A 72,089-nucleotide genomic window follows, 5' to 3' on the forward strand; every position below is an offset into this window, starting at 1 on the left:
CCACCATTCCCTCAACGGTTGAAGAAGCATGATGACGAAATCCGGTTCAAGAAATTTGTTGATGTTCTGGATTAATTATGTATTAATGTTCCCTTACTTGAAGCCATCGAGCAAATGCCTTCTTATGCCAAGTATCTTAAGGAAATTGTTACAAAGAAAAGAAAGGTAGAACGTGTCGCCACAGCAACAAAAATCTATTCAGCAGTAAGCAAACTGCCACCAAAACAAAAAGACCCTAGCAGTTTTATAATACCATGTTCCATTGGTAATGACTTCATAGGACGAGCTCTTATTGATTTGGGATCAAGTGTAAACTTGATACCAAAGTCCATATATATGAAACTAGACGGGTATCATGCCCAGCCCACCTCGGTCATCCTACAGTTGGGTGATTGGTCTTATGTGTGACCCGACAGCATAATAGAAGACATCATAGTAAAGGTGGATAAATTCGTATTTCCAGTAGATTTTCTCATCCTAGATTGCGAAGCCGATGAAAACGCACCAATCATTCTGGGACGCCCCTTCTTAGCCACCGAGAGAATCCTCATAGATTGTGAAAAGGGAGAATTCACCATGAGAATAGGAGAGCAAAGCATCACTATCAATGTATTCAACTCCATGAAATACGTGGACAATTCAGAGGAATGCCAATGCATTAACAAGATTGAAGAAAAGGCAATCCTTGGACGATATGAATCCCTAAGGCTCGATGAATACAGTACATTGTACCATGAACCTACAACCGAGATACATGAAGCATAAAACTTTGGCCCAGACAAACTATTTTCAGAAGACGATCCTGAAAATCATGGCCTCGACCATAAAAATCTAATCAATGAACACCCCGAGAACAATACCAATGCAAGATGTGGAGGAAAGTCAAGGGACCTATCAAGACTTCTTCATAACAGACCAGGTATAAAATTTGAACCCTTAGATTATGATGAAGTTAAATTTCATGAGTCATCTTCACAACATGCACCGAAGTTGAAACTTAAAACTTTGCCATCACATTTGAAATATGCTTATCTAAGAGTTAATAAAACCCGACCAGTGATAATTTCTGCCAACCTAACCTCTGAACAGGAGAATAGTTTGTTGGATTTCTTGTCACAGCACAGGAAAGCTATAGGATGGACGATGGCAGACTTGAAAGGAATCAGTCCGACGATATGCATGCACAAAATCAACCTTGAAGATAGCCACGACACCTCGGTAGAACCCCAAAGATGGCTCAACCCGATCATGAAGAAGGTGGTCATGAAGGAAATTATAAAATGGCTGGATGCGGGAGTAATCTATCCTATATCCGATAGTTCATGGGTTAGCCCAATACAATTTGTACCAAAGAAAGGTGGTGTGATCGTGGTTAAAAGCGAGCATGACGAGCTACTCACCACAAGAACAGTCACGGGATGGCGTATATGCATGGATTATAGGAAGCTCAACAAAGCCACAGAGAATGATCATTTTCCCCTCCCTTTTATTGACCAAATATTGGATAGACTAGCAGGAAAAGCATATTACTGCTTCCTCGATGGATTCTCAGGGTATAACCAAATTACCATAGTAACGGAGGACTAAGAAAAAATAACTTTCATGTGACCATATGGTACCTATGCATTTAGACGAATAACGTTTGGATTGTGTAACGCTCTAGCTAGATTCCAATGATGCATGATGGCAATCTTTTCAGATATGGTGGAAGAGTGCATGAAAATATTTATGGACGACTTCTCCGTCTTAGGTGATGATTTTGACCGATGTCTCGGCAATTTATCCAAGGTATTGAAACGCTGTGAAAAAGCCAACCTAGTACTGAACTGGGAAAAATGTCATTTTATATTAACAGAAGGAATAGTGTTGGGACACAAAATTTCATGCCATGGCATCGAAGTCGACAAAGCCAAGGTGGATGTAATTGCAAATCTTCCACCACCTACTAATGTGCGAGGTGTATACAGTTTCCTTGGATATGTAGGCTTCTACAGGCGGTTCATAAGAGACTTTTCACAAATTTCTAAACCCTTATGTATTTTTCTTCAACAAAATCATCCATTTGAATTTACTAATGATTGTTTGAATGCTTTCACAGATTTAAAGAAAAAGCTTTCGGCAGCACCAATTGTTAGCCCACCAGACTGGAATGAACCATTTGAGCTCATGTGCGATGCTAGTGACTATGCAGTCGGAGCAGTGCTAGGGCAATGGAAAAGTAAAATTGTTCACGTCATAAACTATGCGAGCCGAACTCTTAATGATGCATAAGTAAACTATACCACCACTGAAAAAGAACTCTTAGCAGTAGTATTTGCATTCGATAAGTTTAGGCCATATCTAATAGGCACTAAGGTAATTGTGCACACGGATCACTCTGCCATTAAATATCTAATTAATAAAAAAGATGCAAAACCTAGACTAATTCGATGGATATTACTACTGTGAGAATTTGATTTAGAGATCAAGGATAGAAAAGGTATAGAAAATCAAGTGGAAAACCATTTGTCTAGGCTAGATAACAAATCTGATTGTCGTGACATCACAGAAATTAAAGAGGATTTCCCATATGAGAAAATATTATTTGTCACGGTTGCGCTGTGGTATGCTGACATTGTTAACTTTCTTGTTAGTGGTATTGTTCCTCCTGATTTATCTAGCCAGGGCAAAAAGAAGTTCCGACATGATGTACGACATTACTACTGGGATGAACCGTTTCTATTCAAGCAAAGTAGAGACCAAATAATTTGAAGATGCATTCCAGAAGAATAGTAGCAAGATATCCTACACCAAAGCCACTCATCACCATATGGAGGGCATTTTGGTGAAATGAGAACAGTAACAAAAGTTCTTCAGTCCGGATTTTATTGACTAACCTTATTCAAAGATGCACATGAATTCTACAAGTCATGTGATAGATGTCAACGAACAGGAAACATCTCGAAACAACATGAGATGCCATGGAAAAATATTATGCAAATCAAGCTTTTCGACATATGGGGAATAGATTTCATGGGACCTTTCCCATCATCATTCGGAGATTTGTATATTCTCCAGGCAGTGGATTATGTATCAAAATGGGTGGAAGCCATCGCAAAACCTAAAAAAGATTCCAAGACGGTGCTAAAGTTTTTGCACAAAAACATATTCACCCGCTTTGGAACACCACGAGCTATAATTAGCGACGAAGGCACACATTTTGACAACAAATTGATTGCAAAGGAACTGAAACAATATGGAGTACGACATAGGATCGCTATGGCATATCACCCTCAGACGAATGGACAAGCCGAAGTATCTAACCGGGAGATTAAGCAAATCCTTGAAAAAATGGTCAACCCGAATCGAAAAGATTGGTCGCCGAAGCTAGATGAAGCACTATGGACTTATCGCACAACATTCAAGACATCTTTGGGAATGTCCCCGTTTAAGTTGGTCTACGGAAAGGAATGTAAACTACCGGTCGAACTTGAACATAAAGCCTACTGGGTCATTAAAAAGATAAACATGGATGCTCAACTTGCTGGAGAAAGAATACTCTTGGAGCTGAACGAGATGGATGAGTTTAGAGCACATGCATACGAGAATGCCCGCCTTTACAAGGAGAAAACAAAACGATGGCATGACAGAAAAATATTGCCGAGGCAATTTTATCCTGGACAACAAGTAATGCTCTACAATTCATGCCTTAAGTTATTCCCAGGCAAGCTGAAATCAAGATGGTCAGGACCGTTTATCGTTCACCAAGTCTATAACAATGGAGAAATTGAAATTCAAAATCAAAATGATGGTTCCATCATCAAGGTGAACGACAGAGACTCAAGGAGTACAAAGGAGCCCCAGTCATGCGCGAAAAACTGGCATCATTGGCACATGATGCGCAAGAATCTGCTTTACTTAATTGAGCAAATATTTATTGCCTAGGCAAAAAAAATCTGAATTCTGTACATAAATAAGTTAAGTTATTTTCTTCTTTAATACGTTTTATTTTTTGTTTTCTTCTTTCTTATTGTAGGCAAGCAAGGAACACGTGACAACATGGGGAGTTAAAGCATGCATGAAGAAAAAGCCCTAGGGTACATGGTTTTGGCGGCAGAATAAAGAGGGAAAGAAATTATTTTCCCCACTTTACATCCAATCAGATATTTCTCATTTAATGATAAATCTTTTCCCCACCATAAAAGGACTAAATTATCCTGAAACCACCCATCACTTTCCCAAGAAAAACTACCCAACCTCTTCTTCTTCATCGTGTTTCCCTCTCTCTACAAATAAGAAAATATTCTTTCTCTCAACAATACCTCCCCATCGCCACCACAAAATTCAGCCAAGTACAATGGTGAGAACAAGGAAAGCCCCAGCCCCAACACAAAGTTTTGAACGTTTCCAAACAGCCGAAGTAGAAGCACGCTTCAAGACATTGCAGAAACGCTAAGTATATTGGGAAGATGGATTCATTTTTCCAGTCGAGGAAGAGGAGTCGTTTGGAATGGAGGTGATGGACGTGATAAAGAAGCACAACTGGGAGAAGTTTGCTTACAATCCTAAAGCTGTAGCACCTGCGATGGTACGGGAATTCTATGCCCATCTCGAGGACTCGTCTAGCCACATGTTCGAGGAAAGCTCATTCGATTTTCCCCCTCTGCACTAAATCGATATTTTAAGTTGGGGAAAGTTGAAGAGCAACACAAGAAATTTGTGGTAGAGGCCGATCAAGAAACATGCAGTGGCGTACTACAGGATCTTTGCTTCGGGTGGGCCAAGTTCGAAGGGAGTGCCCTAACTAGGAAAAGAGTTGATCGCCGAGCACTGAAAACGCATGTGAAACTGTGGAACCACTTTATCAAAGGTAAGCTGATGCCAACGTCTCACAACACCACTGTCCTCGTGAAGAGATTGATGCTCCTAAACTCGATCACTTACAGGAGGAAGATTGACGTTGGAGAACTCATTTTCGAGCATATCCATGACTGTTCCAAGAGGAACCAGGATAACCTTTTGTTTCCCAACTTGATAACCGCATTATGCAAGAAGAAGAAGGTTCCTGAGGATCACTTTGAAGATTACATTAAACAAAAGGAGGGCATCACAAAGAAAAAGGTCCCCGAGTTGATGAGTTTCAATTACGACGACCCAAAGGAGAGTTTGGAGCGAGGAGAAAAATCGATTGTCACGGCTAGAATGGTTGTTTTGGTCATGCACACTCGAGAAACACGTGAAAGGATCGGTCGCCTGGAGGACCACATGGAAATTTACTTCTAGTATGTCAAGGCTAGGGATATGCAAATCAACGCCTTCTTCAAGGAGTTGCTCCCGAACTCAAACATCAGACTACCAACCTTCACCGCTATCATCCTCAATTACAATGCGGGTAGGACCACATTCCATGACTCGACATCGCATTCACCTCCAGACGTTCCCCCAGAAGTACCCATTGATGTGCCACCACTAGCAACTCAAGTACCACCTATACCAGAGGAAGGCCAAGGCGACACAGAAGAATTCCTCAACTCCTCCTCATTTTCAATCTTCGAAAACAATGATGATACTCCACCCCACTTCTTCTCCGATGAAGATCTTACTCCAGCACCGTCGTAACTCGAACATGATCCTACTCAGTCCCCTGTCCATCCAACACCGCCAGTCCCAATAGCAGCTACTAGTCTAGCACTAATCCCAACACCAATCCCAGCACAACCAACTCCTATGACCGAGCAATCCACTCCAGCACGAGCCTCATCGAGCAAGAAGCGTTATAAGAGAACCGCGGGTCGTATACTTCAGTCATCTTCTTCTCAACAAGCAGTAGTAGACTCTGGATCCGAGAGTCCCTCCCCTCCCAAATGACGCTGAACGAGGGCGTCTAGTCAAGCCACCTCACCACAGTGAGTCTTTACTTTAGTTTCTTTTTCGCATATGCATTTAAAAACATGTAGTTTAGTTTTCATGCATTAAGGGCAATGCATCTCTCAAGTTTGGGGGAGGTATTGTACCATATTCTGCTATACATTGATATAAAGCAATTGATGTTAATTTATTGAGAATTTTGGTTGTCATGACATAAGCAGGTTGACATTATTGTTAGGAATGAATTAGGGATCCCCAATGATGAATGCAGAATTTTACTGCCTAGGCCAGAATTATTGTTAAGATTGTCTAAAGAAGAGAACCAACCCTAGGCTTGATTCCTTGAAATTTATAAACACGATTGTAGATTGTTTTGCTCTAGGTAATCTGTAAAATGTTTAGGAAAGAACTTTCTATTTGTCGAGACTGCAAAAATATTCTAAGGGTAAAGTGGAAAATCTCTAATGTTTAAAAACTTGAAAAACTCGAAAATACAAAGGGACACTCATCTATGCAAATGCATGAACAAAAAAACTCCAAAATAAATTAAGAGTAGCCAAGGCATATGAGTGAATGAAAGTAGTCACAGGATGACTTTGCCCGACTAGTTTAGGGGTGAAAGGTATGCTCCCTTTCACCTAGAGTGTGGAACGGTAGTTGTGATGAGCTGACTCCCCTGAAAAAAATGAATAAAGAGAATAAAAGTTGATAAATAACTAGAAGTATAAACTAAGCCTGATGAATAATTTGTTGCCTTGACAAACTAGGAGTGCTTACTTTAAGTTTTCTAATTACCTCTATGCATAGGCTGGTTACAATCACGCACACACAATAGCAAGGGATCCTGACTAGGGAAGGGACTTGACTGATATGACTATCGACATATTGAGGCCAAACAATTTTTGATGAGGGTTGAAATCTCAAACCATATGATTTTCTTAATACCGCTTTGCCATGACAATTTTAATTCTCTTCTAGATAGTATCCATTGCTTGAGGACAAGGAATATCTTAAGCTTGGGGGTGTGATAACTCCGTAAAAAACTTAATTCCTAGTCTTTTCACTTAAGTTATTACTCGTCTAGACAAAGTATGCACTGTATTTTTAGTTGCATTTAGTTGCATATAGGTTATATTATATTGTGGTGGATAAGTTTTGCTTAGGCAAGATTTATTTGGTTTGACTGATGCTGCTGAAAAGAAATGGTTGTTTGGGTTGTGTTTGTGTAGGAATCCTACAGAGGAAGAACATTTCAGTCGTGACAATGAAAAAGTGCAGAGGCCAACGGAATAGATGAGAACGTGAGAAGCAGATTTATCTCGCCAAAGCAAGATTTATTTGAGGAAGTCTGAAGCAGGTGTGGCTAAACTGCCTATGTCACACGCCAGCTGGATGACCTACTTCACGTGCAAGAAAACCTCAATTATTATGACAGCCACCAGTCAACTTTCCTTTTAAGTTCGGGCAATTAATAACAGCTAGTTAAGGAAACTCCAAAAGTATACAAAGCCCTGGGAGATTTTTTCTTATAAATAACCAGCTGCAGCCGCCAAACAAAAGAGGCAAGGAAGAAGATAGAATAGCTTTACCGAAGGCATGAGCAAGCAACTGCAGTGCTTTACCACCGTCGACCCACCAACCTTCCTTGGTGTCCTCCATAGCCAGACAATAGCAGAGCGGTGATCATGCCTTGAGAGTTGTGATCACTAAGGCAGGCGCGGTGGTGATCAGGATTGTCGCGACAGAGGCTCCCGATTTTGAGAGTCCTTCTTCCTTTGTTCTTAACTCTTTATCTATTTAGGGTTGTATTAAACGTTGAATATTGGATGATCTTTGATAGCACCATGAATGCTTTACTTGGTGTTAAACTTTGTTTTGCCTGAACAATATTTTTATGTTTATGAATGATGAAGTATGTTTCGCTTATGACTGTTTTGTTCATAGTTTAAATATTTTACCTTAGCACTGTAAGAGCATCAAGAGATAGCCTTGGGTTTTGGTAAAACATGTCTTGGCATTGTAAGAGCATCGAGAGATAACCTTTTGTCTAGATAAATAGCCTTTTGTCTATATAAGTGATTCTTAAATTTGAGAGAATTAAGATAGATCAACGTGAGCAATGGAATGAATCCTGGATGGTGAAGTTCTAACTTGTCTGCCTTAGAGATAAGGAGTGAGTTTAAAACGACTAAAAGGGATAGATGCTAGAGTAGGAGAGACTACGTCTATAGTTAAAGCCAAGAGGTATTGTCGTAGCAACTGTCTAAGAATACCTAGTAATCCTGTCAGACAGTTTTAGTGAGTCATAATAAGTCATTCTAAACTGAGAATATTTGTTGTCAAGAAAACGGTTTAGCATAAGTGCTCTGTGACACATCTGAATATGTGAGGTTATTTGCATTATATTTAAACCATCACTTGTTTTATTAATCTGCATATTAATTTTGCCTCAACCAAACCTTTCTGAAATCATTAAATCATTTTCTTAGTTCATTAATATATTAGTTCTTAGGATAATACTTAGTAGGACTTAGCTTGTGACATTAGTTCTAATTGTGGTGAAAATATATTTCTAATCAAATCCCTGTGGAGACGATACTCACTCACTACTATATTACTTGCATCGATTGTGTATACTTGCACAGATTTGTTTGCCTTAGCATATACATTTACAAGCGATCAATTACCCTAGTTAATACTTTATATCGTAGATAACCAAAGGTCCTCTTCTTATTCTTTCCTATGTGAAGCGGTAAGTAATGCCCCAAATCATCCACTTCCTGGATCCCAAAAATATCCCTCATTAACGTTTGGTTCTCCTGCAGTAGAATAAATTAAATCACTGACTTTGCCAAATTATTTCGTTGTCCCGAAGAGCAGGTATATACGTTTAAAACCTTGTTAATACTTTGTGCCTCTCTTGTCGAACTCTTTAGGAAAAATAGACTATCATCTGCAAACAAAAAATGGGACACCCTCGAGCCATTCTGAGAAGCTCATACGCCCTTAATAGTCCTCTTCTGTTGGGCCTTATGGAACAATAAGACAAAGCCTACGTGACAAACAAGAAAATGAATCGGGATTGGTGGTCACCTTGTCTAAGGCCTCTAGCTGGAAAACAATCCTATGACAATGATCCATTAACTCAGGCTACAAATGAGACTGTATATGATCAACTAAACAAACGTTTGATGGAATCCCAATTTGAGTATTACACTATGAAAGAATGGTCATTCCACGCTATCATAAGCCATCTCGATAACCAGTTTCAGTGCAGTTCCCTTGTTAATCCCATTTCTGGAAGAATTAAGATAATAAATTAGTTCATGTGTACCAAAATATTATTCGATATTTGGCGCCCTAGAAGGAAGGCCGCTTGGTTATCACTAATACACCGACTCATTAGCAATTTCAATCTATTAACTATGACTTTAGAAACTATCTTATACACCACCGTGCATAAACTGATAGGCTTAATTTGTTTCATGTGTGTCACATTTTCAACTTTGAGAATCAATACTAGAATCTTCTTATTAATCGAAGGCATATCCTGCTTCCCGGTTAATAGATCAAGGCAAAGTGTGACAATGTCCGTACCAATTAAATCCCAATGTTGTAGAAAAAAACTAGTCGGTAAACCATCATGACTAGGAGCCTTGCTGGGGTTAATGCCCTGGAAAGTCGTGGCAACTTCTTCAATAGTGTAATCCTTAGTCAACTCTATATTCATTTCCGATGTAAAGACTGATTCAATGGTATTGATTACATCTTCATTTGGGTGTATGTCATCCGTCTTGAATAAATTCAGAAAGTAATTCACAACCGTATTTATAATACCAAATTTTGACTGGGTCCAGTTACCATCATTGTCATACAAACCTTGAATATGGTTTTTCTTCTGTTGTTGGGTTATCTAGCATGGAAAAACGTCGTATTTTGATCTCACTATGTTAACCAATTAACTCAGGATCGTTGTGCCCAATATCATTCCTCCTTAGCAAGGAGGTTCTGTAACTCACGTTTGGCCTTAATTAATTTAGAGGAGGTAAACTGAGATCCTTGACAGCTGACCAATAGTATATTTCCACGTTTCACTTGCAATCAGGTTTAGTAGTCCAACATGTCTCAAAACGAAATTGCTCCATACCATGTGCGAATCTTTCATCGCGTGTTACATAACTTGTTTGCATAATTAAGAAATAATGATCCGAATAAGATGCATAGTTAGAATTTACATGATATTGTGGAAATTTGCAAAACCAGTCTGTTGTTTCTACATAACGATCCAGTCGTTCAGTTATACATGATTTTGGGTCATTCCCCTTTGACCATGTAAACCATCCAATTATAGGTTTACAATCAGATAAACCATTTCGAACTAACACGCCACGAAAATCATCCATTTGTACTTTAGACTTTCGACGACCTCCCATTTTCTTAGCATCCGAGAGAAGTTCGTTAAAATCACCTCCCAATAGCCACGGTAAATTACATGAATGTTCAATAGAATCGATTAATGTCCAAACGTCGTTCCTATATCTAGCATCGGGATGGCCATAAATCCTGGTAAACTGGAAACGCATATTATTGAATTCAACAATGGAGTTTATACGGTGTGGTGAGTAAGATAAAACTTTGACTCTCACATTATTATTCCAAAGTAAAAGTAATCCATTATAATGATCTCCACGTTCCACTGTAAAACATCCATCAAATTCCAACTTATTTTTCACAGACTCAATCGTATTGTGATATAAACTAGTTTCGCTTAAAAAATAACTTAATTGAATGACAAAAAATTACTTGACTCAACTCTCGAACTGTTTGAGAGCTGCCCAGCCCTCGGCAATTCCAGCATAAATTATTCATGATGTCCGGCGGGGTTGCCAACAGCCTCCGCCGATATCTTCTTAATTTTTTCGGATGCCCCTACAGCAGGATCTGAAGTAGATGACACCCTTGTTTGTTTGGAATTAATGGGATGGATGACTTCATTTTTCCTTGTAGTTGCCGTTTGGAATTCTTGCCTCCAGAATCATATTTTCCGTTGGCACTTTTGGTTCGTCACTTTTAGCCAATTTCGTTTTCTCCTTCCCTTTATCAATATTTTTATCCTCCCGTGAAGTATAGGAGTGAGGTCCCATCCTGAAAATATCCAACTTAATGCCTTCATTTGTTGCTATGTCAGCACATGACTCCTCTGATACAACCAGCTGGTCCTTAGCAATTTTAGTCTCCGTATCCTCCCCGAGATCATCTCTGGTAAGGACCTCATGTAACTCGTCGTTTGTATGTTTGCTACTTTCTACCTCTTCCGGATTCATCATTTGATTCTTAAAATCTTCTTGCGTTGCATTGGAGGATGTACCCCATCCCTCATCAGGTTTACCGTCGTCATCAATCTTTGACTGAGAGACCGCAACCTCCAGATAAATAAATTGTTTTGGTCGGGATTGTACTCTAGGTTGTTGAGGTGTAACTCTGATCCAATCACCATAATTTAATCCATCCTTCACTCATTCAACTTTCATTTGACACTTGTCGATTAGTCCTATTACACCACAATTGAAACAAAATCGAGGTAAGCATTCAAACTTTAATGGAAAAACTCAGGGTTTACCTCTTGAGGATTCGACAACCGCAGACATCTTGGAAAGCATTTATTTATATTGAATTCCACTCGAATCTGCATAAATTCACCAAAATTGTCATTCTGCCTCCTTACATCGAGCATAGGACCTTGCTTATCTTCTTTCCCAAATTAATTGCAGTTTCGTTTTTCATTAGTCCCAGCAGTAGTTTGTAGATTCTTACCCAAATTTGTATCATCTCAAAATAGTAGTCATCCATGTCCTTAAGTGGATCATATTCCTCTAAAGAAAGGTAATCTCTATCGAAGGTCCATGAGATCCTATGCAATGCCACTTCCATTGCACTCAGAATGTTGAACTGGATGAGAAACATCCCCAGCCTAATTTCCTCCATGTCATTAACATGCTGGTTCCCCAATATGTTACAGAAGACATGCATAAAGGTAGTGTTATCAACACTCGGGCATTGGGTGATAACTTTCTCTATCAAACAGTGAGAGACAATAATTGAATCTTCTTGTAAGAAGTCACCCAAATCGTAGGGATCAATGTCTGCATGCGCTGTGAATGTAAAATCTTTGAATTTTTGGAGAATAGAATTCGCTATCAAAAGTTGTAGGTTAAGATAAGAGAAGAATGTAAATGTATCTAGTCCAACGGGGTAAGGATAATTACGAGCTAGTAAAGAACGAATGAAATTACCTCATTTATAAAGATATAAAATACTCCAGACGAGTAGGGGTGATTCAATCGGAATAGTCGGCCTAGCAAACTCTAGAAGATAACGAGGATTCAAATTAATTTGATAAGTCATAAAAAGAATTATCTAGTCTAAAGAATTTGGATAAATCCCTCAAAATTTGCACCATCTAAAATCACCTAAAATTGTGGGATTTGAATGTAAACACACCCTTAGAATTTGAATAGGAATGAAAGTGGTAAGGATGAGATTGTATGCAATTAAGTATGATTCAAATTGAATGCAATTAATTTGAAAAGGTAAAAACCCATTATCCAGTGAATCCCTATATAAGTAAGCGATATAAAATCACCTATACTTGTAGGTTTTAAATGTATTCACACTCGTATAGGTAGAAGAGGAATGATATGGATGAAATTGTATCTTGCGTATGATACAAGAAATTGATATGCAATCTTGCCATCCGTTCATTTGAATCTTGTTAATAAACTAATTGCAAGTTGTAAATACTGATGTAATTCCGCTGAGATTGGCCAGAAAATAGATTTTTTCAAATTTTAATAGTTTTGGGAAAAAAGGGAATTGTAACTATTATCTACGCACATTATTTGCATCAAAATTCGTATGAGAATCCACCACCTAATTCGATAATATTGTATGTAGGTTGATACTCATTTTAAATGAGATTTTAATGTTGTGTGAGTCCAATTAGTGGCCCATAATGTGACGTAACGAGCATACAAATATAAAGGCACATCCATAGCAGTATATGTAACCCACGTAATAGAAACTATATGGACATAAAAGATGCGTGTTAGGATATACCTAAACAGCAAAACCTCCTTATTCCACTCTGTTTGTAATATACCAAACAGGTTGTCACCGGTATAACCCTGCAAAGGCTGAGGCCAATCATGCACCCAACTATCATTGAGAGAATTTATAAAGGGTGGATCCACGCCCTACAACCACTCAACATAAATATTTCCAATTAGTTCAGTACACCATGCGGGGGACATAATGTATCAACAATCCGTATAAACCACATATCCAGAACCTCGCATCGAGTATCTAAAAAGTAGATTTCAATGACCAAAGAACCCCCAAACCATGTCATAATTGCATAGCCAGGGGTCCGGTGAATTGAAAAGTAAAATAATAAAGTATATACCTTGTTTGCATCGCACCCATATGCCAACTTAACAATCCCTCTATTTCCCATTCTCCTTCGCTTTCTCTGCGTTGGAACCAGAACATTACAACAACAAAAAATTACTAACTACACAGGAATATGTACAACCCAATTGAAACCGAAATAAACCTACACTATGAATAATACAACCCAATCAAATGACATTAAAGCTACTAACTAACTGCTTAACTAAATATCTAAATTAGATCTTGGTGGTCTTGCATTTGAGCACAGGTCTTCTTTTTAGCCGTACAAATGGTCCTCAAATCCACCTGCCTAGCAGACACTTGGTTTGAACCACGTCTTGGATACATAGATATGTTAGGAATGGAGCACATCTATATTACAATAATCCCAACTCTAGTAGAGTAATGATGATCTCCTGTCCATGAAACAACACCACTGATATACACGTCGCATTGATAATCGATGGCCTAAGAGAACCACACCTGTCTTATACCAGCACAGGTGGGATCTCGTACCAATCACATTGGCACAACCCAAAATTAGCAAAACCAAATAAAACAAACCACATTCATGCTGAACAAGTCCCACATAGTAAAAATCATTACCTTCATGCCACCAGGTACCTTGTATCACATAAATAGCAAGGAATTCTAAGTACAAAATTGGGGAAATCCACACAAGGCTAGTATGTCGCTAGTACAGAAAATGCCAAATAAGCCAATGAATATAATGGTTATTTTGTTGACAGTCCCTCCAAGTAAACCATATGCTATCCAAGGTGTTAATATCAATAAACCAGATCATGTATATATGCCATAGCAATCTCGTGACAATGCACGTCCCTATTCTTATGCAGTGTGATAATGACATCGCAATAATATGGTGAGTAGGAGGTAAGCATTTGTTGGAAATAACTAAGAACATACCCCAACCATGATTCCATGTACAATTATTCTCCCAAGTAAGAGGTTGAGCAATTGTCTAGTAACGCATACTCCAAATTAAACACATTCTATGGTAATACTTATTAAAATTGGACAAGAAATCTAAATGGAAATAATCATGTCGGTGTTCCTGAATCAAAAATATAAGTGTAAGGCAGCACCAGGATAGGAATACCTTGAGGTTAATTAGCTTTAAAAGTTGGATGTCTCGCGTCAGTTGCAGTTCAGTTCCAAGGACCAAAGTATCAAGCGGACCATAACTTACCACAGTTCGAGGATCAGAAGCGCTGAAGAGCACGTTCCCCACACCCAGTATTGGGTCTGTCACTTAAACTCCAGCAATGATGATACCCATCTCTCCGATTTCGTGTGAAAGCCTGGCTCATTGTTCGTCCATTGATCGGGCCCAGTCCAGGGCGCCATTTGTTGATCGAGTCCCCTTGCATGCCGCCATATGTGTGTCGGATACGAGATATCCTAAAATCCCAGGTATAATCTGAGAATCAAATAAAGGTAGAGATTGACAAAATCCAAGAAACTAGACACATCGGTGGTCGGATGATTATGTGCCCAAATAGCCAGAACATCAGTTTGTAATTTCGACGCCAACGAATCCTAGTCTGTCACCAGATTCGTGATAAGAAACCATAAACCCAAATGGTTCCATAGAGGGTTATTATTCGAAAAGTGGAGAGAGTAATAAGGCTCGTGGGAGCAAATTAGTCGATTGGGATTCTTGAATTAAATGAAATTATGAAACTGCCAAACAAAAACCCATACCCGCTGATTTGAAAATAATAAACCATTGTGTAATCACCGTGGATTGAAAATCCACGAGAGTGGATTTTGTGATGTCAAAAGAATTTATTTTCCAGCTTGGACAAGTGCACCAGCGTTGGAAAATAAATACGGAAAAGGAAACATTCAGAGAGAAATTAGAGAACATTTCCTTTAGGGACCCTAAATATAAGAAATTAATATAATTATATATTTGGTTCTCATTACTTACACATTCTATCAATTTAATTCTAATTTTAATTTAATTCAAAATGTTTAATTATTCAATTAGAGAGTGACATATGTCATGACCTAATCAAAAAATATTTTCTAGTTCTTAAATTTTTAAACCATTAATTTTCTTCCTTTAATTAAGTAAGGAGTAATGATATATGTCACCGTCTGAATTGATAGAAAATTAAATTGAAAAGAAAAAGTACACATTAGGAAATTAAATTTAGATTTAAAGAAAATTGGACGCACCTCAACCACTAAGACGTGCAATATTTTATATAAACTATAGTGTTTAATGGTAGAAAAATGGAGAAAATATGGGGGCACCTCAATTCTTGTGCATGCCTGTTGTCGTGGTGGAAGTACAGTTTCAGATGAGTGGAAGGCTTACCTTTAAGAATCATAAGGGTGCGTTTGGTTCACGGAATGCAAGATTATCAGTGGGAATAAAAAGATTATCAGGAAATAGGATTACTGGGAATGTTGTATTTTGTGTTTGGTTGGTTTAGCAGGAATGTAAGATTACCGTGTTTGGTTAAAGAAATAAAAGATTATTGGAATGTATATTTGACTAAATTGTCCTTATTATATATTTGTATAATATTACAAGTTGTAAAATATTTATATATTTTCTTTAAAAAATTAAATTCATAATATTTATATAATTTTTTTACAAAATTAAAAATATAAAAATAGTTTAATGAAAGGGCAAAATTTTATTTTAACCCCTGAACTTCATATAAAATTTTAATTATAGACTTTTTTTTGTAAATCTAAAATAATTTAAGGATAAATTTGTAATTTAACCTTCGTAGAATTTTTTATTATTCAATGACAGAAGAATGATATTTTTGAAAAAAAAATAAAAATTTAAAGACATTTTAGTCCAAAACGCCGGTAATATTACAATACCTAAGGGAATGGAGGTAATGACATTCCCGGTAATATACCAAAAAAATCCACTATTGATAATAAAATATTACCGGAAATGACATTCCCGGCCAAACCAAACGGGGAATGGGGAATCCCACATTCCCCATCCAAACGCCCCCTAAGGATGTAGAGGAAAATATTACTTCTAGTGTTCATTACGTAGTTTAATATTGCTTTGAGTGTTCATTACGTAGTTTAAACTTGTATTATTCTTTTATTTTGTTGTCTACAATTTATCACATTTCAAACTGAGAGACTTTAAATTGAACTCAGTCCTAGTAAAAACAACTCTCGTAAGAGCTCCGAACTATGATGACATCGTCATCACCGTAGGCTGTTTTTAAAATTTTCTCAGGAAAATTACTTTTCTCCGCCATTAAACACTATAGTTGATATAAGTGGTGGATCCATAAATTTAAGAATGAGGGTTTAAAATTTTAATTTTCGTTTCTTAAAAATAATGGGTATGCAAAATTGTAATTTTTTTCTTTTTTTTTCTTAATACATTAAGCTAAATTTAACCACTTTTCCAAAATAATAAGATGCACTTGGCTCTTATAGGGGCTTAATGCATCCGCCACTGGTTTATATACGAAATATCATATTTTACTAATAAATATTTAAGTGATCATATTAATAAAATTAAATGATTGGTAATCAAATTAAAATTGTCTTATAATTAAATGATCATGTGTATAATTTATCTAATAATTAATACCAAACAAAATATTAAAAGTCGTATTATAAAAATGTATGGTGATGAAAGCCCGAGTCTCTCTTAAGCAAATAAAAAAAATGAAATTAATAAAATAAAAAAGAGAAGAAAGAAGATGGGAGGGAAGATGCTGTAGTAAATACTATAAATTAGTAAGTATTATTTATAGAAAATATTTATGGATTTTTACTACAAAAATATAATACAATATAGATAACTATCTTTTGTTTAGAAAGATAAACATATACAGTACATGTCAAAGATACATAATTACACGAAATGAATTGAACTAGATGAACGACGGTGATAACAATGTACGTGTGCGAGTGACTCATCACACCATATCCAACAAGGGAAAGGATAACGCCTTAAAAACCCATTCAAAGGTATTTTCCTTTGGTATTTAAGTGACCCTGACTATGAAAAACATTTATTTTCTGATTTTTTTTTATTATAATTCATGAAATAACAGAAGAAATGAACATGAAAATCTCAACACATTCCCCTTTGGTATTTATGTTAAATTAAAACCATACATTTTGTTAAATATTCATTAAAATGAATATATATTTATTTAATGAATAGAATAGAAACAAGACTATGCCTTGTGTTCTAGTTGATGATGATGAGAACTTGAAGAAGCTGCACCTGCTGCTTCAATGTTTTTAAGATTAGCTATCGCAGAAGAGTGGAGATTCGAACCCTTTTCAATTCTCTCTGTCTTTGCGATATCTTCAACGATATGGATATCATCTTCAATCTCTAGTAAAACAGCGCGAGGTCCATCGGGACCTTCAACAATGGCCTCCTTGATTTTCATATGTTCATCGACATGTACGACATCGGCTTCTTGTGCTGCCTTCTTCTTTTTCTTGAGGAAGCAAAAGAGTGCGGCCGCGAGGAATGCGAGGAAGAACACTCCACCGCATGACACGAACACAATGATTATAACAGTGTGGTTATTTGGTGATGGTGGTGGAGGAATTGGTGCTGGCGGTGGACGTACATGGGGTGGTGGAGGCGGTGAAACCGGATGGTGTGGTGGTGGAGGAGGTGAAATCGGATGATTTGGCGGCGGAGGAGGTGAAATCGGATGGTGTGGTGGTGGAGGTGGTGACGAGGGCGGAGGGTAAGCTGGTGGAGGTGGCTGAAAAGGATGGTGTGGTGGTGGAGGTGAGAAATAAGGGAAGTTGAAGTTAACAGAAGAGGCCATTGTGATATAATGAATAGATACACTATGAAGTCGTTAATGGTTTGATTTTGGTGCACAAAATGGTATCATTTTGGGGTCTATTTATAGTGAAACTCTGGAATTGTTTTTGGCATAAGAATCCATATGAAGTTATTAATAACTTGACTCTCAATCTAAGTTTAGAAAGGTTGGGCCAATAGGGATTTGTTTGCATTGTAAAACACTTAAAAACTTGTTTACTAATAAGAAATCCAAACTTACAAGATATATAAATTATACCCCTTTCACCTACTGCAATTTGATGCTTTTATCACACTCTTCCTCTAGCAACAATGAATCCACTTCTGGTGCAAACCCGTCTTCTCTCATCGGAACCAAATCCTTCAAAATTTGTTCAATTTCATCAGCTTTAGGATGAGACTTATCTCCTGCAATGAACAAATTCGTGTTCTGTCCCACGACTATCCACCTACAACCAGGGAACCTCTGGACTCGTTTTTCTTCATTCTCCACCTCAGAGCATTAACATCGTCCCAGTTTCCTGCTGCATCATATATGTTAGAAAGCAGCACATAGGGAGAAGAATTCTCGGGTTCTAATTCAATGAGTTTCTCTGCTGTCCTCCGCCTTCTAATTTCATCTCCATGTATTCTACAAGCACCGAGTAGTGCGGCCCAAATCATAGCATCGGGTTCAAGCTTTAGGCTGTCAATGAAATCCTCCGCTTCTTTAAGAAACCCCCATCGTCCAAGAAAATCAACGACACATGCGCAATGATCTACTCTTGGATTAATCCCGTAATTAACCATCGTGTCAAAAATTTGGCGACTCCAGATACCTTCCCTGCATGACTGCATGCAGTAAGAACACCGAGGAATGTGACATCATCAGGCATTATATGTGTTTGCTTTATCTCAAAAAATATTCTCAATGCATTTCAGCATAACAATTTCGGCAAACCCGACTATCATCGAGTTCCAGCAACTAATACCGTTCTTGCTATTCATTTCATTGAAAACTTGCAAAGAACATTTAACTTCACCGCATTTAGCCTTCATATCTACAAGGGCACTAGTTGTTAACTCGTCTGAAACATAACCGGTATTATAAACTAGAGCATGGATATGTCTGCCTACTTGCAAAGAAGATAAAACAGCACATGCTCTAAGGACACTGACAAATGTAGCTTGGTCGGGCAATACATTGCAGCTACGCATCTCTCGGAAGAAGTGTAAGGCCTCCTTGCAGTCATTTTGCATATGACCTGAAATTAAAGCAGTCCATACAACGGCACTTAACCGGTTTTTGAACTCTTCAAACAGATTTCTTGCATCTGTATCTCTAAGGGAGTTCAGGTACATGCACAGGAGAGAAACCCCCAAGAATTCTTCACCATACAAAAGGCCTCTCTTTACTATAAGACAGTGGATTTGCCTTCCGACGTTCAACTTATGAGGTTCATTACAGGCATCTAAAAGGCTAGTGTATGTTACTTCAGATGGTTTCAATCCATCCACTTGCATATCTTTTAGTAGGATAACTTCTCGATCTAAATCATTTGGTGCATATCCAACAATCATAGAGTTCATGGAGACCACGCTCCATTGAGGCATATAATAGAGGACTTTGTCTGCAATCCCCAATGGCCCCAGATTTGGCATACATGTCAATAAGGGAACTTCCTGCATAGAGGCTCTTATCTAAACCAGATTTGACTGCAAGAAAATGGACTTGCTTCCCTTGATCAATACTCTGAACATTTGCACAAGCACCGAGTATACTGGCTAAGGAAACTTCATCGGGAACAATCCCATATAAAATCATTCTCCGAAACATTCTAAAAGCCTCAAGCTCATTCTCATCTTGCATGTATCCAATGTTGGGAAATAAACAAGTAATTCCATTATAACCAGATTAGTGAGAATGTGAAATAAAAACGGAAAAATAATACCCGAAATTGATCATGGAGTTCAGCCAATTATGTCTACGTCTCCGGACTGCTGCAGATTTTTACTAAAGAGAGAAAATTTACAGGTGTTTACAAAACACTCACAACTCACAAGAAAGCTCTCTAGTATTGGGAGAAAGAAATGATTTGGGATGATTTTGAAGCTAAATGGGTTAGGGTATTTATAGTTGAAGCTTAAAGACTAATCTTGTAAATACCCTAAAGTGTGTAGGGACTAAAATGTAATTAACCCTATTATATAAAAAAATAAAAAATTAGGGCACCGAATTTCGGTGCCCCCTTTGTTTGACTTTACAATCTCCCACTTGAAGACTGATTTTAATCTGTCTTCACACCTCGATCAATACAGCAGCATTTATGGTATTGTTACTCTAGCATGCCAGATGAAGCTGAACATAACTTCAGTTTGTCCGTAGTCACCATCTTTGTTAACATGTCTACTGGATTTTAAGCTCCACTAATCTTTTCAAGTTTCAAAATCTCATCTTCCAGAAGAGACCGGATAAAATGATATCGTAATTGTATGTGTTTCGTCCTGGAATGAAAAGACGGATTCTTCGCTAGATGGATAACACTTTGACTATCGCAATACTAGACATTGTTTTCTTGTTTCTTGCCTAACTCTTCCAAGAAACTTTGAAGCCAGACCATCTCCTTGCTGGCTTCCGTAACAGCGACATATTCTGCTTCAGTTGTGAAGAGAGCAACTATCTTCTATAGTTGAGAAATCCAACTCACTACAGTACCTCCTAGAGTATAGACATACCCTATAGTGCTCCTTCTGATTTTGACATTTTCGATTAAGTCAACATCTACATAGCCTGTCAATATCATATCTCTGCCTTTGAAACAAAGTTCTTTGTTTGTAGTACCCCACAGATATCTGAGGATCCATTTGACTGCTTCCTAGTGTACCTTGCCTGGATTATTCATGTACCTGTTAACAGCTCCCACTGGATGAGCAATATCTGGTTTAGTACAAACCATGGCATACATCAGACTTCCAATTACTGAGGCATACGGCACCTTCACCATGTGTGCACATTCTTCCTCCGTCTTTGATGACTGTTCTTTAGAGAGTCTAAAATGAAAACCTAAAGGTGTAATTACTAGTTTAACATCTTGCATGTTGAACCTGGAGAGTACTTTGTTGATGTACTCAGACTTTGATAACATCAAAGTCCCTGACTTTATGTCTCTCTTAATCTTCATCCCAATAATCTACTTTGCAGCACCCAGATCCTTCATAGCAAACTACTTCGACAATTTTTGCTTCAAGTTTATAATCTCTTGCATGTCTGAGCCTGCAACGATCATGTCATCAACGTACAATAATAAAATAATAAAGCTGTTGTCGAACCTCTTGATGTAGCAACAATGATATGCTTGACATCTGGTAAAATCATTGCTACCCATGAAGCTATCGAACTTCTTGTACCACTGTCTAGGAGCTTGTTTTAAACCATACAGGCTCTTCTTCAACCTGCATACCAGGTTTTTCTTGCCTGCCTCTATGAAGCCTTCTGGATGCCTCATATAGATTTCTTCCTCCAAATCACCATGAAGGAAAATTTTCTTCACATCTAACTGCTCAAGATGTAGATTCTCTATAGCTACAATTTTCAACACCAGTCTGATTGTAGATAGCTTCATGACTGAAGAGAAAATTTCATTGTAGTCAATACCTTCTTTTTACTGAAAACCTTTGACAACCAATCTTGCTTTGTAGCGTTTTCTCCCATCGTGCTCTTTTTTGATCCTGTAAATCCACTTGTTATGGAGTGCTTTATTGCCTGGTGATAATTCAACTAATTCCCACGTCTGATTTGACATAAGCGAGTCCATCTCATCTTTCATGGAAGACTTCCACTTGACTGAATCCTCCACCTGCATTGCTTCATCATAGCACTCTGGTTCACCATTGTCAGTCAGCAACAAGTAGTGCAAAGAAGGCGAATAACGTTGGGTTAGTTTAGGAATTCTGGAGGAGAGTCTTAGTTCCGGTGTGCCTCGTTCTTCTTGAACTACTTCAGATCTGATCTGAACATCATTTCTAGAAATCTCCTCGAACTCAACAAATTCCTTTATTTCAGCTTCAGTATTGATTCTATGGTTGACATGTCTTTGTACATCACATTCTCATTGAAAATGACATCTCTGCTTCTGATGATCTTTCGATTTTCGTAGTCCCAAAACCGGTAACTGAACTCATCACCACCATAACCAATAAAGACACATTTGTTGGACTTGGCATCAAGTTTACTTCTTTCAGCAGAATTTATGTGTACATAAGAAATACAACCAAACACTCTTAAGTGTGAAAGGTTTATTTCTTTCTTGCTCCAAACTTCCTCTAGTATTCCATCATCCAAGGGAACTGAGGGCCCACAGTTGATCAAGTAAGCTGCAGTGTTGATAGCTTCAGCCCATAGCAATTTGGGCAAACCAGCATGTATCCTCGTGCTTCTGGCACGTTTATTCAGAGTTATGTTCATGCGCTTTGCTACGCCATTATGTTGCGATGTCATGGGAATTGTTGTCTCCATCTTGATCTCATTGTTTGCACATAAATCTCTGAATCTACTATTTCTGTACTCTCCTCCATTGTCAGACCTCAACCGTTTGACTTTCAAACCAGTCTCATTTTCCACCATGGCCTTCAATTTTCTGAAGGTATCAAAGAATTCTGATTTCTTCTTCAGAAAATAAACTCACACCTTCCTTGTAGAATCATCGATGAATGTGACATAATATAGTGAACCTGCAAGAGATGGAATTGGAGATGGTCTCCATACATCAATATGAACCAACTCTAACTTTTCTGCCTTGGGTGTCTTGTCAATCTTTGCAAAACTGACTTTCTTTTGTTTGCCAAAGATGCAATCCTCACATAGTCCGACATCTATACTCTTTAGATCCGGCAACATCCCTTTTGACAAAAGTGTCTTCATCCCTTTCTCGCTCATATGACCAAGCCTTTGGTGCCATAGGTTTGATTTTCCATCAGTATCTGCTACTGCAATGATATTCTCTAAATTTGAGGTTACATAGAGAGTACCAGTCTTCTTACCACGAGCAATGACGAGTGCTCCTTTGGTAATCTTCCATTCACAGCCTGAAAAGGTTGTATTATATCATTCTCCATCAAGTTGTCATACATAAATCAAATTTCTTTTGAGGCCAGGAATATGTCTCACTCCTTTCAGCTTCCATGTGGTCTGGTTTGGCAACTTTAATCAGATGTCTCCTTTTCTGACGATCTTCAAGGTTTCATCATCAGCTAGATGAACCTTCCCAAAATCACCACTGACATAGTTCTCCATGATTTCTTGGCATGGGGTGGAGTGAAAGATGCCCCTGAATCCAAGATCCATGATTCAATCGGACTGTTGACGCTTAGAATCATGGCATCACCTGTCTCATCTATCATGTTGGCAGATTCCTGTGCGCCGATATCTTTCTTCGGTGCTCGGCAATATCTTTTAAAGTGACCCTTCTTGCTGCAATTATAACAGGTAAAATATTTCTTTCCCGTTCTTGATTTTCCCGTTCTGGATTTCGATATGCCACGATTTGAATTTCTTTATGAAGTTCTCTCTCTAAACTCCGTGTGCAACGCTGAGGAGCTTGATGCTTCACCTGATTCTCTCCATCGAATTTCTTCACTCAATACCAGATCCCGAACATCATCAAATTTTAATTTGCTCTTTCCCGACGAACTGTTGACTGCTGTAACAGTAGCATTCCAACAGTCTGGTAGAGATGATAAGAGAATTAAAGCTCAAACTTCATCATCAAATTCAATTTCCACATAACTCAACTGGGTTGTGATTGTGTTGAGCCCATTTAGGTGTTGAGTTCATTTAGGTGTTGAGCCACTGATGCCCCTTCCTCCATCTGCAAATTGAATAATCGTCTCATCAAGTGAACTTTGTTTGAGGCTGATGGCTTCTCATACATACTGGAAAGAGCCTCCATAAGACTCGCCGTAGTCTTTTCCTTTGTTATGTTAAAAGTAACATTTCGGGACAACATCAGTCGAATAGCTCCGAGGGCTTGTCTGTCGAGAAGAGCCCAGCCTTCATTCTTCATGCCCTCTGTTTGCTTTCCTGAGAGAATTTGATATAGATTTTTCTGGTACAGAAAATCTTCAATCTGCATCTTCCAAAAGACTAAGTCTGCACCATCGAACTTTTCAATTTTCACATTCCCTTCGTCTGCAGCCATCGCTCCCACTCAAATTTGGCTTCGTTTGGATCATTTTTGACAATTCTTGTGAACCACCGTGTATTAGAACACCTCTGTCGACAAATTTGTATCGCCGACAAAAATTTAACTATTCACGAAATTTACTATTCACGTTAATAGTAATGAATAATAACCTCATAATTGACAAAATTCACAACCAAAAGCTCTGATTCCAGTTGTTGGGAAACAAACGAGTAATTTTCTTATAACCAGATTAGTGAGAATGTGAAATAAAAACGGAAAAATAATACTCGAAATTGATAATGGAGTTCAGCCAATTATGCCTACGTCTCCGGACTGCTGCAGATCTTTACTAAAGAGATAAAATTTACAGGTGTTTAAAAAACACTCACAACTCACAAGAAAGTTCTCTAGTATTGGGAGAAAAAGATAATTTGGGATGATTTTGAAGCTAAATGGGTTAGGGTATTTATAGTTGAAGGTTAAGGACTAATCTTATAAATACCCTAAAGTGTGCATGGACTAAAATGTAATTAACCCTATTATATAAAAAAATAAAAAATTGGGGCACCGAATTCGGTGCCCCCTTTGCTGAAAAACATAAGCCCCTACCCTCCTTTGTTCGACTTTACATCCAATAATAATTGCATTCCAAGAAACGTTATTTTTATCTTTTTTTTATCTCAAGTTGCTTCCTTGCATCCTCTAAAGCGCCATATTTTGCATAGATATCAACCAATCCATTTTCCATAAATAAATTTGATGCAAATTTGTTCTTTATAATAAACCCATGAAATTGGCGACCTGTTTCCAGACATCCTAAGCTAGCACATGCACTCAAGATACTTGTGTAGGTGAACTTATCAAGGTGTGAATCAGATCCCTTCATCTGAGAAAACAACTCGAGGACCTCATCAGCGTATGCGTACCCATTTTGCACAAAACCTCCGACCATTGCATTCCACAAGACAACATTTTTCTCATGCAACTCATCAAATACTTTCTTAGCAGCATCAATTTTCCCACACTTAGCATACATACTGATTAAAGAGCTTCCGACATAAACGTTAGAATTTAACCCTTGTTTAATTGCCCCACCATGGACCAATAAGCCGAAGTCTAAAGATGCTAAACAAGCAATCACACTCAACACACTTCCCAATGTGAAGCGTGTGGAGTTCACACCAGATGCTCTCATATTTTGGAAAAACTCAATAGCCTCCACCTCATAACCTCTCTTGGAATGACCTGAAATCATCATATTCCAGGCTACAACATTCGGATTCGGTAGCTCGGAAAACAAGGCACGTGTATCATCGAGCCTACCTAAACTGACAAATGCATTTATGATGGTAAGAAAAGCCACCTGATCAGGAATATGACCAACTTTCAGCATGCTTTCAAACACTTTTAGTGCCTCCTCAAGCAAGCCAACCTGAACATAACCCGCCACCATCGATGTCCACGAAATTATATCGAGATCCATTGACCCATCAAACACCTTTCGAGCATCAGTTATATACTTGGAATACATGCCAATAAGAGCACCTTCACAGAAAGAACTGGCTTCAAGGCCTATTTTAACAACAAAACAATGCACTAGTCTACCGAATTCAACATCTTTCAACCTGGCACATTCAGATAAAAGAGTGGCAAATGTGAACTCATTTCGCAACACCTTACTATTCAGCAAATGGTCCGAAGTTATTGACAACTTCTTCTACCAACCCCCATTTTGAATACATTGAAATAACCGAGTTCCAAGCGAACACATCTCTCTTTTAAAGGCTATGAAACGCCTTCTCCGCAGAATCAATATCTCCGCATTTAGCATAAAGGTCAAGAATTGCATTCCCCACTACAAAAAAATATGTAATTGTTGATGGAATTTGTGACGGAATTTAAGTTTACTAACGAAATTTCTGAGGGAAGAGAGTGGTCAGTAAAACGCTGGTCTAAACCAACATTTCCGAGAGAATAAAGTAACTCGTCAGAAGTTTACTGACGGAAATCCGTCAGTATATTACTGGAGGAAAATTTAAAATCTGTTGGAATGTTATATATAAATAAAATATTATCTTTTATGTTTCCGACGAACATATCTTTTCCGTCGGGATATTTAAAAATATAAAAAAAAAATCTGAATTTTTAATTTTCGATGGATTACATGTTTTCCGTCGGAAATTTAAATCTTAATATTTTTTTAAAAAAAGGAGGAAAAATTTATCGGGATTCTACCACATTCCCTCCAAAAAAAAATATTATGATTCCATATTTTTAATTAATTAATTAAAATATCAAAAATTAATAATAATATAATTTAAATAATTACATTAATTAAAAAAAATTAGATAATAATAATACTAACAAGTCCATATTGTATTTTGATAATGCCTTAATAAGAAAATAATAACATATGATACAAAATTAAATTCATCATATTAACTAAGATAAACATGATTTTACAACATATATTTCACAATACAATATTTCTAATAAATATATGATTGTACACTATACATAAAAAATACAATATTCAATAATAAAGAAAGAGTAAAATACAAAGTTTGTACACTAAAGATTTATTATCATTTAAAAGTTTTTAACTTACAAAATATAATGAAAGATGTTAGTGAATAAAAAAATAATATAATAAATAAAGTATGTATTAAGAAAAATTACATTAAACAAAATTAGAACTTACATCAATATTTATAGTTGAAGATAATAAAAGAGGATGAAATTAAGAGAACTTTTGGAGAGAAAAAAAAGTTTAAGAAGAGATGAAATGAAGGAAATGAGAGAAGATTGAGTTTAGAAAGGTTTAAATAGGATAAAATAAGGGGGAAAAACAGGTAAGTTTTTAAATTTGATGTTGCAATAGAGGGAAATTGAAAATCAAGGGCGGGCTGGTAAGAAACTCAAAATTTTGCGATGGAACATGTGGACCCGTCAAAAATTTCTTACGGAATATGTTAATCTGTCAGAAATTTGTGACGGATCCACATATTTCGTCACAAATTTATGATGGGTCCACATATTTCTTCATAAATTTAAAAAATTGTTTTGATATTTTGATATACCAAACAAGTTATTTAATTAATTTTTATAAATTTTAAGATTATATTCGATTTAATTATTCAATTATTACTTGAAGTTTTTATTGAAAACATTTTGATATTTCGATATAACAAATAAATGTGTTAATGAATTTTAAGATTTTATATTCGATTTCAAATATTATATTCGATTCAATTATTCAAATATTACAAATATTACTACAAGTTTTAAAAGGTTATATTTTGTCCTTACTCAAATGAAAAATTGAGATTCACACTAAAAACAATTTTGAAATAATTTTTACAAAGTGTTTCGAACGTTAATCGAGTCAAAATTGAGATTTCAATAGGGTAGTACCGATACTGTCTTGTCAGTATCGATACCCCTTACATCAAATGCAAATATGGTACCGATACCCCTTACATCGAATGCAAATATGGTACCGATACCCTACATAGTATCGATACCATTTCCTATAGTAGTACCGATACCATGATTATGGGTACCGATACTACTCATTTGGTTTTGACTCCGAGATTTAACAGAATGCAAATATTGTACCAAGGATGATCGCAAAACTTACATTTGCTCAATTCAAAATCACTACCCCAGTAAATCATGCAACCATTTTTACAAGAATGTATTTTTTGAACCGGTAAACCCATATCATGAACCAACTTCTTTGTCTCGTAAATGTTTTTGGGCATGACATTATCTTCGGGCATTAACCTCTGCATTATTCGACAAAGGTCATCGTAGCATGCATTAGGAATCCGATATTGTGCTTTCAAGTGTATTAATTCATAAACCACTGATAACTTCGATTGATTGCTACCGACCCATATCAGTTCAGAAGAAGCACCAAGTCTATTGTACAACATCTGTGTCGAAGTAGTTGGTGGTTGATCATCTTTTATCATATATGCATTTAATTTAGGACCAACAACATCTACCTCATTATTGGATTCATGATTACTACCACACAAATCGTATTCATCATCTGGTCTGGAGTTGGGGTATTAAAATTTGTCATATGGTTATAGTAACCAGTATAAGAAAAATGTGGCTCTCCATGATACACCCAATTGTGATAATGTGGAACAAACCCTTCAGTGATCACATGAACTTTAACCGTTTCTGGATCTCAAAATTTTTTATTTTTGCATTTAGGTCGATTACATGGACACCTAATATTTTCTTGATCAGCAAATCTAGGCTTACTTAACGCAAATGTGATGAATTCCAACAGTGGCCACTCAAAATCAGGATTAATAATGTGACCATTTATCAGTCTATAAATATTGTACATCTAAGATCGATCCATACTGAATACCAAAACATGTTTCTATTGTAATATTAAATTAAGATACTTAAATTAGTAAAACTATATTTAATAATTTTAATTTTAATTTTTTAAATTTCCTAAAAAAATAAAAATAAATCAGGACTTATGGTATTATTATTGTAAATTACATGTAAAAAAATTTATTTATTATTTTTATTAACATGCAAAAAAAAACATTGTTAAACTATGTTACATGCAAAAATATTTTCTCTACTTTTTGATATATTTTTCACTTTTTAATTAAAAGGTTAATACTAATAAATTGATAGCGTTATATTGTAAAAAATAAATTAAAACTTTCCTCAGCTCACAAATTTGTAGAAAATTCCAGAGTTCTGTAAAAAAAAGACCAAAAATAAAATTTAAAATATTATTTTTCTTTTAAATGTAAAAAATAATAGCTATTATTTGTTGGTGTCCTGCATGCAAAAAATGCAAGTTTCAATCTTCCAAATAATAGCTATATTTCAGAGTACCTCATGGCATCTTCTCTAAGATCAAGTCTGCAGTTTTCGTTTTCTCTTTTGGTTTCTTTCAAATTTCGTTTTCTAGAAAGTTTTCTTGTTTGTAGAATCTGAGCAGTGATGAGAAAATTCGAGAAAGTCATGCACCACGCTGATTCTAATATGTGCTGATAATTCTCTCTACCCATATTTTCTTCTGAGCTTCTTTTATATGCAGTTTTCTTGTTATTGTTAAACCGAGTTTTTCAATTAAAGGAAAATGGAAAATAAAGGAGCCAGACGATGCGATCTTCTTTAAGAAGATTGAACCATGATGCGGTCCGTAAGGCTTTCTTGCTACTGTGGATAATATTTGATTTCTGATGGTTCCTCTGTTTTTATAATTTATTTTTCTGAAGAAAACTACAACTTATGAATTTTTACACCCGGATTGATGATCACTTCACCGCTTGGGCACAGTCAGTTTGAATCTACAGCCGTTCAATGCCATGCGAAACACAACCCTCCATGGATTCCCCCACAACTCGACTTGCAATCGAGATGTGATCTTAATTCGCTTGGTATAGAGGGACTGGGACTGTAAATAAAAAGATAGATTACGAACTATTCAAGATTGATTTGATTTTTTAACGAGTCAAATTAAATTATTTGATACTCGACTGAAAAAGTTCGTGAACAATTTTAAAATATAATATATTAATTTTATATTTTTAAAATTAATTATTAATAATTATAATTTTAAAAACTATATTAAAATGTTCCATAATTTCACCACAATCCACTATCAAGTGGGTGTGCAGTGTGCGCCTAGGCACACCACCCAAGCCCAATCGTTGAATTGCATCCTACTTGATCAAGCAAATATTTGACGAAACACGTGTTCGGTGAGTTTTTTTTTCTTTTCCCTAATTCATTAAGCTACGAACATCAGTAGCCACAGTCGCCTTTGATAGTTGTTTAGTCATGTAAACGAATCGAATGCATACGAACGGAAATATGTTTATGTTCGTTCATTTAATAAATAAATGAATACGAACATAAACGAACAATTTTTTTGTTCATGTTCGTTCATTAAGGAATATAGTTTGTTCATGTTCGTTCATTTAAATAATAAACGAACATAAACGAATGAACATAAACGAACACAAATGAACATAAACGAACAACACAAACACACAAAAAAACTTATTCGAACACAACAAACGAATGTAAAAAAAGTAAACAACAAGAATAACAACTTAAAATTCATTAATATAACCTACAACTTTAGAGTTAATTTGTTCGAATACGACAAAAATATACATAAATCATAAATAAAATATATGAACATAATAAAGTCTTGAAGTTAATTTGTTCAACAAAACAATCTTCTTGAAATCCAAACAATTTAAATAATCTTCGTAACATATTCAACTTGCACTCTGTTCGAACATAAATAAACATAAATGAACGAACATAAACGAATATATAATCGAACGTTCACGAACATAAATGAACGAACGAGCCCTTTGATCATGTTCGTTCATTTAAATGAACGCAAAATCTTACATAAACGAACTTCCCGCCGCATGATTCATGAACGATTCGCTGAACGTTTAGTTTATTTACAGCCCTTGTTGTCGTCATTCGCCAATCGTCGTTGACCTTCACCTCTATATGTCGGTTTGTGTTCTTTCTTTCTGTCTTCCCCCCAATTTTTAGGGTTTTAAACTTTATCTCTCCCTAAGTTTTCTTTTCTAAACTCTTTATTGGTAGGTCAAAGTACCAGACACCATTCATCACCGTCATCATTGGTGGATCTCTGTGACCAATCATCGTTGTCGGTAGCAACTTCATATGTCGGTTAATTTTCTTCTTTCATTATTTTAATTTTAAAATTTTAGTTTATTATAACATGCACTAAATACCCATTTTTTGACTTTTCTTGAAATCTTTAGTTTTCACTTCCAAAAATACTTAAATTTTTGCCCTAAAACATTCATTATAGTTTGAATTTCCCACAAGTGATACCCCTTTACTCCATCAGCATACCCCAAGAATTTGCATTTCCTGGATTTTGGATCCAGCTTTGAAATTTCTTGGGCGTTGTACATCACGTACACAATACTTCCAAATACATGGAGGTTTGAATAATCAATTGGTTTACCAGTCCACATCTCCATTGGTGTCTTCAGCTCTATTGCAGTTGATGGAGCTCGATTCACCAAATAACAGGCGGTATTGACTGCTTCTGCCCATAATGATTTTTCTAAGCCTGCGTCCCTCAACATTGCTCTTGTTCTTTCTAACAAGGTTCTGTTCATCCGCTCTGCCACTCCATTTTGTTGAGGAGTGTTCGCCACTGTGAACTGTCTTTTGATGCCTTCTTTCTTGCAAAAGTCATCAAATTCTTCGCTTGTGTATTATCCTCCATTATCTGTTCTGAAACACTTGATCTTATTTCCATAATCAAGTTCCACCCGCGCTTTGAAGTTTTTGAAAGTTGAAAACACGTCTGACTTCTTCTTAATAGGGTGCACCCAACATCTCCTGGAGTAGTCATCAATAAATGAGACAAAGTATTTTGCTCCGCCTAGGGATGTAACTGGTGCTTGCCATACGTCAGAGTGAACCAATTCTAGAACACTTTTGCCTCTAGAATTTGATGTGTTGAATTTCAACCGGTGCTGCTTACTTGTTATGCAATGCTCACACAAAGGAAGTGATACCTTTGTTAAGCCTGGAAGTAGCTTTTGCTCCATAAGGACTTTCATTCCTTGTTCTGACATGTGTCCAAGTTTCTGATGCCATAGCATTGCCGAATCTGAACTACATGAGGCAACAGAGGCTTCTGCTTCTACCAAAGTCTCTCCATTCAGCATGTACAAGTTTGCAGCTATCTTTTCACCTTTCAGCACCACAAGCGCTCCACGGAACACCTTCATGATTCCTTTCCGTGTTTCAATCTTGCTTGCATTATTATCCAACAATCCGTAGGATAATAAATTTTTCTTCAGGCCTTTCACGTGCCGCACATCTCGAACAACTTTAATTGTTCCGTTATACATCTTCAATTTGATGGTTCCCACGCCAACGATCTCTAAGGCATGATCATTGCAACTATAAACAGACCCTCCTGAGACAGGTTCATAATGATGAAACCATTCTCTTCTTGAGGTCATGTGATATGTTGCTCCTGAATCAATGAGCCATATATCTGCAAATCGTTTTCTTCCTTCTACGGTGGTTGATGCTTCACAGCATAGAGCATCTCCATCATCTGAAGTGTTTGCGGTATTGCCTTGTGGATTGGAGTTTTTATTTAGACTCCAACAATCCTTCTTCAAGTGACCCTTCTTTCCACAGTTGTAACACTTTAAATTCTTCTTGCTCCTCGACTTCGATCTACCATGTTTGTGACTGCTGCTTTGGCCACGTTCTGTTGATCTTCCTCTCATCGTTGTCAACGCTTCTGCTTGTTGCAGATTTACTTGTCTTTCTTCCTTGTTCTTGCGCCGATTTTCTTCTTGTAGAACAGCAGCTGCAACATCATCGAAGACTAAACTGGTGACATTACTGTTTGTCAAGTTGATGATGAGTTGATCGTATGAATCCGGTAGACTTTGAAGTAGAAGTTCAGCACGTTCTTGTTCTCCTATTTTACAGCTTAAGGATGTAAGCTGAGAAAATAAGGTGTTCAGTGTATTTAAGTGCTCTGTCACTGAAGTAGATTCTGGCATACGGAGAGTGTACAATTTCCTTTTAAGGAAAATTTTATTGTTCAACGATGTGGCCTCGTACAATTTGGTGAGATGATCCTATATCTCCTTAGCTGTCTTCTTCTCCTCGATACTTGACAATACTTCATCTGCTAATGCTAGATGAAAGTTTTCCATAGCATTTCCGTCCATCTCGTTGCATTTGTTGTCATCTGCGAAATCCACCGGCCTTTCATTGATAGCTGCTAGACACCCGTCTTTCCTCAGGATGGCCTTCATCTTCAATTTCCACAGTGAGAAATTTCTCCCATTGAATTTTTCAATATCAAATTTCGTTGTCATAGCTTCTATTACGGATAGCTTTCACTATTTCACTATCGTGAATAGTTCTCTGGAACCTTCAAAGAATGGGTAATACATTCTTACTTTCTTATGTTGGAGGATCTACCTTTTGGTGGCAACCACAAAGACAATAAGCAGATATTACACACTCTAATCTAGCTCTGATACCAATTGTTGCGGAAGACGGCTATCGGATAGAGCAAAATCGCAACTGATAATTTGAGAAAATAAAAATGAAGATAAAAGAGACACAAAATTTACGTGGAAAACCCCTAAAATATTTAGGGTAAAAACCACGGGCAACGGTAGAAGAATTTCACTATGAGAAAATAGGAATTACAACCTCTCTCGATATACCAAGGAGAAAACAATGATAATTCTCTCTAGATAAAAAGGAGAAAACAACTCTCAAGAAACTCTCTAAAATCTCTCTAGTATTGGAAGAAAGCTAGAATGCTTTGGGATGGTTTTGAAGCTAAATGAGCTAGGGTATTTATAGTTGAAACTTAAGGACGAATCTTATAAATACCCTAAAGTTTAGTGACTAAAGTTTGTAATTTACCCATTTAATTTTCAAACATTGTTGCACCTAATTTTGACATTGTTGCACCTAATTTTGACATTGCAATATTAGGTGCCTAACTTGAACCAATTTTCTCCAAACTTTGACATTTCAACAATATTAATATTGCTTTGAATATTATGTAAAATTAAAATAAATATTATTTCATATAAAATCCGGTTCAACCACGGTTGAACCCGGTTAAACAAGTAAACCAGTACTTTCACCGGTTCAATGTCCGGTCCGATTTTAAAAACATTGCAAAAAAAAAAAACATAAGACAAGTATATACTTTCTACTTTTTGTATATTTCATGTTTGTTCTGACATTAAATAACAAACTCTGCTTCTTTTAAAGATAGTATGAGGCTGTTTTTTGTTTTGTTTGTTTTGAAGTAGCGTTCCCATGTTTCTTTGTTAATATCATGATTAGGTACTCTTTTCCTGCCATTAGGTTTTGGAAGATTTTTAATGAGTCCCATAATTCAGGTTAAGGTGTTTTTGTTCACCTAATAAAATTATTTTTGCCGAGCAAAAATAAAGAGAGGGGAGCCGAGCCTTACTGCCCCGATATTCTTTCTGCTCGGGTACTCCCCGAACGGCATCATCAACCAGCATAATCTGAGTTGTAACGTCACAAGAGCTTCCTTCCTCCGCAGATAATCCCATTTACGCTAGCGTCTAAGCATGATATTGCAACACATTAGATTTACCAATCTCATCAAGATGCTTAGAAACATTTTTAATCCAAGCAGCAGGAGCTGTTCGAGATTGAGATTTTATGTTTGAATTTTTTTAAAATTTGGATTCCCTTCCAATTAATCTCCAAGCCCGTTTTGTTATTTCCATGCAATTTACTAGACCTCTTATTACCCAATTCTTGTTGTTCGAAACCTGGTTCAGCAATAGAGACTGCATTATGATTTCCTCTCACACTCGGGGCAGCATGCGTAACCACTTCTGCCACCTTCTCTACATCCAAAGGCACAACTTCCATCGCCTGCTTTCCATTAACCGAATTCTTTGTTTTTATAGATTTTTTTTCTCCGGATTGGATGCTAGGTAAGCCTCGCTCTTAGTAACAGTTTTTGACTGCACTTCTCGGTTGCCACCTTCTTTTTTAGTAGCCCTTTTTTTCCACGAGGGAAATTTTCCCATATCTTGGGATTCGTATCTTGCTGAGGTGGAACCTCTTCTCTAGTACAGGCGGCTCTAAGAAATCAAATTTAGATGGAATTACGATACTTTTTAATATATAATTAAAAAGTGTTATCGATTTTTTTATTATTTAAATAATAAAATCGATAGAAAATTATCTAAAATATTATTATTTCTATCTAAAATTTCAATATTTTAAATATTTTTGATAAAATGTCCAACAATAATAAAATCGGTAGAAAAAATAACTAAAGCATCCAATTATAACAAAACCGATAAAAGTAATAATGTTTCTGATAATTTTTTTTTATCTATTTTGCTGTTTAAATAATAACAAAATCTATAATTTTTTTAACAGTATATTAAGATTGTCATACATTATCATTTTTCGACGGTTCGACACAATCATCCGGGGGCTTTATAGCTTTTCCTTCTTACTAGCAGAGGTTGGTGTAATTACCGGTTGAGCTCCGAATAGCCGCACACGCCACACCCAAAGCATATCTGATTCAGTCCTTCGTACTTAATCTTCTGAACAAAATCATCAATACCAATGCATGATCGAAGCGGTTTACTCCAATCCACCATAATCGCCATTCATGCAAACTTACCACGATCACCTGCTTGTGTTTTATTAGAGCCGTAAATGAGATAAAATTGATTGCGAGATATTTGTGATCAATTTGATTAAAGTTTGATAAATACTCGAATCGAATGAGTTTGACTCGATTTCTTAACTAACCAAACTAAGTTACTCGATACGCGATTTAAAAATCTTGTTAGCAATTTGAAAATGTAATATATTAAATTTTTATTTTTTAAAATTAATTATTAATAACATTTAAAAAATATATTAAAATGTTACGTAATTTCTCCACAATCCACTATCAAGTGGTCTGCAGTGTGCGCCTAGGCACCAACCAAGCCCAACCATTGAATTGCTTCCTACTTGGATAATAAAAGCCCATTTGATCAGGCAACGTTTAATCAAAAAACATGTTTGGTCAGTTTTTTTTTTTAACTTTTCCTAATTCATTAAGCTACGAACATCAGTACATCACAGCCTTTGAACTCCATTTCTCTAAAATTTTCATTTTTAAACTCTAATCAGTAGCCATAGTCGCCTTTTATAGTTGTTCATCGTTACCGTCATTTGCCAATCGTAGTTGATGTAACACCTTTATCCCGAATCCGACCCTGGATACGAGTCAGAGATGTCACATATCTTTTAAAACATTTTTTGTATTCAAAAATCAATAAAATTTTGTTTCTTTAGAAATCATACAATTTGACATACATAATTTAATTACATAAAAATCGAAATGTAATATATAAAATATTTTCTTACTATAATATGAACCAAAATCCATGTTATACTCTTTTTGCACGTATACATCCCATCTAGAAATTTCAAACAACAGTAAGATGTGATTACTGATACTGGTAAGTAGTCTTCGATGATTGATGCCAAGCCTAACTCCTTACTCTACTTGTTTCTTTTTCCTACGCATGAAAATCATCATGCGCTAAGTATACACTTAGTGATGCAGTTTCATAACTATATAAAATATAGTATGGTATATAAAAATATGAAACATCATAATAATCAAAGAATCGTAGGTATCATATAAAATAATAATATATATGACATGCAAAACAATTTTTTTAAAGTCTTTTCATCACACATAACCTGCACATTTCTCATATTTCAATCATAGCCAATGTATACCAAATGAGAATGCATGGTCCGTGAGTCAGACAAGTGTGCACAATATGTAGTCAAACTACAACATAGATCATATTCCCTTTAAGTAATACACAGGAGCATAGGTATTGTAGAACACAACTTCACTATACTAATAACCGAGATGGTAGTTCACACGTCAAATATCATGAACACCATAATTACACATATAGTGCCAGGAGTTCACAAATGTACTAACAGAGGAGTACCCAAAAGTACTAATATAGGAGTTCATGTATGCATAAATACAGGAGTACACATAGGTACTAATAAAAGAGTGCATGAATGCACTATTAGTGGAGAGCAACAAGACACTAAAACTTAGTGCAACAAATGCACAAATACTGGAGTGCACAAATGCACTAAACATGATTGATCGATAAAATCTCTTCCTCATGACATGCCAATTGTACCAAAGACTCTCAATGCACATACAATGGGCTATTATATCAAATTCTTATACCATTGACTTATCAGGAGTATCCATGTAACACCCATCTCCCGTATACCCTTCCGTACACGAAATACAGATGTCACATCACTTTTAAAATATTTGGTTATTTGAAAAACCGTAAAATTTTGTTTCAATTTTTTAAACAACTTCAAAGTATGATGTTCATATAAGTAAAATACTAAAACTATAAATTTAAATACCTTAGAAAATATGTAATATAGTTCCATTACATGCCAACTAAGTTTTCAAAAGGAATAAGATTGTCCTAACGTTACTAACAGGTCAACCTTAATTGATGATCGATGTTGCTAATGCTGCACTCCTTACGCAATTAATCCTTGCCTTTACCTATACATGAAATCAACAAATATTAAGTATTTACCTAGTGAGTCATCATACTGCAAAGATATCAAACTTATACATAAATATCTTATGAATACTGAACGACGATTTAAATTGAAAAATCCATAAGGACCTGATAAGCCCTTCTCAATTACACCAAAATTCTTTCAATTAAATCATCTAAATTATTCTTAGTAGGCCTAGCCTATCTATCCTTCTATATATTTTTCCACAATTATTCTTTACTTTCACAGTGTACATTAAATCAGAATGTACTATACATGTATTGCACCCAAGTGCCAATTAATCATGTATCTTTTATAATCATTATGGACAACACATTAACTACTGTTAATACACTATTTTGTATTTTCATTTAGGCATCCTTTTATACCCATTATGTACTGTTTACATTTTTCCTTCATGACATCCATTCATACAATTTATGCATTGTTGTACATTTTATATTTATATGATATTCTTTCAAACCACTTATTCACCGTTTATATCCAAATGCATTATAGTTCCTTTAGTCTTTTATCCAAAGGCATTTACTTTTAATTTAACTTGCATTGACACTTTTCTGCCAAATGCACAATTAGGCCATTTATCTTTTACTCAATATTATTTAATTGTTCATCTAACTAACATGATTGACACCTTTCTGCCAAATGCACAACTAGGCCATTTATCTTTTACTCAATGATCTTAACCATTCATCTAACTGGCATAATTGACACCTTTCAGTCAAATGCACTGCTAGGTCATTTATCTTTTACTCAACGGTCTTTAATCGTCAATCTAACTGGCATGATTGACACCTTCCTGTCAAATGCACAACTAGGCCATTTATCTTTTACTCAACATTCTTTAATCGTCCTGTCAAATGCACAACTAGGCCATTTATCTTTTACTCAACGATCTTTAACCATTCATCTAACTGGCATAATTGACACATTTCTGTCAAATACACAGCTAGGCCATTTATCTTTTACTCAACAATCTTTAACCATTCATCTAACTGGCATGATTGACACATTTCTGTCAAATGCACATATATGCCATTTAACTTTTACTCAACGGTCTTTAACCGTTCATATAACTGGCATAATTGACACATTTCTGTTAAATGCACAGCTAGGCCATTTATCTTTTACTCAACGATCTTTTACCGTTCATATAATTGGCATGATTAACACCTTTCTGTAAAGTGCACAGATAGGCCATTTATCTTTTAATCAACGGTCTGTAACCATTCATCTAACTGGCATAATTGACACCTTTCTGTCAAATGCAAAGCTAGGCCTCAAAGGCACTTAGCCTTTCATCTAACTGGCATAATTGACACCTTTTTGTCAAATGCACAGTTAGGCCTCAAAGACACTTATCCTTTCATCTAACTAGCATAATTGACACCTTTCTGTAAAATGCACAGTTAGGCCTCAAAGGTGCTTAGCCTTTCACCTAACTGGCATAATTGACACCTTTATGTCAAATGCACAGTTAGGCCATTTATCTTTTATTTAGACAAGTTTCTACTATAATAATTATTCATAATATCAATTAACTCTTTCAATCATTATACATTCTATGGTTGATACCTATAGTGCTCATGCAATAATCCCAAATCTTACTATAATTTATGTTAATTACTCACCCATTACCAATACGGAAATTCACCTTCTTATTATGAACTTTTGATAATTTCACATATATTTCCCTATAAGGAAATTAATACACTTAGTATGTATTTCTTAGTTTGCACACATAGTGCCCATACGGAAATTCATACACTTAGTATAAATTTCTTAGTTTGCACACATAATGCCCATACCGAAATTCATACACTTAGTATGAATTTCTTAGTTTTGCAAACAAGTGCCCATATGAAAATTCATACACTTAGTATGGATTTTCTTAAGTTTTTGCACGCTTAGTGCCATTTGGTAATCACCATACTTACATTAATAAATCATGCAGTACATAATAAAATGCACTTACCTGGATTGTCTCGCTATTATACCCAGAATGCAAAGTGGATCACTCCGATACTTTGCCTTTGCCTTTATTTTGTTTGACTCGTGAGCTTGATTTCGATCTACTCAAGCATCCCAAAAAGACACATACAATATCAATTGTTAGTACATTTCCTAACAATTATACTCAAACGTTACTTAAGAGTACATATTATTAACTTTCTATACAATATCAACCTATTTTTAACATTTTGGCCCACTAGTATCGATACTACTATACTAGGGTATCGATACTCTATTACGGTACTGATACCATTTTTGTATTATGTGAGCAAATGGTATCGATACCATTATCATGGTATCGATACTCCCCTCTTGGTATCGATACCACTTGAGTCGGTATCGATATTACTCTATAGATTCTACTAATTTTAAGACTATAATATCATACTGTTCTATCAGTACCGATACTCGTGCCCAGAATTTCTAGTTTTCAACCTGAATATCACCCAAATAGGGTCAAATTTTGGTATGTTTACACCATACAATACCATTAAGCTATTATTTACCTATCCATACTAACTTTCTTTCATTTTGTTTCTTAAAACATCTAAAATCTTCCAAGAACATTCAATTCTAAGAATCATACCACTTTTTCTAGTATGTTATTAATCCTATCCAATGCTTTTAATCTTTTATTTACCTCTTTGATAAGTCAATTCTACTAATAAACATCCATAAACACTCATATATCAACATATCATTTAAAAACCCATTTTCTTAAATCTCTTATATTTCATCTATTTCGTAGTTTTAATCTCATATAACTTTTCCTTAAGCTTACATATCACTTAAGGTTGCAATAACAACCCAAAATCAAAAGGAAAAACTGATTAATCGAAGTTTACCTTTGGAGCTATGGAGGAGAGAAAACCACGGGAAGAAGAAGAAGAAGAGTAAACTAAATGTTTTTCACTTTCCCCTTTTTCTTAAATCCCTAATATATATTTTAAATTCATTTTCCCTCCTAAAAGACCAATTTTCCCTCTTAACTAATCTATTGATACAATTTAGTTCAAAACACTATTCCAAATCATTTCCTCATCTATTACCATTTATTCAAATAAATCTTCAAATTTCAAATCTTTTTAGTATAGTCTCTGACCTGATATTTGGGGTATTACGATTCTCCCCTTAGAAAAATCCGTCCTCGAATTTAAAGACTTTATGCGCTTACCACAATACCTCAACCATATGAATCATTTTATTAGAAATTTCTGAATTTCTTTAGTCTAGATCTGTATTGATTCATTTTCATAAATCAATTCTAATCGAATCTTTATATCCCCATAACCCATTTTCCATTCATGAATCAAGATTGATTGAAACAATTTAGAAAATACTTCATGTTAAACTTTTCCTCTAATAGTGCGTCAGATATATAAAGTCTCCTACAATACTACGAACATCTGTTGAACCTGACCTCCAACAGTCTTTAATTTCTCTATTTTCTATTTATAACACTCATATTCAGAAATTTTTCATCTTTTATTTGTAATATAATCAATGATCACTTCATACACCTTTAGAGGTTCTGAACATCTTTTCTGTCTCATGTTCACTCTCTTCAATTCCACAAGTAATTAAGGTTCGTGTGATTAGCACCACTATAGTACCACTCACTATAATGATAACGACGTCAAATCTTTTAAGGCAGCTCGACTACTACCGACTCTAAATCATACATAGATAATTCCTCTTGATTTATTTGATACTAATTCATAGAAACATGTTCAATACTTTAATAACAAACAACCTTGAATTACACCTCTCGATTTAGAGGTAACCCAAAATATTGATCTAAAAAGACATCTCTAATTTCCCAATTTTGTGACATTATCATACAATCCCACTTTTCTTATTTGAGTATCTATCACCTTAACCATACATCATTCTCTGTACAATCATTATCAATATCACTTTACGTAATGATCCTAACTCATCAATTGGTAATTCCATCCGATTCACCAAGAACATAGTCCTTGGAATCTTTATTAATTGCTTACTACTTTTCAACTCACACTTGTACCATGACCCATTAAGGTTTACAACTATAATTTTACTCAAGATTGGTTCTACATGAATTCCTCTAGCTCTAGCCAACCTTGTACTAATGTATGAGTGCATAGATTAAGGGTCAACTAATACAAATACAGACTCATCAAAAGATGAAAAATACCTATTAAATTTTTTGGGTCATCCTGATCCTCATTGGTCGTAATATTATAGATTCTGGTGACTCCTTGAGTCTCATGTCGCTACAAGGATTCATCTCATCCCCTTGATCTTCCCCTTCCTCTTTTCTATTATAGGTTTCCACTGATATTTCAGATTGCACCGAATTGTCCCCAAATTTCTTTAGACAATTTTGAGCAAAGTGACCCGTCTCGCCACATTGGAATCAAGCTCCACTAAGTAGTCTGCATACTCCCTGTTGAACTTTTCCACAGGTCTATCATACAATTCTTCCTCCAACTACTCCACCCGAGCTGTCAACAACCGAATAGGACTATTTTATTTTCTGTGAAATTTCAGTAGAACCCTCTTTGTTCGTATCTCTCGAACAAGAGCCCTTGCCTCTCTTAACATAATTAGGAGTTGAAGGCTTTCTAACTCTTTTCCCCATTTGCACACTATGTTCTACTGGCAATGTCTCCTCTTGAGCTCTCTCGATAGCTTTGGCTCAGTTAATAACTTCTTACAAATTAGGCAAACTTAATGCCAACATCATTTCTTTTAATTTTGGCCTCAACCCCTCAATAAACCAATAGCGTCAGACCTTATTATTTGGAACTACCTCCATAGCGAAACAACTTAACTTACTATACTCAGCTTCATACTCATGTACTGCTCGATCACCTTGTTTCAAATTTAGGAACTTTAACAATATTACCCGTTTGAACTGTTCACCCACATACTTGTTCTTAAATTCTTTGAGGAAGAATTGCCAGGTCACTTGCTCTGGTGGTGCATAAATCGTAGTATTTGACCACCATACTCGAGCTGATCCTATAAGTAAAGATACATCTCCACCCAAATTTTCAAGATCTGAACAATGAAGATTTTCGAGCATTATTGTAACATCATTTAACCATAAGTCAGCCTCCATAGGACCTTCACCCTCTTCTCCTCGGAACTCTGGAGCTCTCAAGCCCTTTAGCTCTCTTGTGATTAATATTCTCAATACTGGAGTAGCAGGGGGAACCAGAGGAGATCGAAAATGGGTCAACATAGCGTTGAGAGTTTGTATAAAAGCTCCATACTTTGGTGCCGACATCCCTTGATGCGCAGGCGCACTAGCATTTTCAGATGGAACTTGTTGTTCACTATTAGCTTTGTAACTTTCTCTATCAGTCCATTCTCTCATCTCTCGTTCCCTCATTCTTCGCGAGTCAAAGGATTCTGACATCTATTAGAACATACATAGTAATAACATTACAGTTAGTAAGGAGTGTCATCAATTATACTATAATGACACCATATCAGTAACCTTGACAATCTTAATGGCATGTAATTTATTTTTCTCATTTTAATTAAACTCAGTTTCGGCCGAGAATTGGCTAAACCTGTAGCTCTGATACTAATAAATGTAGCACCCATATTCCGTATACCCTTCCATACATGAGATACAGATGTCACATAACTTTTAAAAAAATTTGTTTATTTGAAATACCGTAAAATTTTGTTTCAATTTTTAAACAACTCCAGAGTATGATGTTCATATAAGTAAAATACTAAAACTATCAATTTAAATACCTTACAAAATATTTAATTTAGTTCCATTACATGCCAACTAAGTTTTCAAAAGGAATAAGATTGTCCTAACGTTACTGACGGGTCAACCTTAATTGATAATTGCTGCTGCTAATGTTGCACTCCTTACGCAATTAATCCTTACCTTTACCTACGCGTGAAATCAACACACGTTAAGTATTTACTTAGTGAGTCATCATACTGCGAAGATATCAAACTTATACATAAATATCTTATGAATACTGAATGACGATTGAAATTGAAATATCCATAAGGGCCTGATAAGCCCTTCTCAATTACACCAAACTTCTTTCAATTAAATCATCTAAATTATTCTTAGTAGGCCCAGCTTATCTATCCTTCTATATATTTTTCCATAATTATTCTTTACTTGCACGGTGTACATTAAATCAAAATGTACTATACCGGTATTGCACCCAAGTGCCAATTAATAATGTATCTTTTATAATCATTATGGATAACACCTTAACTATTGTTAATACACCATTTTGTATTTTCATTTGGGCATCCTTTCATACCCATTATGTACTATTTACATTTTTCCTTTATGACATCCATTCATACAAATTATGCATTATTGTACATTTTATATCTATATGACATCATTTCATACTACTTATGTACCGTTTATATCCAAATGCATTATAATTCCTTTAGTCTTTTATCCAAAGGCATTTACTTTTCATCTAACTTGCATGATTTACACTTTTCTACCAAATGCACAATTAGGCCATTTATCTTTTTCTCAACATTCTTTAACCGTTCTTCTAACTGGCATGATTGACACCTTTATACCAAATGTACAACTAGGCCATTATCTTTTACTCAGCGGTCTTTAACCGTTCATCTAACTGGCATAATTGACACCTTTTTTTCAAATGAATAGCTAGACCATTTATCTTTTACTCAATGGTCTTTAACCATTCATCTAACTGGCATGATTGACACATATCTGTCAAATGTACAACTAGGCCATTTATCTTTTACTCAACGGTCTTTAACTGTTCATCTAATTGGTATAATTGACACCTTTCTGTCAAATGCACAACTAGGCCATTTATCTTTTACTCAACTGTTTTTAACCGTTCATCTAACTGGCATGATTGACACCTTTCTGTCAAATGCACAACTAGGCCATTTAACTTTGACTCAACTGTTTTTAACCGTTCATCTAACTAACATAATTGTCACTTTCTGTCAAATGCACAACTAGGCTATTTATCTTTTACTTAACGGTCTTTATCCGTTCATCTAACTGGCATGATTGAAACCTTTCTTTCAAATGCACAGATATGCCATTTATCTTTTACTCAATGGTCTTTAACTGTTTATCTAACTGGCATAATTTACACCTTTATGTCAAATGCAAAACTAGGCCATTTATCTTTTACTCAACGGTCATTAACCGTTCATATAACTACATAATTGGCACCTTTCTGTCAAATGCACAGCTAGGCCTCAAGGCACTTAGCCTTTCATCTAATTGGCATAATTGAAACCTTTCTGTTAAATGCACAGTTAGGCTCAAAGACACTTAACCTTTCATCTAACTGGCATAATTGACACATTTCTGTCAAATGCACAATTAGGCTTCAAAGGCACTTAGCCTTTCATCTAACAGGAATAATTGACACCTTTCTATCAAATGTATAGGTAGGCCATTTATCTTTTATTTAGACTAGTTTCTATTATAATAATTATTCATAATATCAATTAACTCTTTCAATCATTATACATTCTATGGTTGATACTTATAGTACCCATGCAATAATCCCAAATCTTACTATAATTTACGTTGATTACTCACCCATTACCAATACGTAAATTCACCTTCTTATTATGAACTTTTGATAATTTCACATATATTTCCCTATGAGGAAATTAATACACTTAGTATGTATTTCTTAGTTTGCGCACATAGTGCCCATACGGAAATTCATACACTTAGTATGAATTTCTTAGTTTGCACACATAATGCCCATACCGAAACACTTAGTATGAATTTCATAGTTTTGCACACAAGTGCCCATACGAAAATTCATACACTTAGTATGGATTTTCTTAAGTTTTTGCATGCTTAGTGACATTGGGTAATCACCATACTTACATTAATAAATCATACAACTATGACTACCATAACATATATGTACATAATTAAATGCACTCACCTGGATTATCTTGCTATTATACCCAAAATGAAAAGTTGATCACTCCTGTACTTTGCATTTACCTTTAGTTTTGCTTGACTCGGGAGCTTGATTTTGATCTACTCAAGCATCCCAAAAAGACACATACAATATCAATTTTTAGTATATTTCCTAACAATTATACTCAAATGTTACTCAAGACTACATATTATTAACTTTCTATACACTATTAACCTATTTTTAACATTTATGGCCCACTAGTATCGATACCCCACCGTGGTATCGGTAGTGTATTATGGTACCGATACCATATTTTCATTATGTGAACAAATGGTATCGATACCATCATCATGGTATCGATACTGCCTTCTTGGTATCGATACCACTTGAATCGTTATCGATACTACTCTACAGATTCTACTAATTTTAAGACTATAGCATCAGTATTGTTCTATCAGTACCGATACTCGTGCCCAAAATTTCTAGTTTTTAGCCTCAATATCACCGAAATGGGGTCAAAGTTCGTCATGTTTACACCATACAATACCATTAAACTCTTATTTACCTATCCATACTAACTTTCTTTCATTTTGTTTCTTGAAAATCTAAAATCTTCCTAGAACATTCAATTCTAAGAATCATACCACTTTTTCTAGTATGTTATTAATCCTATCCAATGCTTCTAATATTTCATTTACCTCTTTGATAAGTCAATTCTACTAATAAACATCCATAAACACTTATATATCATCATATCATTTAAAAACCCATTTTCTTAAATCTCCAATATTTCATCTATTTTATAGTTTTAATCTCACATAATTTTTCCTTAAGCTTACATATCACTTAAGGTTGTAATAACAACCCAAAATCGAAAGGAAAATCTGATTAATCGAAGTTTACTTTTGGAGCTATAGAGGAGAGAAAACCTCGAGAAGAAGAAGAAGAGTAAACTAAGTGTTTTTCACTTTCTCCTTTTTCTTAAATCCCTAATATATATTTTAAATTCATTTTCCCTATCAAAAGACCAATTTACCCTCTTAACTCATCTATTGATACAATTTAGTGCAAAACACTATTCTAAATTATTTTCTCATCTATTACCATTTATTCAAATAAATCTTCAAATTTCAAATATTTTCAATATAGTCCCTAACATGATATTTGGGGTATTACAATCCATAGATACTAACATATCAAATATCATATAAAAGTGCATTGTAAGTTTATACCCTAAACTTTTTATTTTCATACTACATAAGTTTATCAAATATTTCTTTCCTTTTTGACATATGAACATCATATTTCATTATATGATAAATATCATATTTATCATGGTAAGATAATAGAATTGGCTCATTTCAAACATTTAAGATAACATATAATATAAGAGTAGCATAAAAACATAATTTATGACAAACTTCATATGCTAGCAGTTTGTGCTACCCTCGAAGAAGTATTATTCTATATTATTTTACACACTTAAATCATTACACTTATACCACTGCAAACTAGACTCAAATATGAGTCTAACTGTAATGCTCTAATTTTGGGTTAGTAGTTCGGGTCAACTCGACACCCAAAGTTTAAGACCGAAAGACCTTATAGAATAGTTGAATTGAGTTTAGGGTTAGTGGGTATGGGTTGGGCCCAAGAGTTTTAATGTGTAGTGATGAGTATTTTATGAAATATAAAGTAGAGGGACAAAAAGAGAAATTTTCCCTTTTTGGTTTAAAAGTTGAAAACCCCTTCTTATATTATGATTTTACGTGAACCATCCCCTTACTTAGCTCATCAAGTACGTTTCCTATCTTCCCATATTTATCTCTTCTTATTCTTCCTAAAGTGAGAAATTCAAAGAAATTCAATCCTAGTTGGATCAATCTAAGGTAAGATTATTAATCCTTACCCTTGTAACTTCATTTTGAGTTCCATTTCACAAGTTTTTAACCATAAAGCCAAAAAGGATTGTGTTTAGATTGTAATCAAAACCTAGTTGAGTTAATAACCCATTTTCTACCTTGTTTAGTGAAAGAGATAGGAGAGAGTTCCAAAGCAAAAGGGAAAGAAAAAGTGACTCCTAGTTGAATTGGGATATGCTTTAGCAATAAAGGGAATTAGGTAACACATTCATAACTCTTTTATACCATTAGTAGGTCATTAGAATTGCAAGATATCTTGATGTTTAAGCATGTTATCAGCCTTCTTTACTATCCTTTTTCATCACATAAAACATTAATAATGATTGAGGACCTAACTAAGGTCTTTGGGTTAGAAGAATAGGAATTTTCGTGTTTATTTTGTGCACTCTTCAACTTGGGTCTTGATACTGGGGGGCCAGTATCGAGACTGTTCTTTATTTCTGGGCAAATTCATGAATTTCTAAGCAGTGGTATCGATTATCATTCAAGAGTATCAAAAACAAGTCAAGGGTATCGATAATGAATGGTTAGTATCGATATCGACAGTTTGTTTCAGTCCATATATCCTTAGGTAGTTTGAGAGGTACTTTAACTTGACTAACTAGGGAAGAGGTTCGACACTCACGGGGGTCGGTTAGTCAAGGGTGTTGTGTTCGATGTAGAGATTTTATGCCTTATTCTCGGTAGACTAGAGGGGTACGTGAGTTCCGAGATGCAAAACCGTCAGTCGTACCCTGATGTCTACCATAGAGTAGATAGGGCAGTATACGAGTATACTTACTATTTCAGTATTATCAGTTAGCTTGAGCATGACATGAACACTTTTTGAATGACTTATCTTGGTCTAGTTAGCTCAAAGTTTGGAATTTGATTCCATACACATGACCTTTTGACCAACAGTAATCCAAATCAGGCTAGTGCATAGTACATCTCGAGTTCATCTTTTGAGGGCATGTATATTTGTAAACCCCATTTTGTATATTCGAGTCATAACTTATTTTAAACGATGGCTTATATAATTTGAATTATTATTTTTAGGAGCTCCTGATTGTAAACTATTTTATTTAAACTGTGTTTGAGTTATCTTAGCATGAGTATTTTATAAATGATCATTTCAGATTGAAAAATTAAAGAAAAATTTTGGCTAACAACTCTAGTGGTTTCGTATGGCATTCATATTGGTTGATTGTGTGTAATAACGGTCTAGGGTGTTATATTTAGTAGAATCAGAGAGTCAGGTTTAGACATTTCTAGGGCCCGCGGGTTAGAGTCAGTAAAAGTTTATGATTATACAAGCCTCTCAGGATGTTAAAAGTACTTTGTTTTTTTGAAATATTGATAGTAACTCATCATATTATTTTAATTTCAGAGATAACTCATGGATGAGAGTCCAGGTCATAGTCAGAAGGGTAAGCATGAGAGTAGAGCTTCCTTTGAGGGCGATTTCAGTGATGATTTTATTCATGAGACAGAGTTTGTAGAGCCTAGGGACGCGGGAGTCGAGAAGGTGACTTTCTTTAGAGAGATGATCGCTACGCTTAGGCACATAGCTAGAGCCCTAACCAGGATGCCAGCTGCTCCACCTACCCATCCAGCTCTACCGGCCCCACTTTTTGTAGCACCGTAAGAGTCCCCAATTGAGAGACTCCAGAGGTACCAGACCACATACTTTTTTGGATCAGGAGATGATGACCCCGTAGCATCTGATCAATGACTGAGAGAGAATCTTAGGACCATTCGTCAGCTATACCTCACTTCTGAAGGTATGCTTGAGTATGTCACCTCCCTGCTAAAGGGTGACGTAATAGATTGGTTGGAGGTAGTTGAGATGTCTATGGAGTCCGAGTGAGCTACATGGGATTATTTCTTAGAGGAGTTGCCAAAATTATCGCTGGACCGAGAGTTAGAGTTTGGTATTGAGGTAAAGCTAGGATCCACTCTGTTGTTCATTGCCTCTATCGTATGGCACCAATGGAATAAAAAAAATTAAGTTGCAACTTCAAGATCTATTGGAAAAAAGGGTTCATCTAGCCAAATGTTTTTCCTAGGGAGAACCGGTTCTCTTTGTTAAGAAGAAGGACGGGTCGATGAGGTTGTGCATCAATTACCGTCAATTGAATAAGTTGACCATTAAGAACCATTATCCCTTTCCTAGAATCGATGATCTCTAAGATCGATTTGAGATTTGGGTACTACCAATTGAAGGTTAAAGTGGCATATATTTCAAAGATGGTGTTCAAGACAAGATAAGGTCACTATGATTTCCTTGTAATGCCGTTTGGACTCACCAACGCCCCGATGACATTCATGGACCTCATGAACTTGGTCTTCCACCCATACCTGGACTAGTTTGTGTAGTTTTCATAGATGATATTTTGATATACTCGCAATTAGAGGACGTGAATGACCAACATCTTTGCATAGTTCTTCAGACCCTTCGGGAACAACAACTTTTTTCTAAGTTTGGAAATGAGAGTTTTAGTTGTCCGAAAAATTATTTTTGGGGGGTATATATTGGAAGAATATGATATTAGAGTTGTTCCTTAAAAGATTCGTATAGTACTTCAGAGGGAGCCGTCCAAGAGTGTAACCAAAGAGCCAAGTTTCTTAGGTCTTGCTAAATGTTATCGTTGATTTGTTAAGGGTTTTTTGATGATAGCAACCCCAATGACTAGGTTGCTTCATAAGGGAGTGCCTTTTGTGTGTGGTGAGAAACAACAAAGTAACTTCGAGCAGTTGAAAACCCTTTTAACCCAAGACCTCAGTTTAACCCAACCTGAGTCTGGAATAGAGTTCACCGTGTATAACAATGCTTCACTAAATGAAATTGGATACGTGTTAATGTAAGAGGGAAAATTGATCACCTATGCATCCCACCAGCTTAAGCCTCACGTGTGGAGTTATCCTACCTATGACCTAGAGCTTGCAGTTGTAGTCTTCGCACTAAAGATTTAAAGGCACTATCTATTTGGGGAGAAGTGCCATATTTTCAACGATCATAAGAGTTTAAAGTATCTACTTACCCAAAAAGAATTAAACTTGAGACAACATAGATGGGTTGATTTGTTAAAGGATTGTGACTATGTTATCGGTTAACACCCGAGAAAATAAAACATCATAGAAGATGTGCTGAGTCAACAACCGATGTCAGAGTTGAGAGCCTTATTAGAGAACCTAAGTATATATAATGATGGGGTCTGTTAGCCAAGCTTCAATTAAAACTGAGTTAGTGAGTGAGGTCAAGAGATTGTAAAGTTCTAACAGTCGTTTAAGGGCTCAGGTAGAGTAAGTCCACTGAAGTGAGGCTCAAGGGTTTGAGTTATGAGGGGGAGATGTGTTGTATTTTAGGGGTCATGTTTGTGTGCCCAAGGTCAAGAAGTTGCATAACAAGATCCTTTATGAAGCCCATTGTAGTCTGTTTTTCATCTATCCTGGTAGCAATAAGATGTACCAAGAGCTTTGACAGTTGTACTTTTGGCTGGGGATGAAGAGAGAAGTGTATGAGTTTATTGTAAAATGTCTAGTGTGCCAGCAATTTAAGGCATAACATCAAGTTCCCTCGAGGGTACTCCTGCTAATTTAGATACCGTAGTGGAAGTGGTATAAAATAACTATGGATTTCGTGACCATGTTACCGATGATGAGATGCAAGCATGATGAAGTTTGGGTTATAGTGGATGGTTGACCAAGTTTTCTTACTTCTTACCAGTTAGAATGGACTTCACCTTGGAGAGGCTAGCGAAACTCTACATTGAGAGCTTTATGAAAATTAATGGATTCTAGATCATTTTGGTTGGATTTGAGTTATAGGGATTATGTTTAGATTATAATCAACACCTAGTTGAGTTAATAACCCATTTTCTACCTTGTTTAGTGAAAGAGATATGAGAGAGTTCCAAACCAAGTGAGAAAGAAAAAGTGACTCCTACTCGAATTGGGAGAGGCTGTAACACCAAAATGAACCAGGTAGAATTCACATTTTGATGTTTAAATATGTTATAAGCCTTCTTTATTATCCCTTTTCATTATATAAAACATTAATAATTATTTAGGACCTCACTAAGGTCTTTATGTTAGAAGAGTAGGATTTTTCGTGCATATTTTATGCACTCTACGACTTGGGTCTCGATACCGGAGGGCTAGTATCGAGATTCTTCTTCTTTTTTGTCTAAGTTCATGATGTTTTAGGCAGTGGTATCGATACTCATTCAAGAGTATCGATACCAGGGTCATAGTCTCGAGACTTTAAGACATGGTATCTAGACCAATTTTACAATAGCCTTTTTAGTTTTTGTATTTTCTTAGAGTATCAAAATTAAGTCAAGGATATAATACTGAAGGGTCAATATCGATACGAACGACCTGTTTTGAGCAATAAAGTCAAATTTTAAGAGATTAGACTTGAGTTACCCCAACACTTCTGTCTATCAGCAAATAAGACTACAAGTGAGAACATTAATGATTCTTAATTACATTTAGAAATGAGATAAATTAGGAGACATAAAACTAGCCTTGATTGATGCTCATTTTTGGTGGATTTGAGTTATAGGGATTATGGTTAGATTGTAATCAACACTTAGTTGAGTTAATAACCCATTTTCTACCTTGTTTAGTGAAAGAGATAGGAGAGAGTTCCAAAGCAAGAGGGCAAGAAAAAGTGACTCCTAGTTAAATTGGGAGAGGCTTTAACAGCAAAAGGAATCATGTAACACATTCATAACTCTTCTATACCGTTATTGAGTCATTAGAATTGCAAGATAGCTTAATGGTTGAGTTAAAAGCGTGTTGAGCATGATCATGGTAGAATTCATGTTTTGATGTTTAAGCATGTTATAAGCTTTCTTTATTACCCCTTTTCATCACATAAAACATTAATAATGATTTAGGACCTCACCAAGGTCTTTGGGTTAGAAGAATAGGATTTTGTGTGCTTATTTTGTGCATTTTACAGCTTGGGTCTAGATACTAAGGGCCAATATCGAGATTGTTCTTCATTTTTTAGAAAATTCATGAATTTCTGGGCATTGGTATCGATACTCATTCTAGAGTATTGATAACGGGGTCACAGTATCGAGACTCCCAAGCGTTGTATTGAAACCCATTTTCCAGTACCCTTTTTAGTGTCGGTACTTTCATAGAGTATCAAAACTAAGTCAAGGGTATCGATACTGAAGGGTCAGTATCGATACCAACAGTCTTTTTTGGGTAATAAAATTTTAAGGGATTAGACGCGAGGTACCCCAACACTTATGTCTATCAGAAAATAAAAATACAAGTGAGAACAATAATGATACTTAATTACTTTTGGAAACGAGATAAATTAGGGGACATAAAACTAGCCTTGATATTTCTCATGAAACAATTAGGACACCCGAGTTTCTTTAGTAAGATTATGATATCGAAGTATAGAATCAATCCAGATATCCTTAGGTAGTATGCGAAGAACTTTAAAATGACTAACTAGTGCAGAAGCTCGACACTCGCGAGGGTTGGTTAGTCGAGGGTGTTGTGTTCGATATAGAGATTTCAGGCCTCATCCTCGATAGAATAGAGCGGTGCATGAGCTCCGAGATGTAGAACCCTCAGCCATAACATGATATCTTCCATAGGGTAGAGAGTGCAGTATACTAGTATACTCACTATTTCAGTATTATCAGTTAGTTTGAGCATGACATGAAGACTTTTAATATGGTTTAGTTGTTAGTGTGGCACAGGGTTAGTTAGCTCAGCGTTTGGAATTTTTTTCCTTTCGTAGGTTAGTCGAGGAGATGACAGAGAACCTTTTTTCCAACAATGATCCAGATCAGACTAGTGCACAATACATCTCGAGTTCATCTTTATAGGGCATATATATTTGTAAACCCCATTTTGTATATTCAAGTTATAACTTATTTTAAATGATAGTTTATATAATTTGAATTACAAATTTTGGGAGCTCCTGTTTGTAAACTATTTTATTTAAATTATGGTTGAGTTATCTTAGCATAAGTATTTATAAATGATCATTCCATACTGAAAAATTAAAGAAAAGTTTTGGTTAGCCACTCCGGTGGTTCCGTGTGACATTCAAATTGGTCTATTGTGTGTTGTAATGGTGTAGGGTTTTATACTAACCATGTAAGGCACTTATTCTAGTTCAATTTGTACAATTTATAGTGAATTTTCAAATCTGACTTATAAAAGTTATTTTCTGACCTATCCTCGATTAAAAATTCAAATATTTTTTATACTCATCGAAATCAATAGATGATTATTTTAAACGAAACTAGATTGATATACAAATCCAATAGCATAAAAATCATCCTAATGATTTTTGTAGAATTTATGGTGATTTCCTAGACTTATTGTTCAAGTCACAAGTTTAGGCAAATTTCACTAGTTTGCATCCTTAGCTTATTAACTAATTCTATTAGCTTACCAAATGGACATTTATGCATGAATCACAAAGTCACACAACATTAGGAGTCACTTCTTACCATAGTCGCAAGCCAATGTTTGCTCGATAACATAAATACTAAATAAATGTACTCATCTGGTGTCCTTAGCTTGCAAACCTTCCTTAGTAATTCATATTTCATCCTTAAGCTTCTCCTTAGCTTTAATATTGATTGATTTTGTTTCAATCATAATATAGATGAGCATCATTATAAGACATATACATTTCAAACCACATGTTAGAATCTCACTAACATAGGCACACAATAGAAAATAAATTCCTAAAAACATTTCAATGCTCATTCGATATAATTTCCATGTCACAACATCAATGTTGACCTTAACACTTCAAATTGGCCATTCAAGTCATTTTTTATTCAAATTAATCCAAATTTCACATAACATTTTCAACTTTACAATTTCTACTAATTATGAATTCTTTTAGAATTCATCTCAACTTTTCTATTTTTATTCCAAAAGGTCATTTTCCATTTAACTTCCATTCAAGCTTCAATTAACATAATTCAAATTTCCATCATTTAATTCCAGCATAATACCTCAATAATTACACTATTTTTAATTAAGCCACTAACTTTCTCAAAATTTGACATTTAGTACTCAAATATTGACATTTAGTACTCAAACTTTGCCAACTTGCCAAAATAGTCCAATTTCACATTTAGACATCATATTCAACACTTCAACATTAATTTATAGCATAGTACATCATGTATTAAATAATTACATATTAACCCCATAACTTTTCAAAAATTATCGAATAGGTCACCCAACCTTCAAAAAATTACAAATTAGTCCAAACTACTTTCTAAAGCTTGTAGAACCTTTAAAATATCATTTCCAAGTTGGGGAAAATGTTTCACAAATTATCCCTAAATATTTCTTCATGGCCTAAAGGTATAAGGATTAGGTTTTGACGATTTTCACTTAATTCAAGCTTGAAATAATCCTTTATTCAACATTTTAGAACCTTCAAACCCCTAACTTAATTTAAACAAATCACAAATTTCCCCCCAAACCCTACGTTAGGCCAAATTTAATAGAAGCATTTCTAGGTAGTTTTAATCATCAATCAAGCTTGGAAATGATTCTACAATATCAACAACCTCAAAATCCATCATCATTTCATAAAACCCTTACATGTTCTTAAACCTTAAAATTTGGCATCTAAGTACTCAAGCAAGTTAGCATGAAATAATGGTATCAAATGATAGAGCTCTTCGAATAAAACAATTTTCTATTTCACATTTTAATCTAAAAACCAAAGGAAATTGATCAAAAATGAAAAATAAAATTTCTCTTACCTAGGTTTTATGGCTCACACCCATGGTGGATGAAGATGAGCTTGGTCAATCAAATTTCTAGTTAATTTCATGTTAATTTGTCATTTATTAAGCTTAAATGAATTTAATGGGAAATGACAATTTTACCATTAATGAAACTTGATAATTACATCCATGCCAAGCCACATGTTACTTATCATCTCTCTAAAGTCAAATTTGATCAAATTATTATGCCCTTTACAGCTTTTCCCATGCACTTTTCGAAAAATTTCAATCTTGCTATTTTCATCGAACGACCCAAATTGAACATGGAAATAAAATTTCAAATACAATGCTCTATATTATTTTCCATCCTTTTAAAATATGGAAATAATATTTCTAAGCTTAATTTCATATCCTTTATTTTTCTCAAATTTTCTATTCGATCCGATTTACTGAATTTTTTACTGGAATTTAACACTTTATACATTTTAATACAAAATCCTGCTAAAAAATCTAGTTCCCATGAAAACATTATTCTTGGGGTGAAATATTCATTTACGATGTTAGAATACCTAACTTTTGAAAATTATCTTTTTGGTCCCTAAAATTTTCCAACTTTAAACTTTAATCACCAAACTCTTAAAATTTACATTTTGGCCACTAACCAAAATTTGAGGTATTATAGTTAACCTCCTCCTCTATATGTATGGTTATGTTATTTCTTTTTTTTTCATTTTTAGGGTTTTAAACTCTATCTCTCCCTAAGTTTTCTATTCTAAACTCTTCATCGGTATGCCAAAATATTAGATACCATTCGTCACCGTCACCATTAGTGGATGTATGTGATCAATCTTCATTGTCGGTATCTAATTCATATGTTGGTCAATTTTATTTTTTCATTATTTTAAATTTTTAAATTTTAGTTTATTATAACATGCACTAAATACCCTTTTTTGTCCTTTCATGAAATCCTTAGTTCACTTCCAAAAAAACTTCCCTAAAACTCTTTTTTTTTTCTTTTCTTAGAATATAATTTACTTCCACAAATCTCAAACAATCACTATAGTTGTAGGACCTTTTAGAGTTTAAATAAATAAGCATACATATATGAAAACAAAGGTCGATTTACAAAAAAACATAAGATAAGTATATACTTTCTACTTTTTGTATTGTGTGTTCTAATTTTTGTAGTGCTACTTAGAAGGTACTTCAGATGAAATGATATATATATATATATGGTTTGCTTTTATATTGAGATGAATATATTAGATTACAAAGAATTGAATACAAGTTTCTACTGATCTTTGGAATTTTTTGTTTGTGTAGCACCCCGAATTCTGGGTTAGAGGTTTCTAGTATGTTTGATTTGGACCTTAGAAAAATTTCCCTTAGCCCATTAATAGTTTACCCTAAGTGGCATTTTATTTGGGCTTGAAATGAGCCCAACAAGTATTAAAAAGGGTGTTTTTATTCTAGACTCAAATGTGGATGGACTAGGGGAGTAGTTATCCCATTTTTCAAAACTAAAGCTGGCTCCCATTCAATTTAAATGATATTATGTCTTCCACTCCTCTTTTTCATCTATTGTTTTTATCTTCTCTCTCTCATATCTTCATATTCTTCCTATCCAAAAATCAAGCTAAAACTATGAACTTTAATAAATTCAAACAACCCTTGTGAATTCTAAGGTAAGATTCACAATGTACAACTTTTAAGCTTTTATTCAAACCCTCTTTTACAAGATTTGGCTTAATTTTCCAAAAGTGTGTTTTAGAGGGGTTTATGGAACCTTGGGGTTTTAATTCATTTTTGGGGAGTTTTGAGTTGTAGGAATTGTTTCTAGTGTTCCCTTAAGTTTTACAATGAGTTAACAACTCATTTTCATGACTTTTATTAGTGCAAGAAAAGGGTGAGAGGTCAAACGCTAAAGGCAAGGGAAAGCTAACTATTTGGTGATTTGGGGACGCTTTTTAGAAAGCTAGCATCAAGGTAACATAGTTCTAATTTGACCATACCACATGTTTGTCATTGTATGTGCATTTATGGTTTGTTTAGTTCATGAAGTATGCTAGAGTAGATTTCATGGCAAGATCTTTATTTGTTTCTTGTAAGCATTAAAGATGATATCTTTTGAGCTCTAAGACCTCAAATAAGACTTTAATAAGCTTTTCTAGTCTTACGGGAGTGTATGGGTGATAGTTAGATGCATTTTCGTGCCCAAACCGGGGCACTTAAAGCCGTCGATATCGATACTGTAAGAATAGGATCGACATTGTTCTTCATGAAAAGCAAAAATAAGGTAGAATTTGAGGGGAAGTATCGATACCCCCTCAAGGAGTATCGATACTCATGGTCCGGTTTCGATACCGGTGGCAAGTTTCAGATTCCATTAGCTATTTTTGGTACCTATGTGGACACCCATTTTAGTACGGAGTTATTATCATATATAACATATGTTATATATTTTATTATATTATATAATGTAATAATTTTTCATAAAATATATTATTTTGTGAAAATATAATTTATATATATATATATATATATATATATAATATAGTTTTTGAAAAGATATATGATATAGTTTTAAAAACATATTATATATATTATACGTATTATTGTTATTATTATTATTATTATTATTATTATTATTATTATATTTTGTTTTATTAATTTTTTTTTTACTTTTTAATTTCATGTTAGGTCTAACTACAAGTATAGTCTAATTCAGGGTTCAATTATAGTTCAGGTAAAAAAGAAGTAAGGTAAAAAATTTAGGGTCCAAGCTTTGTTTGAGAAATCCAATAGATGGACTCGCCTGATCCAAAAAGCCCAATAAGTCCAAAGCCCAACAAGCAAGCCATCTGATCCAATGGACAAGCTTCCAGCCTATGTAATGCTATGTTTTCATACTTAATATTGGCGTCACAATAACTGATGGATTTGGTTGATTGATCCAACAATCCATAGGTCACCAAGAAATTTTAAACGACACCGACCAATCGATCATCGATACATGAAGACCACAAACCGATGAACTCAACAAATGCGTGGCAAACAGAAACACCAGTGGTGATTTTTGATGATTTTGGAAACCAAATCAACACAAATCATAGCAAAAGGAAACGAATCATTTCCCAAATCACAAATAATAGCCAAAATAGTAACAAGTCATCATGCATGACAACAAGATTAAAAAAAATCAAATCGAGAGGAAAAATTGTAACACCCCAAAATTTTAGTTAGTGACCAAATGTAATCTTGAAAGTTTAGTGGCCAAAGTATAATGTAAGTTTAGGGACCAAAAAGGTAATTTTAAAAAGTTTAAAGACAAAAAATGTAATTTTAAAAATTTAGGTATTTTGACGCCATAAATGAATAGTTCACCCCAAGAATTGTGTTTTGGATGGGAATTAGATTCTTGATCCAGAAATTGTGTTGAAAGCTATAAAGTGTTAAAGTCCGATAAAAATTTCGGTAAATCAGATCGAATAGAAATTTTGAGAAAATTTGAAGGACATTAAATTAAGCTTAGGAATATTATTTCCACGTTTTAAAATGATGGAAAATAATATGGATCATTGTATTTGAGAATTTATTTCAATGTTCAATTTGGATCGTTGGATGGAAAGGATAAGATTTGAAATTTTTTGGAAAAGTGCATAGGTAAAGTTGTAAAGGTCATAATAATTTGTTCATCTTTGACTTTGGAAAGATGATAAGTAACATGTGGCTTGGTATGAATGTAATTATAAATATTTCATTAATGGTAAAATTGTCATTTCCCATTAAATGAATTTTAAATTCATTTAAGCTTAATAAATGACAAATGCACATGAAATTAATTAAAAAATTTCATGAAAATAAGGCCTTATTCAACCTCCATTTTGTGCTCTCCAAACCCTAGGTAAGAAAATTTTTATTTTTAATTTTTAGCAATTTCCTTTGGTTTTTGGATTAAAGCGTGAAATAGAAAATTGTTCTTTTCGTATAGCTCTATCATTTGGTATCATTATTGCATGCTAATGTTGATTGAATGTTAAGTTTCCAAATTTTACGGTTTTATGAATTGATGATGGATTTTGAGGTTATTAAGGTTGTAAAATCATTTCCAAGCTTGTTTGATGATCAAAACCACCTAGAAATGTTATTAGGATTTTTGACCTAAACCTAAATTAGGGGAAGTTACTGATTTGATGAAATTGTGGTAGGGGTTTGATTGTAGAGGTTTTAAAATGTTGAATAGAGGTTGATTTCATGCTCGAATCAAATTCAAATCAAGTGAAATCATGAAACCCTACCCCCTTAATATTCACCCTAAGCTTTTGGAAGTGAAAAAAATTATGATAAAATTATTAAGGGGTTTGAAATGATGCATTAAGGATTCTACAAGCCTTATAAAGTTATAGGGACCCTTCTGTAATTTTGTGAAAGTAAGGGTCCTATTTAGTAATTACATAAAATTAGGGAATCAATGTGTAATTTCTCAATTGTTTTTGTTCTACACTGGAAATTAATGTTTGAGTGTTGGAATTGAAGTTAGAATTGTGAAATTGGGCCACATTAGAATGTTGGTAAAAGTTGAGGATCAAATCACAAATATAGAAAGGTTGGGAACTTAAGTGAAAATGTTATGTGGAGTTTGGATAAATTTGGATAAAAATAAACTTGAATGGTCAAATTGAATTGTTAAGGTCAACAATTATGTTGTGACAATGAATTTGTATTGAATGAGCATTGAAAGATTTTTAAGAATTCATTTTTTAATTTATGCGCATGTTAGTAAGATTCTAACATGTGGGTTGAATTGTATACGTTTTGTAAACGGTGTTCATTTAGATTATGGTTGAAATCAAGATCAAAAATATTAAAGCTAAGGAGAAGCTTAAGGATGGAATGAGAATTTCTAAGGAAGGTTGCAAACTAAGGACACCAAGTGAGTGCAAATTTAATTTGTACTTATGTTATCAAACAAACATTGGCTCGCGATGACCCAGTGACAGAGTTACTATGGAAATGAGTGAATCCTAAATGTTATTTGATTTCTGATTCATTCATATATGTGCATTTGGTGAGCTGATAGAATTAGCGAACAAGATAAAAATGCAAATTGGTGAAGTATGTATAGATATTGAAGTTCTGGACAATAAGTTTAGAAAATCACCATAAATTCTATAGAAATGATTGAGGATGATTTTTATACCATTTGATTCATATACCAGTATAGTTTTTTTAAACAAATAGCTACTGATTCTGAGGAGTATACAAACAGATATGAATTTTTTAATCAACGATAGGTTAGAAAAGAGGGCAGCAAATTATGGCAAAAACAACTTTTGTAACTCAACTTTGAAAATTCGCTATAAATTGTACAAATTGGACTAGAAAAATTTCCTTATATGGTTAAATTCATATTTGAGTATAGTTTCCAATGGTATCAACATAATAAATTTTAAGTGTGTAGATTAATACAAATTAATATTTTTAAGGTTGTGCAAAGCGCCAGATTATGAGATTGTGATAAATTTTGGGATCAAACCAAATAGAAAACAAATGATCAAGTTAAAGCTTAGTGAGGCATGTATTTTGACTTGTATATAACAAGTCAAAGTGAGTAATATTATACATGGTTGTTTTATATGTCATTAGAAAGACTTGTGTGTATTAGCATGATGTTTATGTCATTTATAATACATTGAACATAATCTCAATATGTCAAAGGTTGAATATAAAATGCATTGATAACTGGTTATTATATATGATGTTAACCATGAATATTTATGATGTTTATTTTGAATGTTATTTTGGGTATGAACTGCCCAATGTTAAACTATATTAATATACATTTCCATGAAAAGAATAAAAATAGACTATATGCCCAAGTAAGTCATTGATGGACATGGTATAGTTAGCATGCCATAAAGTCCAGTAGTTGTAGGTTCATATTAGCACTAGAGTGTATACCCAAGACACTTAGTGCAGGTGGTGGGCACGACCGTCATATTTGATTTAGCACTATAGTGTGTAAGGACACTTAGTGCAAGTGGTGGGCATGACCATATGTGTCATAGCACTACGGTGCAAGTATTTGACTCGAATACCCAGGGTCCATATAGGTTTATATTTGGGCTATGATTTATTGGTTAATAAATGATAAACATGTGAATAAACTTATAAGATTTTGGAATGAATGGAAAATATATTGGTAAGAAATTTTATATGTGATTCATATCATGTTAATATTAGTAGTATGATTGAAATTACAGGTAAGGTGATCATAATGCATTGAATATTGTTACTCATTTATATTTATGCTTATATGTTGTATTTCCTTGAATATATCTATTGATTGCCTCACTAAGTGTATACTTAGCTTGTGAATATTTTCACTCGTAGGTAAAAGAAAGTGAGAGGAGTAAGGAGATGAGCTTAGCATCAATCATCAAAGAATTTTAACAGGTAACAGTAAGGACATCCTACTATGTGTTGATTTTGTAGTTGGCATGTATGCAAACATAAAATGTATGGAAATTGGACTTGAATTGATGTTAAATTATTTTATTTTGGTTTTACAAAATTAACTGATTTTATCGATAAAAATTAAATTGTTTTATTTTAAAAGAAATAAAATTTTATCAGATTTTCAAATATTAAATGTTTTATACGGTTGATGTGACATCTCTAATTTGTATACGAGAATGTATATGGGTTAAGGTGGTACATTTATTGGTATCAAAGCTATAGGTTTAGCAGATTCTATGAATAAATTGAGCTTGTTTTGAGTCAAAAATTGTATAAATGACATTAGGATGTCATTGTCCCTGATATGGTGTTTGTAAGGTTAGATTGATGCCACTTCTTACTAAAGAAAGTGAATAAGTGCAGTACATGAAATAGATGTGTGTAATAAAGGTTTGGAGTAGCTGACCAAGCATAAGGTTAAAAATAAGCTAATAGTGATAGTAATGTTCTTAACCATAATTCTCATGTTTAGTCTAAAAGATGATGCATCAGCAGCGTAGGAAGTGTCAATGTAAGTTTAGGGAAATCCTTGTTCATACATCAATATAGTATTCATTTAAAAATGTAACAATATGATAGAAGTGATCCTAAGTGGCATTTGCGTGACTAACCCTTTAGGCCAGAGTGCGAGGGCGAATCATATTTGTAGACAATAATTGTATGTTAAAGATCAAAGTGTTGACTTTTAACATACTTGATGGAATTGCTTACTGAAGGTAATTTTGGAATAGATTGATTACCCCCACCATATCATAATGAATTATCACCTAAAGCGTTTGATTTTAAAAAATTCAAAATGTTTTGAGATATTAGTGGTAGGGAAAGAGAGTAAATTTATTCTCTAATGTGATTTTAATGGTAATTGTTATGAAGTTATTGCTATAAGGTTGTCAAGTCTTCTTAGTAAAATTGGAAGATATTTCAGCTATTTGAGAGTATCCAAAAGTGTATATGCAATAGTTACCTAAATTATTTCTAGGATGAGATGTTGAAAAAGAAAAATGGTACTATCGGGTACTGCTTTTATTTCTATTACCTCGTATTGATTGGCTCTGATTGAGACCAGATGCTTAAAGGTATAGTTATTGGAATGGTTAAGATCCAGTAATTACAAGAACAAGCGTGTCATCTGGGACGCACCTGTGCTATTTGTGAAAAAGGAATACACAATTATGCATGGGTTATCGTCAGTTAAAATACGATAATAGTGAGAAACAAGTATCCTTTTCTATGATAGATAATCTTTTGATCACTTAAAAAGGTGCAATAGTGTTTCCTAAGATTGATCTTCGATCTGGATGTTATCAGTTAAAGATTAAAGAAGAATATCTTTTTAAGATAGTTTTCACTATTCAATATGAACACTATGAGTTTACGGTAACGTCATTTGATTTAACGAATGTTCCCACTACATTTATGGATTTGATGAACCAAGTATTTTAGTTATACAAGGATTAATTGGTGGTATTGTCCATTGATGATATTTTGATCTATTGTATGATCAAGGAAGAATATGATGCATTTCTTGTATAGCTCTGCCAACTCTTTGGGAGAAAAGTTTTAAGCTAAGTTTACAAAGTATAAATGTTGGTTGTCTAAGATTGTATTTGTTGGCCATGCAGTCTCAATGATGGGATAAGAATATATCTCAAGGAATCATGAGCCACAGTCGAATGATAAATTCCAAAGAATGCTTTTGAAATTTCAAGTTTATTGGGATTTATTGGTTACTATTGAAGGTTCATAAAGAGCCTTCAATGATTGTCTTCACTCTAAAAAAGATATTGAGGAAAGTTGTGTCATCCATTTAAGCTGATAAGTGACAAGAAAATTGTAAAATGTTAAAAAGAATACTGACATAAGCTCCAGGATCAATGTAATCAGAATCTAGAAAAGATTGTGATTTATAGTAATGCATCCCATAATGGTTTGGGATGTGTGCTCGTGCAAGAGAAAAGGTTAGGGCTTATTATTCAAAGGGACTAAAGAATCATGGAAGAAATTATTCGACTCATGATCTCGAGTTGGAAACAGTTGTGTTTACTTCATTAATATAACGCCATTATCCATATGGTGAGTAACACTATATTAATACTGATCTCAAAAGTAAAAAGTATGTGTTAACTTGAACGAGTGAAAATAAAGAAAATGGATTGAATTCCTTAAAGAATGATGATGTGTTTATTTACTATAATAAATAAAAGGCTAATGTGGTGGCTGATATGATAAAGTTGGAAGACATTTATGTTCTGAGAGTTTTGAATACACGATTGTCCTTAAAGAAAGAGGGTGTTTTGATTGTAGAATTAAAATTAAAGCCTATTTTGCTAGATCAAGTAAATGACCTTTAAAGGAAATATGAAAACTGTTGTGCTTATCAAAAATAGAACAAGTGGAAAAAGTTGAAACCAAAGACTTTGAAGTTAAGTCTGGTGGATGCCTTTATTATTAAGTAAAAAGTCGATATTAGTAGCAGATATGAAAAAAGTTATTACCGAGTTTGTTTCTAGATGCATGATATGTCAACAAGTCAAAACAGAACATCAAGTGCCTTCTGAATTGTAGTAATCTATTAACATCCCTTAGTCGGAATGGGAGTGAGTTATAATAGACTTTGTACATGTAAAGATTTCTTAAGATAATCTCAAGATCGCTGCTGATCGAAAAAAGTTTTATTCATATTTAAAAAAATGACATTCAATTAAAGTGGTGATAATTGTTTCTTAAAGTACCAATCAGATCCTTCTTATGTTATCATACCGGAGGATATTAAGGTTTAGTCAAAATTTAACTTATGAAACCAATACTTATTAAAGTTCGTTAGAGAGATCAAAAATTGGAAAAAACTACTTGGAAAATAGGATTAGATATGAAAAATCAGTGTTTTCATCTATTTACATCATGTGCGCATTAAAAATTTGAGGGGGAAAATTTGAGGGAAGAATTGTAAAACCCCAAAATTTTGGTTAGTAACAAAAATGTAAATTGAAAGTTTAGTAGCCAAAGTATAAAGTTTGGAAAAGTTTAGGAATTAAAAAGGTAATTTCAAAAGTTTAAGGACGAAAAATATAATTTTCAAAATTTAGGTGTTTTACCCCATAAATGAATAGTTCATCCCAAGAATGATGTTTTGGGTGGGAATCATATTCTTGATCTAGAAATTATGCTAAAATCAAGAAAGTGTTAAAGTCCAGTAAATATTTGCTAAATCGGATCGAATAAGAATTTTGAGAAAATTTGAAGGACATTAAATTAAGATTAGGAATATTATTTCCACATTTTAAAATGATGGAAAATAATATGGATCATTGGATTTAATAATTTATTTTCATATTCAATTTGGACCTTTGGAAGAAAATGGCAAGATTGAATTTTTATTGGAAAAGTGCATAGGAAAAGTTGTAAAGAGCATAATAATTTGTTCATCTTTGACTTTGGAAAGATGATATGTAACATGTGACTTTGTATGGATCTAATTATCAAGTTTCATTAATAGTAAAATTGCCATTTCCCATTAAATGAATTTAAAATTCATTTAAGCTTAATAAAAGACAAATGACACATGAACTATATAAGTTCCCAAATTTTAGGGTTTATAATCATATTAGGGTTTTATGAATTGATGATGGATTTTGAGGTTATTGAGGTTGTAGAATCATTTCCAAACTTATTTGATGATCAAAATCTTCTAGAAAGGTTATTATGATTTTAACCTAAACCCTAAATTAGGGGAAGTGTATGATTTTATGAAATTGAGTTAGGGATTTGATTGTAGAGGTTTTAAAATTTTGAATAAATGTTGATTTCATGCTCGAATCAAATTGAAATCATGAAACCTTACACCCTTAACATTCTACCTAAGCTTATGGAAGTGAGAAAAATTATGGAAAAATTATGTAGGGTTGAAAATGATGTAGCAAGGATTCTACAAGCTTTAAAAATTTATAGGGACCCTTTTATAATTTTGTAAAAATTAAGGGGACTATTTGAAAATAATGGAAAATTAGGGGATTAATGTGTAATTTCTTATTAATTGTTGTATTATTGTTTAAATTAATGTTTGAGTGTTAAAATTGAAGTTAGAATTATAAAATTGGGCCATATTAGAAAGTTGGTAAACATTGAGGATTAAATCAATAATATGGAAAAGTTGGGAACTTAACTGAAAATATTATGTGAAGTTTGGATAAATTTAGATAAAAAGGAACTTGAATGGTCAACTTGACGTGTTAAGGTCAACAAATATGTTGTGACAAGGAATTTATATTGAATGAGCATTGAAAGATTTTTAGAAATTCATTTTCTAATGTGTGCCTATGTTAGTAAGATTCTAACATGTGGGTTGAATTGTATATGTTTTGTAAATGGTGTTCATTTAGATTATGGTTGAATTTGAGATCAAACAATATTAAAGCTAAGGAGAAGGTGAAGGATGAAATGAGAATTTCTAAGCAAGGTTGCAAGCTAAGGATTCCAGCTGAGTGCAAATTTAATTTGTACTTATGTTATCGTACAAACATTGGCTTGTGATGATTCAGTGACGGGGTCACTATGGTAAGCAATGACTCCTAAATGTTATGTGATTTATGATTCATGCATATATGTGTATTTTGTGAGCTAATAGAATTAATGAACAAGATGAAAATGAAAATTGGTGAAGTCTACCTAGAAATTTAAGTTATGGACAATAAGTTTAGAAAATCACCATAAATTATAAAGAAATGATTAGAGGATGATTTTTATATCGTTGGATTTTCATATCATTCTATTTTTTTCTTCAAACAAACTATTAGAGATTTCGAGGAGTATACAAAAAGATATGAATTTTTAATCGATGATAGGTCAGGAATATAGCATCAGATTCTGCTAAAAACAACTTTTGTAAGTCAACTTTGAAAATTCGCTATAAATTGTACAAATTGAACTAGAAGAAGTGCCTTATATGGTTAGATTTGTATCTGAATCTAATTTCCAGTGATATAAATAGAATAACTTTTAAGTGTGTAGAATAATCTAGATTAATATTTCTTTGAAGGTAGTGTGAACTGCCAGAATATTAAATTGTGATAAATTTTGGGATCTATCCAAATAGAAAGCAAATGATCAAGTTAAAGCTTAGTTAGGCTTATATTTTGACTTGTATATAAAGGGTCAAAGTGAGTGCAATGCATGCACAATATTATACATGTATGTTTTATATGTCATTAGGAAGACTTGCGATAAGTTTAACTTATATACACTAGAATGATGTTTATGTCATTAATCATACATTTGACATAATCTCAATATGTCAAATGTTGAATATAAAATGCATTGTTAACTGGTTAGTATTTATGATGTTTACCATGAATATATATATATATATATATATATATATATATATATATATGATGTTTATTGTGAATGTTATTTTGATATGAACTGTTCAACGTTAAACTATATTAATATACATTGCCATCCATGGAAGGACTAAAAATAGTCTATATGCCCAAGTAAGTCATTGAGTGACAGGGTAGTTGGCATGCCATAGAGTCCAACAACTGCAGGTTCAAATTAACACTAGAGTGTATACCCAAGACACTTAGTGTGTGTGGTGGGCATGACCGTCATATTTTATTTAGCACTATAGTGTTTAAGGAAACTTAGTGCAGGTGGTGGGCACGACTTTATGTGTCATAGCACTACGGTGCATGTATTTGACTCGTATACCCAGGGTCCTCATAGGTTTATATTTGGGATATGGTTTATTGGTTAATAAATGATAAATGGGTGAATAAGCTTATAAGTTTTTGGAATGAATGGAAAGTATATTGGTAAGAAATTTTATATGTGATTCATATCATGTTAATATTAGTAGCATGATTGAAATTACAGGTAATGTGATTATAATGCTTGAATATTGTTACTTATTTATATTTATGTTTATGTGTTGTATTGCCTTGAATATTTCTATTGATTGCCTCACTAAGTGTATACTTATCTTGTGATGATTTTCACTCTTAGGTAAAAGAAAGCAAGATGAGTAAGGAGCTGAGCTTGGCATCAATCATCAAAGAATTTTAATAGGTAACAGTAACGACACCTACTATGTGTTGATTTTCTTGTCGGCATGTACTAGTGTTGAGTTAATCAATCGACGAAATAGCCAAGATGGGGTGAATTGATAATTAAAATTTTGGTGGAAGCTTTTGCAGAAAATAGAAATAATTGCACAACGATTTAGAGTGGTTCGACTTTCTCAACCAAAGTCTACGTCCACTACCTTAGCTATCCACACTAAGGATTTTCCAACAAATTCACTAATTTGTTCTTTCTTTAGAGGACAAAGAGTAACCTTACAACTCCCTCAAGAATTATACCCTAAATTCTTGAAAACACTCTCTCCCAAAGAGAAATACACAAATTTGCAAACTTACAGAAAAAACCTCACAAGGTAAGATGTTTGTACAATTCTAGAACAAAGAAAGAACACTAAAAAATGAATACAATTGAGCACAATAAGTTTTCTTGAAAGCAAAATGAATATTGAATAAATTGTTTCCTTGAAATGCTCAAACTTGAGGTTTGATGCTTTCTCTTTGATTCTCTAGCTTCTCTTCTTAATTGTTGTTGATCAATGGCTCCTAAGCTTGTTTAAATACACTTCGATTCACTTATGAATGTTGGGGATCATTGGTGAAGTCAATAGAGCCATTATTTTGTGAAAACAATTAAATAAAACAGTTGGAAGTGTGTGTGCATCGGTACACTATGTGTAAAATTCAAATATTTCGACCGTTATAAGACTTAGTGCATCAGTACACTAGGGTTGCATCGGGACACTAATTACATTCGATTTTTCAAAAGAGCCAAGAGTGCATCGATGCATGGTCTGTGCATCGATACATAAAATGCATTCGATGTTTCATTAAATTTAAGAGTGCATCAATGCATGGCGGTGCATCGATATACAAAATGCATTCGAAATAGGGTGTGCATCAATGCATCATGAAGTGCATCGGTACATCCATTCATAAAATTGATTTTTGGCTCGATTAAGGTTCGAAATACTTTGTAAAAATTGTTTAAAAAATATTTTAAGTTTAAAACACAATTTTACACTATAGTAAGGATTGAAATTGATCTTTGAAAAGCTTGGAGTAATATTTTGATATTCGAATAATTGAATCGAATATACTCTAAAAATTATTTATAAAATCTTAAAATTCAATAACACTTAATTTATTATATCGAAACTTCAAAATATTTTCAACAATCTCCCCCTTTTTGAGATAACAAAACATTTGAGTAATTTTAAGATTTTCTTTCAAAAAATCATTTTTTAAATTAATTTTGTCAATTTTGAAAATTACTTCCCCTTACTATATTCTCCCCCTTTTTGTTAAATAAAAAAACTCTATAAAATGTTTTGTTCAAAACAAGACTTTGAATATTTAGCCATTTGATTTTAAATAAATATAGCTTAAACTGCTAAGATCACAATCAAGAGAAAGGTTAGCCATTAGTTTCATAAATCAATATTCATAGATAATGTGTAATGGTAAATTGGTCATATTCTAAATGATGTAAATGATGCAAAATTAATAAACAATAAGTTAAAAATTCAACCAATCTAAGTATTCAAGTTAAACATCCAACATCCAAAACAAATTCAAACATTTAAACATCCAAACATATCAATCCAAAAACATTCAAAATGTTTTAACAATGAGTCCTAAGTTCGATCCAAGAAAACAAAGCAAGTGAAGTTCAAGCATCTGTAGGAGGATCGGGAGGAGATATATGTGCCCATATATTAGCCACATCTTGTGTAAGTGCATCGAGTCTATCATCCACAACATTGAATCGATTATTCATTGCTTCGTGGGTAGCTCGAATCTCTTGTTAATTCTCCAAATGTTGAGTTCCCATAGCAGTCAAGTGGGACTCCAATGATGCAAACCTCATATCCATTGTCTCCATGAATGAGCTAAAGTAAGGAGGCATCGAAGTCTCTTGTTGTTCCGGCTCTTCCTCGGGCACGTGATCGTCGATATCTTGAAATAACTCTTGAAGTTCTGGATCATCGTCTGTTGCCGGTGCCAGAGGAGCTTGTGAAGAGCTAGCTCCTGGTGTTTTCTCAGAGGTTTGAACCCATTGGTCACCTTTCTTTTTCTATCCCGATTTCTTTAAGGATGTGAGATTTATTTGGTTCTGAAGAGGGATGAGAATATCAACCGAAATCTTAAGCCCGAGTTTGATAAACATATTACTGAGGAGATAGCCGCAAACTAAAGTCTCTACATTTTTGGATGGGACAACGTTTACGGTATCTACCAGCTCACCAAAAATAATCTGTGGCAAATTTATTTTCTTGTTATGTTGGATACAATGTATCCACCATAAATCTATGACCCTAAGAGAAGAGTACCTACCTCCGGATGGTTTAAACCACCAAGATATCATCAAGTAAAGAAATTGCTCGTGATGAGTTCTTAAGCTACTTACACTATCCTTAGATTTATAGGGTGTAGCCACAATATCTCTTTCATTATCAAGACCATCATTGTCTAAACCAAAGGCATTAGCGATTGTGTTCGAGTCGATATAAATGAATTCACCTAAGAGATAGGACCGAATTCCTACAGTTTTGGTTTGACGTTCGTTTTGGACACAGACCGCATTGGAGTAGAAGTTGCAGATTAATTGGTGATAAATAATGGGCTTAATTTGATACATTTTATCAAACTTCCAGGAACGGAGGATAGGAAGATATTTGAAGTTCATATCGAACATTGCTTGAATAGAGGGAATACGTTCTTCCCAGATTTTGTATGATTAGAAAGAATTAACGAACCTATGATAAAGTTCTTCTCGACGACGACTAGGTTGATTGAAGCAAGAATTAAGAATGGTTATTTCGGGTTCGTTTGGGTTTGGATTTTAAGGTGGAGGAAGAATGAGAGGTCGGTTTTGACTCGAACGACTCGATGACGATCTAGGGCGTTTAGGATTAGACATGGTTCAAGAAATCGGAATAGAATAGATACATGCAATTTAAAACATATGTATGCAATATAATCAATCCCAAAACTCAATTGAGTCTGCAATATTCAAGGTTCTCTAAACCCAATCCTAATGGGCAATGTTTGATTTTTTTTTGAAAAAAATGTTTCAACAATAATATGTAATTTTCAAAAAAACATAATTAAATAAAAAACATCAAATTTTAAAAATTAAATCAATGATTTTTGAAATATTTTTTTTAATTTCAAAATTTCAAAAGTTTTGAAAAATTGTGTGTTTTTGATAAAATTGATTTTAAAATCTAGTTTCTAAACATTAGACAATCAATGAACGATACTTAGTTTAACCTAGAACTAATCAAAACTATTCCTAAGTTCAAAAATCAATAAAATAGGAGTTTTTGAAATATTACCTTGAAAAATTCAGATTTTGTGAGAATGTGATGATTTTTGCACGATTTTGTTTATGCAAGCAGGATTAGAAGTTGATAAACGAACTAATTCTGACTTGGTTCGGTGGTTTTGGAGTAATTTTGAGAGTACAGGGTGAGAGAGAGGGTAACGACAGAGAGTGTTTAATTTTGGGTTTTGTTAAAAATGTTAGTTTTAAGGATTTAGTACCCAAAACCCAATGGGTGTATCGATGCACAACAGAGTGCATCGATGCACATTCAAGGAATGAATCGGTGTATCTTCATGGTGTATCGATGCACATTCAAGGGTTGCACCGGTACACTCTCTATTGTACCGATTCATGTTGCACAAAAATGTCAAAAATCCATTTTTAATCATTCAAAATTCTAAATTAATCAGCTCTAGTGGTATTGGCAACTCATAGATCAAAAATTAACAATGTTCAATCAATCAAATCTATCCTTAAACTTTATTTGAACATATAATTAATTTTCACTAAAGATCATAAACTCCCCCTAACTATTAGCAAAGAATGCAATCAAAAGTGTTATTTTTATAAGCATTTTTCATTTCAAAAAAATTCTACAATTATTTTAAACACTAAGTGAAGATAGGTAAGTTAAACCTAATTATCTCCCAAGTGTCCAAAATCTTTCTTTATCTAAAGGTTTTGTAAAAATATATGCTAATTGATGCAAAGTATCAATAAATTCTAGAACTACATCTTCTTTAGCGACATGATCTCTAATGAAATGATGTCTAATTTCAATGTGCTTAGTTCTAGAGTGGTGGATGGGATTTTTAGTGAGACAAATAGCACTAGTATTGTTACACTTGATAGGTATGGTACCTACTTCAATTCCATAATCTAAAAGTTGTTGTTTCATCTATAAAACTTGTGCACAACAACTACAGGCTGAAATGTATTCCTCTTCAATGGTAGATAATGCAACACATTTTTGTTTCTTTGAAAACCATGAAATTAGCATATTTCCTAGGAATTGACAAGTACCGGAGGTGCTTTTACTATCTATTTTGTATCCTCCAGCATGTAAGCTAAAGCTAGAGTCTCTAGGATACCAAAGTCATAAACTAGGATTGTCCTTAAGGTAT

At 34.3% G+C, this 72,089-nt stretch overlaps 1 protein-coding gene, 1 non-coding gene and 1 pseudogene across 2 annotated transcripts; 1 reads left to right on the forward strand and 2 right to left on the reverse strand.

The window, feature by feature from the left end:
* Positions 1-17,498: 17,498 nt before the first annotated feature.
* Positions 17,499-18,113, reverse strand: LOC120152871 (proline-rich receptor-like protein kinase PERK2). The gene has a single exon (XM_039164978.1). It carries the CDS (start codon positions 18,111-18,113, stop codon positions 17,499-17,501), a length of 615 nt encoding a protein of 204 aa, XP_039020909.1.
* A 267-nt stretch (positions 18,114-18,380) lies between these two features.
* Positions 18,381-34,737, reverse strand: LOC120152872 (annotated as a pseudogene).
* On the forward strand, positions 29,252-29,343 carry LOC120152912. Its single transcript, XR_005518740.1, has one exon. It is a non-coding gene; the product is annotated as a small nucleolar RNA Z221/R21b (small nucleolar RNA).
* Positions 34,738-72,089: the final 37,352 nt, after the last annotated feature.

Source organism: Hibiscus syriacus, unplaced genomic scaffold, assembly GCF_006381635.1.
Source record: "Hibiscus syriacus cultivar Baekdansim isolate YM2019G1 unplaced genomic scaffold, ASM638163v2 tig00111095_pilon, whole genome shotgun sequence".
NCBI lineage: Eukaryota > Viridiplantae > Streptophyta > Magnoliopsida > Malvales > Malvaceae > Hibiscus > Hibiscus syriacus.

Excerpts from the sequence above, each read along its gene's own strand:
- LOC120152871 (XM_039164978.1), bottom strand. The coding sequence starts at position 18,113 with ATGGCCTCTTCTGTTAACTTCAACTTCCCTTATTTCTCACCTCCACCA.